Genomic DNA, 72,089 nt, shown 5'->3' on the forward strand with positions numbered 1-72,089 from the left:
AAGTCCAGCACAAAGTTTTAATGAGTCAGGTCGTACTTACCTGTAACCGCCTATTTTTTGGGGCGACTTCTTTGCCAAGAACGGGAGACTGGCTCTGATCGTCACATTCAATGCACTCTGATATGTGATTTTGGACGAGAAACTATGGTGGCAAGTTTATCTCCCATGACCATTGTATGAGCTGTTAAGTTATGTCAGTAAGTGTACTCCCCACTTGCTTTTCGTTATGTTTTGCATTATACATAGAAAAAGTAGCATTTTGCGTTTTTGTTTTCTCTTAGCACAACGGGAAAATTTCTTTTATCACACAATAAAGAAAAGTTCTAATATATGTCACAACAATATTTATTGTAGAAGTGAAGCAACGTGTTTAGGCTTCACAAATAAAAAATATAGTAACCTCATGATAAACAGAAAATGACTGTAGCAGTAGTTTTTATAACCTGGTTCAGTGTGAGACACATCTAGAGGTGGTGAGACATATTCTCAAAAACGTTGTAAAAAATTAACTTGGTGGAAAGTATGCTTCCAAGAGTCCACAAAAGATATATTAATTTTGTGGTAAGTATACTCCCCATCTCTGGTGGAAATACTAGTTTGGTGGTAAGCAAACGTCCCAGTTGCCTTTAAAAGGACGTTATCTGGTAGTATGGATTTTTTCCACAGCGTTAGAATCGAAGAGAAATGCCAGGAGAGTACAGAAGTGGTACGATATATTCCGCTAAATGCGGAAACGTAATATTTTTACTGGCAAGTATATTTCCCATGGCCCACAACAGGGTTAAATTTATAACGGTAGTGCCATCGCCAAGTGAACTTAAAGTTGTCAGTTAGATCAGAGGTAGCAATATGTTTATGTATTACAATAAGTAATTCACAGTTTTTGGGTTTTTGAAAATGTGGTACGAATTCTGAAATATTCTTGTCGACAAGTGCACTGTAATCTGCAAATTCGACCACTAGTGCCAAGTAGCGAGCCTCATGTATTTTTTAGTGTTGTAGAAGAAACCTTAAGGTATTTTGATACATAATACAGTCAGTTTTAAATGCTGTATCATTTCGGTGCCAAAATAGAATTTTATTTCACGATCATAAATGTGTGTGAACCCTGTACATCATTGTGTTTGAGACAAGCGAAACAAACAGCCGCCAGTGTTTATGAAGGCAAAGCATAGGATTTGGTGCATTTCGAAGTTACATGTTTTTCTGTGCCAAAATGTTGGAAAATGTGACTTCGGCGTTTATGTACCAGCGGAACATAACCACAGGGATGTTCAAGAGCAAAAGTAATAAAAAAGCTATATTAGCTCATGAATAACGTCAGTTGTACCTTTTTAATGTACAGCGTGATGCATTATCTAATTCTCTAACTAAAATGGCGTTTCATTAGTCGACGGATTATTTCTGCGTTTTTTTTTTTTTTCTTTTTGAGAAGGAACTTTCCAGTATAAGTGCCTTTCCTGCGTACCGAATGATTTCCGCTAAAATATGTTACAGTTATGCAACAATATTACAGAGAATTTAGATGTGGAACTATGTATCTTCGAGCACCATTGTGCTTTACCAAGTGGAGTCTTACCAGTAAGTTAGTAGTGTCATACATACTTTGAAAATATTAGAGATACTTTAGACACTAAAATGTTGTTACAGCACTGATGTGGAAATAGCACAGTGATTCTGGACATAAACATTCTGTGTGTTGTTGAGCAGCTTACATAAATTTAATAAACAACACAGACACTTCAGAGGTGAAAGTACTGTAAGTTACACCAGTATTTTCAGTACCTTCACATTTTTGACAGATGATTTACGCAATGAATTAACATTGTGAAATTAGAAATAAACGTTGTCTTGTGTATTGCTGGCAACGGTTACTTACTTTTGATGGATAATACAGATATTCTAGGAATGGAAAAACTGTACACAAACCAGTACTGTTAATATCATCACATATTTTTGACAGACATTTATATACGCAAATAACATTCTGACACTTGACTTAAACATTGTGTGAGGGGGTGTTGCTGAAAAAGCTATGCATTTATAGTAAATCATACAGACATTCTAGACGGGGAAATGCTCAGAGTTACAACAATATTGTAAATATATTTAAATATTCTTGTCTCCATGTGCTTGTGCGTGTGTGTGTGTGTGTGTGTGTGTGTGTGTGTGTGTGTGTGTGTGTGTGTGTGTGTGCACTTGTATGCACGACCGATAGAAAAGACATATACTGATTATGCAGCATTTCTGTTGACGAAACAATGTAATTTTTCAGTTTATACAGAATTTCGCCACTATCCTGACGTGGTTACGGTATTAACAACACTACGAAACATATATGTGCCCGAAAAGTATCCCAGATAGTACCTTGCTGCACCAGTACCGTTAACCGAAATTAAACGAATTTTTTTACTGCTCGTGTGGAGAACATCGCAATTTTCATTGTTTAGGAGACCTTTGTTTTTTTCGTACGGAAAACTTGTCTAAATCAATTTCACTTCATTATGCTCTGACAGCTTAACTATACGGTGAAGAGACAGGTGCAAACAACGTAACAGGACTTCTTAGATTGTCTCCTAAATCGCTTATATACACTAACAGCAGCAAGTGCTCATAACACGTCCATAGGGAGTCACGGATATCATTTCTCTTTCACTTGATGATTTCCCATCAATTGTAGCTTTTTTTAAAGGAAATCACGAAGCTAGCCACACGTCTCAGACAAAACTCCACACGTTCGTAACTTTTGGCTCCGTGCTGGTTACGCGTCAATAAATTAATATCCACGACGTATGTCTTAATGTTGGAACACTGAATATGTTCCAAAATCCAAGTGCAAATCAATTTCAGTGATATGGGCTATAAATAAGCAGATTACTTTTTATTTACTGTCTTGTGCGTTGGTGTATCCCTCTTTCCAGACGTTAGGTAGAAGTCTTTCATCGAGCGTGCGGTTGTACATATTTAGTAAAAATACTACTGTTTCATCAGCTAATTTAGAAAGAAACCTAAATGATACACAACTTGCGTTTAATAAGTGACTTAATTTACATAGCCAAACCTAGTTGCCTACTTCTGTTTTACTCATTGACAGCTGTTCTACATTCGACTTCTGAAATATTTACTACATCTGCTTTGGGTGAAAGAGTTTCGGAATACAACAGTAACCTCGCTTAATGGCGTTCTCATCATTAAATTAACATTGCTTTCACGTAGTTAAGTTACTGATTGTGTCTTGCTGCTGGCATACTTAACATACAACCAGAATCTGCTTGAATTTTCTGCCAAACTTAAAGATAAATTTTTGATGTAGAAACTATTAAAAGTATTTCGCTATGAAATCTGCATTAAGTTTAGATCTTCTGTTAAACGTCGCCAATCTTGCAGATTATGCGTTCTATTAAGTCTATTAAATCCTGTCGCTTTGGCAACATGTTTCTGACCTGTTGAAGTGTACCATGCGCGACTTCTTCCGTATCTTATTAGTTAACTTTGTTTGAAAGTCTCATATACTGCCCACACTGATTCATTGAAAGAAGGTTGTATACCTGGAAGAATCCTGGAGATACTAATAGGTATCAGATAGATTATATAATGGTAAGACAGAGATTTAGGAACCAGGTTTTAAATTGTAAGACATTTCCAGGGGCAGATGTGGATTCTGACCACAATCTATTGGTTATGAACTGCAGATTGAAACTGAAGAAACTGCAAAAAGGTGGGAATTTAAGGAGATGGGACCTGGATAAACTGAAAGAACCAGAGGTTGTACAGAGTTTCAGGGAGAGCATAAGGGAACAATTGACAGGAATGGGGGAAAGAAATACAGTAGAAGAAGAATGGGTAGCTCTGAGGGATGAAGTAGTGAAGGCAGCAGAGGATCAAGTAGGTAAAAAGACGAGGGCTAATAGAAATCCTTGGGTAACAGAAGAAATATTGAATTTAATTGATGAAAGGAGAAAATATAAAAATGCAGTAAATGAAGCAGGCAAAAGGGAATACAAACGTCTCAAAAATGAGATCGACAGGAAGTGCCAAATGGCTAAGCAGGGATGGCTAGAGGACAAATGTAAGGATGTAGAGGCTTGTCTCACTAGGGGTAAGATAGATACTGCCTACAGGAAAATTAAAGAGACCTTTGGAGAGAAGAGAACCACTTGTATGAATATCAAGAGCTCAGATGGAAACCCAGTTCTAAGCAAAGAAGGGAAGGCAGAAAGGTGGAAGGAGTATATAGAGGGTTTATACAAGGGCGATGTACTTGAGGACAGTATTATGGAAATGGAAGAGGATGTAGATGAAGATGAAATGGGAGATAAGATACTGCGTGAAGAGTTTGACAGAGCACTGAAAGACCTGAGTCGAAACAAGGCCCCGGGAGTAGACAACATTCCATTAGAACTACTGATGGCCTTGGGAGAGCCAGTCATGACAAAACTCTACCATCTGGTGAGCAAGATGTATGAGACAGGCGAAATACCCACAGACTTCAAGAAGAATATAATAATTCCAATCCCAAAGAAAGCAGGTGTTGACAGATGTGAAAATTACCGAACTATCAGTTTAATAAGTCACAGCTGCAAAATACTAACGCGAATTCTTTACAGACGAATGGAAAAACTGGTAGAAGCGGACCTCGGGGAAGATCAGTTTGGATTCCGTAGAAATGTTGGAACACGTGAGGCAATACTAACCTTACGACTTATCTTAGAAGAAAGATTAAGAAAAGGCAAACCTACGTGTCTAGCATTTGTAGACTTAGAGAAAGCTTTTGACAACGTTAAGTGGAATACTCTCTTTCAAATTCTGAAGGTGGCAGGGGTAAAATACAGGGAGCGAAATGCTATTTACAATTTGTACAGAAACCAGATGGCAGTTATAAGAGTCGAGGGGCATGAAAGGGAAGCAGTGGTTGGGAAAGGAGTGAGACAGGGTTGTAGCCTCTCCCCGATGTTATTCAATCTGTATATTGAGCAAGCAGTAAAGGAAACAAAAGAAAAATTCGGAGTAGGTATTAAAATTCATGGAGAAGAAGTAAAAACTTTGAGGTTCGCCGATGACATTGTAATTCTGTCAGAGACAGCAAAGGACTTGGAAGAGCAGTTGAACGGAATGGACAGTGTCTTGAAAGGAGGATATAAGATTAACATCAACAAAAACAAAACGAGGATAATGGAATGTAGTCAAATTAAATCGGGTGATGCTGAGGGGATTAGATTAGGAAATGAGACACTTAAAGTAGTAAAGGAGTTTTGCTATTTAGGGAGTAAAATAACTGATGATGGTCGAAGTAGAGAGGATATAAAATGTAGACTGGCAATGGCAAGGAAATCGTTTCTGAAGAAGAGAAATTTGTTAACATCGAGTATAGATTTAAGTGTCAGTAAGTCGTTTCTGAAAGTATTTGTATGGAGTGTAGCCATGTATGGAAGTGAAACATGGACGATAACCAGTTTGGACAAGAAGAGAATAGAAGCTTTCGAAATGTGGTGCTACAGAAGAATGCTGAAGATAAGGTGGGTAGATCGCGTAACTAATGAGGAGGTATTGAATAGGATTGGGGAGAAGAGAAGTTTGTGGCACAACTTGACTAGAAGAAGGGATCGGTTGGTAGGACATGTTTTGAGGCATCAAGGGATCACAAATTTAGCATTGGAGGGCAGCGTGGAGGGTAAAAATCGTAGAGGGAGACCAAGAGATCAATACACTAAGCAGATTCAGAAGGATGTAGGTTGCAGTAGGTACTGGGAGATGAAGAAGCTTGCACAGGATAGAGTAGCATGGAGAGCTGCATCAAACCAGTCTCAGGACTGAAGACCACAACAACAACAACATCTGTACGACGCTTAAATAAATTATTTGGTTGGAATGAAGGCGTCACCTTAAATTTGGTCACAGATTTTAAACTTATATTTTGGGTTAATTTTTGAATGACTTAGCTGTTACAGCAGCCAGTCTTGTTACAACGCCAATTCCTGAGAGCTGGCTAAAGTCGCAGATAAGTTCAGCTGAAATTTTTGCGAAAAATCTAACACTGTTCTGAAACGACTGGCTAAATACAGTTGGCGGTTGCGTGTTTGTTGCTGTTAGAAACAGTTATATAATTTGTTGAGACCTGAAGTAGACTGGTTAGTATGAGCAGAAATCATACTTGGCAACCGCAATAAAATAATAATTGGATCCTTTACCAACCTCCACGTTCAGATGATACTACTGCTGAAAGTTTCAAAGAAAACTTGAGTTTAGTGTCAAACACACACGCGAATCATACAGCTGGTGATTTTAATTTATTCTCGATGTCTTGGCTAAAATACGTGTTTAAATCCGGAGGTAAGCATAAAACATCATCCGAAATCGTGCTAAATGCATTCTCTGGAAATTATTTCGAGCAGTTAGTTCATGAACCCAAGCGAGTAGTAAACGGTTGTGAAAACACACTTGATCTCTTAGCAACAAATAATTCTGAGCTAATAACAAGCGTCAAAACGGATGTAGGGATTAGTGAACACAGGGAAGTCGTAGCTAGACTGAATATTGTACCCCCCAAATCCTCCAAAAATAAACGAAAAATACACCTATTCAAAAAAGCAGACAAAAATTCACTGGGCGACTTCCTGAGATACACTCTCCACGGGTTCCACATTAACAATGTAAGTTTATATCAGATGTGGCTTCAATTCGAAGAAATAATATTGGCAGCATTTGAGAGATTTATACCAAATGAATTAACAAACGACGGAGCTCATCCTTCTTGCTACACAAAACGGGTCAAAACTGTTGCAGATACAACGAAAAAAAAAAAAAAAAAAAAACATGCCGAATTTAAACCGACGCAAAATCTCGAAGGTTGATGATCTTTTACAGAAGATCGAAATTTAGAGCGTATTTCAATGTGAGATGCTTACGACAGTTTTCACAACGAAATTTTGTCTCGAAACCTGGCAGAAAATCCAAAGAGACTCTCGGCATATGTGAAGCATGCTAGCGGCAAGACATAATCAATGCTTTATCAGCGCGATAACACTGGAGATACTAGCGAAGACAGTGATGCCAAAGTAGAGTTACTAAACACAGCCTTTCGAAATGCCTTCACAAAACAAGAGGAAATAAGTATTCCAGAATTCAAATCGAGAACAGCTGGCAACATGAGTAGCGTAGAAGTAAATATCCTCAGAGTAGCGAAGCAATTTAAATCGCTTGACAAAAGCAAGTCTTCCGGTCCAGACCGTATACCACTTAGATTCCTTTCAGAGTACGGTGATACAATAACTCCGAACTTAAGAATCATACACAAACGTTAGCTCGATAAGACAACCGTACCCAAAGACGAGAAAGTGGCAGAGGACTCACCAATATTCAAGAAAGGTAGCAGGAGTAATCCACTAATTTACAGGCTCACGTCATTATCATCGAATTGTAGCAGGATTTTGGAACATATATTGTGTTCGAACATTATTAGTTACTTCCAAGAGGACGGGATATTGATAGACAACCTACACTGATATAGAAAACATCGTTCTTGTGAAACACAATTAGGTGTTTACTCACATGAAGTGTTGAGAGCTGCCGGCCGCGGTGGTCTAGCGGTTCTAGGCGCTCAGTCCGGAACCGCGCGACTGCTACGGTTCGAATCCTGCCTCGGGCATTGATGTGTGTGATGTCCTTAGGTTAGTTAGGTTTAAGTAGTTCTAAGTTCTAGGGGACTGATGACCACAGATGTTAAGTCCCATAGTGCTCAGAGCCATTGGAACCATTTGTTGAGAGCGACTGATAAGGGATTTCAAATTGATTCCGTATTTCTAGATTTTCAGAAGGCTTTTGCCACTGTACCACACAAACGGCTTGTAGTGAAATTGTGTACATACTTAATATCGTCTCAGTTATGTGACGGGATTTGTGTTTTCCTGTCAAGAGGTCACAGTTTGTAGTAATTGACGGAAAGTAATCGAGTACAATAGATGTGATTTCTGGCGTTTCCGAAGGTAGTGTTGTAGGCCGTTTGCTGTTCCTTACCTATATAATCAATTTGGGAGACAACCTGAGCAGCCGTCTTATGTTGTTTGCAGATGATGCTGTCGTTTATCGAGCAGTAAAGTTGTCAGAAGATCAAAACAAACTTCGAAACGATTTAGAAAAGTGGTGCAAAAATTGGTAATTGACCCTAAATAACGAAAAGTATGAAGTCATCCACACGAGTGCGAAAAGGAATCCGTTAATTTTCGGTTACACGATAACTCAGTCAAATCTATAGGCCGTAACTTCAGTTAAATACTTAGGAATTACAATTACGAACAACTTAAACTGGAAGGAACACATGAAAAATTACGTAAGGAGGACTAACCAAAGACTGCGTTTTATTGGCAGGACAAATTAAAAGTGTAACAGATCTACTAAAGAAACTGCCTAGAGACTGCCTACACTACGCTCGTCCGTCCTGTTTTAGAATACTGCTGCGCGATGTGGGATATTACCAGATAGAATTGACGGAATATTGAGAAAGTTTAAAGAAGGTCAGCACGTTTTGTACTATCTCGAAATAGAGGAGAGGGTGTCACTGAGGTGATACAGGATTTGGGGTGGACATAATTAAAACAAGGGCGTTTTCCTCCTCACGAAATTTCAATCATCAATTTTCTCCTCCGTATGTGAAAATATTTTGTTGACACCGACCTACATAGGGAGAAACGATAATCATAATAAAATGAAGGAAATCGGAGCTCGCATGGAAAAATATACGTGTTCGCTTCTTGCCCGTGCTGTTCGAGATTGGAATAATAAGGGATTATTTTGAAGGTGGTTCGATGCACCCTCAGACTTTCAGAGTATCCATGTACACGTACATGTAGATGTATCCGTTATGACTCTCTGTTTGCTCAGGATCGTTTGTTGCTAAGAGGTCTAGTATATTATCGCAATCATTAACATCTCTTGGGGGTCACACAAGAAATTATTTATAGTGTGTTCTGTCAATCATTTGTCTTTCGAATGAGCGTCTGAACTAACTGCTCAAAATTCTTTTCGAAGAAAGCGTTTAGTACAAATTAGAACGGTGTGCTACACAAGCCACCGACTGTAAATATGAAATTTCGACGACACAAGGGATAAATTGAAGTCGCCAGCTCTATTAATGTGGTAGTTTGGTACCTATTCGAAATTAGACTCAAAGTGACCTTAAAGTTCTTTATTATAATTCAATTGTCTGAGCCGGCCGGCCGCGGTGGTCTAGCGGTTCTGGCGCTGCAGTCCGGAACCGCGGGACTGCTACGGTCGCAGGTTCGAATCCTGCCTCGGGCATGGGTGTGTGTGATGTCCTTAGGTTAGTTCGGTTTAAGTAGTTCTAAGTTCTAGGGGACTTATGACCTAAGATGTTGAGTCCCATAGTGCTCAGAGCCATTTGAACCATTTTGTCTGAGCCGTTGTCGTAAAAAGCACTAAATATTAATGTATTGCAGTCGTCTTGCATTGTATATACCCATACCAAATCGCAGCAATTTCAGTTTTACTAAAAGACAACAGGAACGAGCACGGCACAACAGACTGAGTTTACCGCATGCCCTCTGTCAACCTACAGGTACTTTGTAAAATCTTGTTCTCAACCTCTCCCCGTCCTTAAGCAAATTTCAGTAAGAATAGAGATTTCCGTTTAAATGATTTCTGTGAGCGCATAGTGCTCTGCTACGTTCGCTACACCACTACGAATATTTACTGCTATAATAATGAGGTTTCCTGGTTCTACCCTCGTCCCGTGATCAGCCTGCACCTTCTCGGACTAAATCGCTGTTTGTTCTTTTCTGAGAGCCTCTTACGTAAAAAACTGCCCAGTCATCACCACACAGTCCAGCTACCTGTGTAACCGCCTCCTGTAGGTAGTGGACCCGTAATGTATTCCGTGGATCGTGACATCACTCCACCCAAAGGCTGGAGGCAGGGAATGTGCAGCCTACGAAGTCGCACAATCCTGTGTACCTATGAGTCAAGCACCACACTTGGACCTCTTCTAAGAGTCTGCAGTCAGTCTTGTCAGCGGCGCTACAGATGATGAATTCCACCTTCGCCTTGCTAGTATGAATATTTGTTTATACCGTAGACAGCTGCTGGATACGAAGGAGGAACTCTTCCGACCCAAAACGCAATGCATCGTCAGTAGATAAATGAGCCAACACCGCCAGCAGGCTACACTGTGTGCTCTTCATGACAGCCGGAAAGATCCGACAGGCATATGATAGGGCTCCCACTGGTATGCGCACAGTGGTCACTGGATTTATTGCCATCCCTGACAGTCATCCGTGCGGCTAACACTGCAACTCCGAACTACTAGTAGTCCCATAGTCTTTGCATGCCATGATGCTGTTTCTGAAATACGGCAAATGAATGCAGCTAGCTCAGGAGCTTCCTAGACTACCGACAGCTCCTGAAACCTGTCAGACAAATCAGGTAGTCCTTACGATCGGTTCCACTCTAACCCGCAGTCTCAATAGGGCATGGTGTTGCAGCTGCTGTCGAATTCAGACGTGAGCTGCTGCAAGTCTGAGTTCTTATACAAGGCATACCACGACCTTCCAACAAATAAGCAGTACTGAAATGTGTTTCCAAACGAAAAAAAAAGGAATTGGTGTTCTTTCTTTATAACGGAAGAGGTTAACACAACCGACAAACTGTAGAAACGGATTCCTGACTGGAAATGAAGCAAACATGTATCCGGAAATGTATCGTCACCACGGTAGATGAACTGACGAACGACAGTTCCTCTGACGTGCAGTGTGTTTCTTATGGGTTTGCACGCTGTGTGATTGATTCAGTGTTCTGTAAGCAGCAGAATGGTCTGGTACTGATGTCGGTAACAAGCCGAGATGCTGTTGGTGTGCGGCCAAGCAGATGGAAACGGTCGAGACGCAGCACTGCTACAGCAAAACAAGTACGTTCACAGGCACTAATCGCATCACACAACATTTCAAGCCATTTATCATCGTTTGTGTGAACATGGGTCCTTTCAGACAGACGAACGTGCAGGTAGGCGATGGACTGTGCGTACACCACATCTTTAGGACCGTGTTCTACACGACATTGGTACCAACCGTAGTACAAGCTCGAGGCAAGTGTTCCTCTAACATGGTGTCATCCAAAGTACGAATATGTGTATCCTTCATGACAACCGCTACTATCCCTATCACTTTTACCCCAAGGAGGCCACTTTGTTGTGACGAGGATGTGATGCAGCTCTGCACTGTGTTCCGGGACGATTTCTGTTTTCGCTCATACGCCCTCCGCTTCTGGACAAGTGTCCATGTGAACTTTCTTCCTCCATTTCCCACTACGAATCCGTCCCTGCAATTTGTCGGTTATATTAATGTTCACCCTGTATATACAGGGTGTAAAGGGTATAAGTGCAGATATTTTTGTATGTGGTACCTTCATATGTACACAAATCTCTGTGTTGGTAATCTGCCTGCTTACCTCAGTCCTAACGTGCTTGCCTACCATGCAGCGGGTCCGAGTTCAATTCCTGCCGGGTTGGAGATATTTTCCTCTCATGGACTGGATGTTGTGTAGTCCTCACCATCATATCATCTTCATTAATGGCACCTTAACGGCAAGTCGCCCATGGTGGCGTCGACGAATATAAGAATTGCACTCGGCGACCGAACTTCCCAGATGGGGCCTCCCGGCCAATAATGTCATACGCTTCCTTTCATTTTTGTGTGTCGGTTGTCTTTTCTTTGAATTGAACAGACCTCCCTCAAACATGTAACAAACTTTACGACCTAATGACTTCTGTGCGGCCGTTACTGCACCACTAAGTGAACTACGCCTGTCACTACAGACAAACAGTTTTGCGTCCATGTATAACTGGTTAAGGCATGGGTATTCAAATAGGGCGCTGTGGTCGGCAATGATGTTAAGTCAAGAAATGTCCGGCGCAGTTGTTAGATGGCTTACTGCTACTACTATTGAAGAATTTGAATGTGGTGTTGTAGTCGACGTACGAGCGATGGGACACAGCATCTCCGAGCTAGCGAAGAAGCGGGGATTTTTTCGTATGACCATTTCACGAGTGTACCGTGAATATAGGGAACACGGTAAAATACAAGACCTCCGACGTCGCTGCGGCCGGCAAAAGATCCTGCCAGAGCGGGACCAACGACGACTGAAGAGAATCGTTCACCGTGACAGACGTGCAACCATTCCGCAAATAGATGCAGATTTCAATGCTGGGCCATCAACAAGTGTCAGAGTGCGAACCATTCAACGAAACATCGTCAATATGGCCTTACGGAGACGATGGCCCACTCATGTATCCTTGATGACTGCACGAGACATAGCTTTACGTTTCACCTGTGCCTGTCAACACCGACATTCCACTGTTGATGACTGGGAACATGTTGCCTGGGCGGACGAGTCTCGTTTCAAATTGTATCGAGCGCGTGGACGTGTACGGTTATGAAGAAAACCTCATGAATCCATGGACTCTGCATGTCAGCAGCGTACTGTTCAAGCTGTTGGAGGCTCTGTAATGGTGCGGGGCGTGCGCAGTTGGAGTGATACGACTCTGACTGGTAACACGTACGTAAGCATCCTGTCTGATCACCTGCATCTGTTCATGTCCAGTGTACATTCCGATGGACTTGGACAATTCCAGCAGGACAAAGCGACACCCCACACATCCAGAATTTCTACAGGGTTGTTCTAGGCACACTCTTTTGAGTTTAACACTTCCGCTGCCCACTAAACTCCCGAGACGTGAACATTATTGGGCATATCTGGGATGCCTTGCAACGTGCTGTTCAGAAGAGATCTCCACCCCCTTATACTCTTAGACATTTATCGACAGCACTGCCGGATTCATGGTGTCAATTCCTTCTATCAATAATTCAGACGTTAGTCGAGTCCATGTCACGTCTTGTTGCTGGACTTCTGTGTGCTCGCGGGGCCCCTACACGATATTAGGAAGGTGTACCAGTTTCTTTGGCCCTCAGTGTGTGAACTGTTACCCAGTGGAAGTTAAGTATTAATGCCTTGCTCTTGCCACATGCTCATGGTGGTATTAACCAACCTTGACACATACGACTTTTAATACCTATAATTATTATTCTACAAATGACATAAATAGGAAAGCATATGTGACAGGTGTGAAAATTACCGAATTTCAGTATAAGTTTCCTAAGTTATGGTTGCAAAATACTAACATGAATTCTTTACAAACGAGTGGAAAAACTTCTAGAAACTGACGTTGGGAAATATCGGTTTGAATTCCGTAGAAATGTTGGACCACGCGAGGCAATACTGATCCTACGACTTATTTTAGAAGATAGGTTAAGGATAGGCCAACATAGGATTTCAGCATTCGTAGACTTAGATAAAGCTTTGACAATGTTGACTGGAATACTCTCTTTCAAATTCTGAAGGTGGCAGGTGTAAAGTACAGGGTGCGGAAGCCTATTTACAATTTGTACAGAAACCCGACTGCAGTAATAAAAGTAGAGGGGTATGAAAGGGAGGCAGTGGTTGAGAAGATAGTGAGACAGGTTTGTAGACTATCCCCGATGCTACTCAATCTGTACATTGAGCAAATAGTAAAGGAAGCAAAAGAAAAATTTGGAGTAGGAGTTAAAATCCGTAAGAAGAAATAAAAACTTTGAAGTTTGCCGACGACATTGTAATTTTGTCAGAGACAGCAAAGGACGTGGAAGAGCAGCTGAGCGGTATGGAAAGTGCCTTGAAAGGAGGATATAACGTGAAAACCAACAAAAGCGAAACGAGGATATTGGAGTGTAGTAGAATTAAATCAGGTGATGTTGAGGGAATTTGATTGGGAAATGAGACATTTAAATTAGTAAATGAGTTTTGGTATTTGGAGAGCAAAATAACTGATGATGGCCGAAGTAGAGAGGATATAAAATGTAAACTGCCTATGGAAAGGAAAGCGTTTCTGAAGAAGAGAAATTTATTAACATCGAATACGGATTTAAGTGTCAGGAAGTCGTTTCTGGAAGTGGTTGTACGGAGCGTAGCCACGTTTGGAAGTGAAACATGGTCGATAAACAATTTCGACAAGAAGACAGTAGAAGATTTTGAATTGTGGTGCTACAGAAGAATGCTGAAGATTAGATGAATGGATCATATAACTAATGAGGAGGTACTGAATAGAATTGGGAAGAAGAGGTATTTGTGGTACAACTTGACTAGAAGGTGGGATCGGTTGGTAGCACACGTTCTAAGGCATCAACTGATGTAATTCAGTACAATGTCCACAGTCAGAAGTAGAAGTATCTGCAGTTATAACTGCTACATTCTGTATACAACTTAGAGAGCGTACTACTTCTGCTAATTTATCTGAAACACTTATCATTAGTATTTTAAAGCATAAAGAATTCTTCATGTCAGTTTTACGTCCAGTGATTTGAGCGTTGTGGTCTTACAGTGTTAGTGAGTAGGTGTCTATGTCATGGATGTGACTAACAGTTTAGTATGAGAGACAACCACTAATCTAGAAAGTATCGGTTATTGTGAAACAAGGAAGACTGTCGAAGACGATTGCTTTGTATGTTGTGCTTTTATCGTGTCATCGTGAAATTTTTAATGAAGTCTGGCTACTCGAAGCACCTGTAATCATTATAACCGCAACAGTTCTACCAGCGACTGCCTGATGAAATAAAGAGTAGTGGCTTATATGCACGATTCCGCTGGCACATGTAATGAGTAGTTCTGTCGTCTTGTATGACACACCATAATATCTCGAAAAGAATGCTTCGGACTGTTAGATTAATCAAATAGCGAGGCATACAGCCATAACATGCTTCAAAAGCGATGTGCTCTTCTTCTGAATGATAAACGGTTTTGTTGAGGAAAACTGAGGTAGCCAACACCAACCGATTCTATTAAATATTAATATGTGCAATAATTTAGTCATCACTTTTCAACAGAGTAGTTTCAAATAACAGGAGTACAAATACGAACAGCACAGTCGCACTTCAACTGCAAAATTTATGAAGCCAACAGGACACATGGGATAGCTATTAGGTTCCAATTACACAGAGGTTGACAAGAAAGCTCTAGAATCACTCAACGTTCGACATTATTTTGTTGAACCTGCAACAAGAGCAGCCATTCTAGGTAAGTATTAATTTCTGACAAGGGTCAGTTACGCAATTCGATTACAAACACGGAGCAAAAACTCTTTCTACAAATTATGCCACACACGTAGCCCACTTCCACAAGTTCTCCTCGCCTCCTAAATATTGAGAACAGGTAATGCACATATTATACAAATATACAACTAGTGGTAATATTAATGTCACTACCTATGTGTTGAAACCCATGTGAATGCAGAAAAAACAACTCCAGTGTTAAGCGTGTGGGGTAATTTTGCGCAGCATTAAATAACGTTATAAAAAGAGTGACTTTTCAGTGTGAGGTATTAATAGTTAAAGATAATACAAAATTTTATTACCCATTCGACAGAATGGCACTTGGTTCTCGGAAGAGGATCCTCGTTAGTAACTTGCGAAACTATTGCTGCCAAAAGAGAAATTAAAAAAAAAAAACAGCAATAGATCGCACCAGAGGAGTATCATGAAGACAAAATATGTCCAAAACAGATGAAAATTCTCTACGGCGTCAGCTAAATTGGACTGAAGCTATCTCACCAAGCCGACGATCGAACTTACCAGACTAAAAGGTTTGTTCGGCTCTCAAGTATCACTTTGCTTGTACAGGGAGACACTCTGTGGCGACTGTTTCCGCCAGCTGATATCTTTGTGCCCATAGCCGGACATTATATCTCGGTACTGTAGTGCACCAGCTTTCACTCATTTCCCACGCGAATCTCGTGTTCTTCCTTTACTTGTCGTCATGTCAGATTTGACTATAGTATTGAAAATTAGTTGCTCTTTTACGTGCGGGATCCTTTCGAGAGAAACGCGCATGTCACATGTATCATTACCTCTTTTATTTAAATCTAATTATTAGTGTCACATTGCTCACCATTACGTTTTATCACGTCAGTATTATTACTCTACAAAACTATTTGTAACACGTAGATGAATCGACACGTCTCTCTGGCTGACGTCGCTGCAGTGGAACAGAGGTTATGGACGCAGCCGATATGTGTCTTTCGCCAGTCGTGTACAGTCTTCCACGCAAGAAGAGCTGGTGGCTTTACACCAGGCGCGCACTACCCAGAGGGCGGCTACTCAGGTAGCTGAGTGAGTGTGGGGTGCACGTGGTACTTTTTTACATTAGGGGTAACATACCTAAGGGCCAATGATAAATGTACTGCCGAACTCGAGTTATTAGTCACATTACTTTCATATGAGGCGCTTTTTTGTTGTTCAGTCATTTTCGTTGCGTGTAATACTATGTTCCTAATTCTCAAGTTACGTAAGACGGTTGTATATAAAATTATCAACATAACAAAATCTAATCTAACTACTTTCATTCATGCAGTTCAGAAAGAAAAAAATAGTGACTGGATATTAATAAATTGTAGGATCATTCAAAATGGCCCAGCGGTTCTAGGCGCCACAGTCTGGAACCGCGCGACCGCTACGGTCGCAGGTTCGAATCCTGCCTCGGGCATGGATGTGTGTGATGTCCTTAGGTTAGTTATGTTTAAGTAGTTCTAAGTTCTAGGGGACTGATGACCTCAGCTGTTAACTCCCATAGTGCTCAGAGCCATTTGAACCATTTGATCATTCAAAATAAGGTTGGAGAAACAGCACTGCTTCTCAAATTCATAAACATAAATTTGGTTACATATCGAATAGTACTGAAATTGCAAATTCAGATTGGAGTATGTGTCACCAGATAAGTTAGACGCCAATGGTGCCGGCGTGTTTACCATCACATGGAATTCTAAAATATAATCACGCTATAATAGTGGGTGACTTGAACGTGCGAGCTATAGAATTAGAAAGTCACACGGTTAATCCGTTTGCCAGGAACACGGATTAGCTAGAGATTGCTCTGCGGATATGCACATGTGATAAAATGATGTTCATCGGATGAGAAGACTTGATGAACTGTGTTGTCAGCCACAGACTCTTTGCATCTCCGGATTACTCTCCCCCTATTTCCTGGAATTAATTGGATTTCAGTCAGGATATGACTGCCGGAAGTTAAACGCACTCAACACGGTGTGTCAACAGTGTACTAAATAGTTTATTGACTCGTTTTTATGTGCTGTGAGTCCAATGACAGACTGGTGTGCTTTTTCTATTCCGTAGTTCAGCGTTGGAGGAACGTGTGATACTTTATTATATTCATTTGAAAAATTCCCTATAAATCATCATATATGTCCGTTCATCTAAGAGCGGCAAATATTAGGCTGCGAATTGGCGAAATCATGTTAGGATTTTCTATATCTTGATCACGACGCAGTAGTTCTGCGAAAATCTATTGCGGTGACGAGTAGACGTGGAAATTATAGAAGTCCCTGTTCATGTATGATATGTTTTAAACTGACTTAGGAGCAACCAATACGCCGCACATTCGTTAGTTGGCTCTCTGTCACTAATGTTACATCGTTGATTGAACTCGAGTATTATCGCCACTCCAAACAATACCATTACTTTACGCAGTACTACTCGGACTATTCACGTAAGTACACTTCACAACTTGCGCTTACGCTCTGAATCCGACGACGTGACGCAGTACTGTGTGCTTCAGATATACAGGTACTAATCCGATTTTACAGGACCCTATCTTCAACATGGTAAAGATAGAAACCTTGGACGAATTAAAACTTAGGCATCTAAACTATGGCTACCACGTCCTATGCTTCATTAGCACGAGAATTTCACCACATTTTTCGTGTTATCCATGATATTTGCCGTAGCATTTATTTGAGATATGCAGGGATTATTTATTTATTTGCTATTTTCGTTTACTCTGTTGTCTACATAAAAGAACAGACGGAATGTTGGACATGAATTGGCATGAATGTAGCACATATTATTTTAATTTCAAACTATGTAGTATGACTAAGCATTATACTGTCAAGTAGAAAAAAATCTACATAGAATATGCATATAAAAGGAAAACTACACTCCTGGAAATTGAAATAAGAACACCGTGAATTCATTGTCCCAGGAAGGGGAAACTTTATTGACACATTCCTGGGGTCAGATACATCACATGATCACACTGACAGAACCACAGGCACATAGACACAGGCAACAGAGCATGCACAATGTCGGCACTAGTACAGTGTATATCCATCTTTCGCAGCAATGCAGGCTGCTATTCTCCCATGGAGACGATCGTAGAGATGCTGGATGTAGTCCTGTGGAACGGCTTGCCATGCCATTTCCACCTGGCGCCTCAGTTGGACCGGCGTTCGTGCTGGACGTGCAGACCGCGTGAGACGACGCTTCATCCAGTCCCAAACATGCTCAATGGGGGACAGATCCGGAGATCTTGCTGGCCAGGGTAGTTGACTTACACCTTCTAGAGCACGTTGGGTGGCACGGGACACATGCGGACGTGCATTGTCCTGTTGGAACAGCAAGTTCCCTTGCCGGTCTAGGAATGGTAGAACGATGGGTTCGATGACGGTTTGGATGTACCGTGCACTATTCAGTGTCCCCTCGACGATCACCAGTGGTGTACGGCCAGTGTAGGAGATCGCTCCCCACACCATGATGCCGGGTGTTGGCCCTGTGTGCCTCGGTCGTATGCAGTCCTGATTGTGGCGCTCACCTGCACGGCGCCAAACACGCATACGACCATCATTGGCACCAAGGCAGAAGCGACTCTCATCGCTGAAGACGACACGTCTCCATTCGTCCCTCCATTCACGCCTGTCGCGACACCACTGGAGGCGGGCTGCACGATGTTGGGGCGTGAGCGGAAGACGGCCTAACGGTGTGCGGGACCGTAGCCCAGCTTCATGGAGACGGTTGCGAATGGTCCTCGCCCATACCCCAGGAGCAACAGTGTCCCTAATTTGCCGGGAAATGGCGGTGCGGTCTCCTACGGCACTGCGTAGGATCCTACGGTCTTGGCGTGCATCCGTGCGTCGCTGCGGTCCGGTCCCAGGTCGACGGGCACGTGCACCTTCCGCCGACCACTGGCGATAACGTCGATGTACTGTGGAGACCTCACGCCCCACGTGTTGAGCAATTCGGCGGTACGTCCACCCGGCCTCCCGCATGCCCACTATACGCCCTCGCTCAAAGTCCGTCAACTGCACATACGGTTCACGTCCACGCTGTCGCGGCATGCTACCAGTGTTAAAGACTGCGATGGAGCTCCGTATGCCACGGCAAACTGGCTGACACTGACGGCGGCGGTGCACAAATGCTGCGCAGCTAGCGCCATTCGACGGCCAACACCGCGGGTCCTGGTGTGTCCGCTGTGCCGTGCGTGTGATCATAGCTTGTACAGCCCTCTCGCAGTGTCCGGAGCAAGTATGGTGGGTCTGACACACCGGTGTCAATGTGTTCTTTTTTCCATTTCCAGGAGTGTATATACTACCATTTGGCCATCTGGCGCAGAGATATCTGTTCGTCCGGCATCTAGAAGGCACACGCTACTGGTCTACTACACTATGCGGCATTAGTAGATCACAGATTTTGTAATTTATAATTCTGGAATACATTACTATACATTACTACATTACACAGTACTCAACTACACTACATTACTTGGTATCACAGCCAAACCGTGTTTCTCTCTTACCTGCTTGGTTAATCCCCAAAAAGCTGAAGTGCAACTCAGAACGTAATAAGGTTGCGCTGCTGCGCGCCCCAAGTTCTATATATTGGGAGGTGGCTGTCAGGATCTCAGGAAATCCTTCCTGTTCCTGCCCGTAATTAATCTGCTCACTGCTTGCAGAAGGTTGTTGTAGGTGGTCCTTTTGCCTATAAGCGCCTGTCAATGCGCAGGAGTACTCTTCTTTGTGCTCGTCGTAGTGCCTGTGTTGTCTTTACTTTTCCGACTCTCTGAGCTCAAACCGTAGAACTGTAGCCCACAATATCGATTACGTTTGCGTTGTCATACGTTCTCATTGCGTTTAGTGGCAGCTTTCGCCAACTGTTTCTATTTTATTCAGGCCAGGCCTGCCACTCTGGCAGACTACTTCTACATATGCGTGGAAGTTTTCCTGTCCATCGATTTTAGTTTCGAATTTCCTATATATTTCTCTTCTTTTCACAGGTTGGTCGTTTATTCTGATTGTATGCTTTCTTGTTGTTGCTATGTTCCTTTTACAGACAAATAAACGGTCTTGTGTCTAGCTATCGTTAGTTTATTATCTACCCACCAGTTGCTTTATCTTTAAACAACAACCCAAATATTTTCGAATAATTTAGCCCTTGTGTTGTAAATACTGTAATAAGCTTATAGTCTGTGTAGGCGTTGCACTATGTAGTGTTTGCTACGCTCTGAAGCTGGTTCAGTGATGGCTCTATGCCAAAATCTCAATACTTTGGACCACAGACAGGGCCCTGTTGCCACTCTACGGTCATGTCTTTCACAATTTTCTGTTCAAGACATTCCAACTGCACCTGCCTGTCTGTGCGATAATGTCATAGACTGTTATAGAGACATCTGGGACAGTCCGTCTGTTTGTTGTCCGAACAGGGCAGGCCACCATAAATTATGAAGCACGGCGCTGTATCAATAATTATACCATTAAATTTCGGGCATGCAGCCGCGCAAATAAAATTTCCTACCCTGACATTTCGGCCAAGTATCGTCCGGCCATCCTCAGAGTGAGTCACAAGACTGACGACAAGATGCTAAGAGCGGATTTAAATGCTCCACCACGGCGGTACTGCACATGCAGGTCACACATGCTGGTCGGCGACAAAGAAATATGTTTACACATGCGCTGCCTGCAGTGAAGGCGTACAGACATTCGATTCGCTTATCGATGTATGATCGGCGACGGTGACTCAGTCTTGTAACTCACTCTGTATTGTAACGACGTAAGATTTGTATAAATGATTTTCTTTTGACATACGACCATGTGCAGACTTCGTCACCTACGTTAGTTACAAAATACTTCAAAATTATTTAAATTCTTTTTAAAGTTGTCTCTGAATGGGTCTTGAACGAAACTGTAATTAAATCATCATCATTTGATTCGTATGCGCAGAATTACGTCACTCAGTCCAATTGGTTTGCGCATACTTTTTTTCAATTTAGATGTCGTTTGTTTCTTCTCAGAAATTATATTAATGCAAGTTATCTGCTTTAATAAATATTAAAACCGCATTGATTAAACTTTTAAGACTCAAGCTCACGATGAACGTTGTCAAAAATTAAATAATCTTGTCAAATAAATCAGTAATACTTCTTCCTTAGTATAATTCTTCATAAATAAATTCTCGGAACACCTATTTAAACTTTTGAAGTATACACTAGTTTATTATCTTCATATATACTACATATAGACGTGAACATGAGCCTCGACAAGATAGGACTGAACATTTACAACATGATTAAACTTTCTATGACGTCATTGTTGTAGAAACATTACAAATTCTTGTTTCTTCAGTTTTTAGAAGCATGACGCAACAACTCGGTTTCAGGATCTTCTGTTGCTCTTTGGCTGTCGACCCGCGACGTATAGAGGCCAGCAATTTTTTCTCTGGTCACTGCAGTGAAGATGCTGTCTCCGTTCGTTGCGCCGCCCTCTCCATACATGAAACACAAAAATAAATAGAAAACTTTAGATAATTCACAAACATTACAAATATTACAAAATACATAACAAAACACTAAATTAAAGTTATATTCGCCTGCAAACTGGGCTGACACTGGTGGATGGGTGACGCTTCAATTTCGCGTCCCACTACATACCCAACCCACAAGCTCAGTTTGTTAGGTTTTAACCAAAATAAAACTTCTATATACAATATTTAACTGTTAATGTTATACATTTTTCTCACACTTTCCGTAATCTAAAGTCCTTGCTCTTAGATAGATTCAATCCTTTTGTGACGATATTGTTGTGACTATTTGTCATTTACTTTTAATTATGCTATTATTGTAATTCATAACTGAATGTATGGAGATTACTCCTTTTCATTTAATAGTTGCTAGTAAATAATAATTTAGTACGTTCTTTAACGTTGTTACATTAGGACAGAGCGTTCAAATTGTGATAGGTTAGTTTTAGTTTTATTCATTTATTAGAGTTATTCTTTCCAAAGTATATTTTACTAATAAGATTCTCACAATAACTAAAAGTACTATTTACTTTACGTCGTTGTTTTCCATAATGATTTATTTATGGATGAGGTCAAGAAGAAATCAAGTAAAACTTTGTTTAGAATCTGGGCACGCCTTTCTTTACCTTCGGACACTTCGTTGGGTAATGGCAATTTATTTAGGAGAAACAAGCGAGAGAGCCCCGTTTGGTGTGTTCTATATTAACACTATTACAAATCTCTATTAAAGGCACTCTGCTATGCTCTCGTGAGCCATATAGCTCTGGACGCCCATGGTCCCTAAAATTATTAACCATCGCCTTTGGTTCCTACTAGCCGAGTAAATTTAAAATATACAAAATTCCTTCTGACCTAATAACAAAAATTTCTTCCATATAAATCCCTTTTTAGTTATCTTTCCCTTTTTGAAGTAACGGTAGATTATTGTAGAACACTTGTTTAAACTTCCTGTCATTTCTTTAAAATAACACGTAACTATCACGAAAAACTTTACATGAATAAAGTATGAACGCTCGTCCGTATGTAACATATACTAAATATTAACTTATTTAGGAATGAAGGGTTTAATTTGATCGTCACTATATAATCCTTTAATTAAACCTGATGAAGGTTTCATGAGAAGTAACGCTTTGGGATGTACTATCTTATGAACAACATATGGACCTTCAAAGACAAAGAAGAATTTCCTAAATTCCTGATTGATCTTCGAACTTTTAGGATGAGGTCTTACTAATACAAGGTCTCCTACCTGAAATGACGGTTCTATAGCAGGTTGATTATAACTTTCAATTCTCCGTTCAGTATTTTTAACAATCTGTTCGCGAATTTTGTCGCTTGGAATGCATTGTTGGATCTCATTTACTAGCGGCCAAGGTAGAGCAACTAGTAAAGGCTCACCTGTAATTCGCAAGGTTGTGACCATTCCCTTTCTATCATTCTTTTCTTTACATAATATGGTAACCTACTAATTAGGACTCGTATTAGATGACTTTCAATAATTGGTTCTTCAATTAATTTAGCACGGTTTAAATGCCATTCGAAATAATTCCTATAATCTCCCAACCGTTTAGAATAACGAGGAGCGTCTAACAACTCTTCAAGTTACGTGTTGTTGTTTTCTCTTGACCAATAATTTTGTTTAAACTGCTTAACAAAATCATCCCAGTCCCTAAATTCAGTTCTATGCAGTACTACCCATTCCGCAGCTTCTGCTTCTAAATGTCTTATTACAAATTGAATCCGTTTTTCATTACTACATTTAGGAGATAATGAAGTTTCAAAAGCTTTTATAAAGATTATAGGGTGAAGTTCGCCTCCTGGTTTGAATACAGGAAATCAAGTTGCTACATTTGAATTTGTCCTTATATCATCCCAACATTCTGCGTGAGACATAGTTGGATTTTGTTTAGATTGCAGAGACGGAGTTGCGTCGGATTTGCTTGCCGTGATTTCTTTATTTGTATTGTTGTCGTCCGAGCTAGCAAACACGATGCGATTGTTGTCTCTGATTACGTTACTACTTCTACTACTTGAAATCTTTTCATTATTATCTAATGCCGATAACCGTTTAGTAATTTCCTGTATTCGCGTTTCTGTACTGGATACACGGTTAGCTAACATCGATTCTTCACTGTGTTCACGTTGTGAACGCTCTGTACCTTCGTCAGTATTGTTATCTTTGGAAGTCTGAAGGTTACTGCATATTTCAGTAATTACAAATTTCATGTTTTCTATTTCAGTATGATCTTTTTCTACTCGATGAGTTAATGTTTCAAATTCTACATTATCTATTGAAGAAATCTCTACTGGTTTGGTAGAAACCTCTTTAATAGATTCTAATAATACTCTACGGACAGTTTCTGTTTGCATAGAAAATTCATCTCGTAACTTATCGCTATTTTTCTCTATCTTATTTACAACTAAGACATTGACATTATCTAGTCTTTTGGTTAAGTCAGAAATATCATTTCGCATGCGAGCTTTTCCCTCACGCGATTCCTGGATATGTTCTTCTAATCTTTTACAATTATCATCAATCTTATTACTAAGTCCTACTAGTTTTTCCTGCATTTCAACTTTAGAAGCCTCTATTTTATCACTTAATTGTCGACTGGTTGCATTAAGATGTTCCTGTAACCTGTTTGTAGATTTTGTTAGCTCCCCTTTAAGTTCCTCTTTCAATCTAGCCGTAGATTCTTCGTTAGATTGTTTTAATTCCTGTTTTAGTTCCTCTTTTAATCTAGCAGTAGATTCTTCCTTGGATTGTTTTAATTCAGCTATAAAATCCCTAAAAAGGGATCTCATGCTCCTAACGGACACCGATTGCTCTTCGTCTGACATTTCACTTCCCAACATTATAGTAAGATATTAACTAGTTACACACACAGACTTGTAATCAACAATCCTATCCTATGTACAACACTCCACTTCCAATTTAAAACAGACTCACCGGACACTAATATTGTAATTTTTAGTTCTCGGTGATCAGTGTGCTGCTATGGGCTGCAGAAGTAACAGCCTCGATGCAGCCGCTGAGATGCTGCGACCCCGCTTCCGCAACCGGCAGGACGCTGAGTCGAACACCGGAGACGTCACTGGCTGCAACCACGCCCGGCCGCACCGTAGACAGGCGAAGCCCTCAGCAACACCAGCCAGAGGACCGCCCCCCAGCTGACGTACTGGGCCTGTTAGTTTATGGAGAAAAAGGTTGTCGGGGTTTGCAGCGTTCAGCTGCTGCCCAACAGATGCGCCTTCTCGTGGAATAACTGCGTGACTGTACTGCTTGGCTGCGCTCTGTCAGCTGCCCTCACCCGCGAAGTCGCCCCTGGCTGGTGAAGGCTCCACGAAGACTCGCGTTGACTTCCGAAGGACTCTTGATGTTTTAATTGTTTCGTACCTGTGTGCCTTAATTGCAGACAAGTCCTGTTTATAAGGTCGCCACGGTGTAGTGTAACGACGTAAGTTTTGTAGCAATGATTTTCTTTTGACATATGACCATGTGCAGACTTCGTCACCTACGTCAGTTACAAAACACTTCAGAATTATTTAAATTCTTTTTAAAGTTGTCTCTGAATGGTTCTTGAACGAAACTGTAATTAAAACATCATCATTTGAGTCGTATGCGCAGAATTACGTTACTCAGTACGATTGGTTTGCGCAAAATTTTTTCAGTTCAGATGTCGTTTGTTTCTTCTCAGAAATTATATTAATGCAAGTTGTCTGCTTTAATAACTATTAGAACCACATTGAATAAACGTTTAAGACTCAAGCTCGCGATGAACGTTGTCAAAAATTAATAATCTTGTCAAATAAATCAGCAATACGTCTTCCTTACTATAATTGTTCATGAATAAATTCTCGGAACACGTATTTAAACTTTTGTAGTGTACATTAGTTTATTATCTTCATATATACTACATATAGACGTGAACATGAGCCTTGACAAGATAGGACTGAACATTTACAACATGATTAAACTTTATATGACGTCATTGTTGTAGAAACATTACAAATTCTTATTTTTTCTGTTTTTAGAAGCACGTCGCAACCACTCGGTTCCAGGATCTTCTGTTGCTCTTTGGCTGTCGACCCGCTGCGTATAGTGGCCAGCAATTTTCTCTCTGGTCCCGGCAGTGAAGATGCTGTCTCCGTTCGTTGCGCCACCCTCTCCGTACATGAAAGACAAAAATAAATAGAAAACTTTAGATAATTCACAAACATTACAAATATTACAAAAATACATAAACAAAACACTAAATTAAACTTATATTCACCTGTGCTGACACTGGTGGATGGGTGACGCTTCAGTCTCGCGTCCCACTACAACTCTGAAGATGGCAGGGCGATACGTGACCGAAATATCAGTGGAGGAAATTTTATTTGCGCAGCTGCAAGCCCGAAATTTAATGGATTATTCATTATGCCGCGAGAAGTTGAAAATGCAAAAAATAATTGACGTCTATGGCTTCATGGTATTCACTGCATTGTTTATCCCACCATCAATGGGATCCCCCTCCCTGTACCGGTACTACAGAAACTCATGCCCACTACCTGTCTGTGGTCTCTCAGGTGACAGCACAGAAGCTTTTTCTGTACTTTGGCTGAAGCATTTACCAAACAAATCGGTCTGTAAGATTTCGGTTCTCTTGGGTCTTTGTCTCTTCCTCTCTTAATATAATGACATTCGAGATCTTCCAGATTCTGGACACCCTACCCTGTTAAAGACGTTCGTTTAATAAGACTGTTATGTATGGTTCAATATGATCCACTAGCTGATGCAACATTTCTGCCAGTATTCTATTAGGCCCCGGTTCTTCCTCCTCCTTCATATTTGCCAGCCTCATTTCCTCACTGGCAAATGGAATCACAACAATTTTATTCACATGCTGCTCTAGTAATTCAGAGGGATGATGATGATGATGATGGTGACGCTCTGTGTCCATCAATGTATCGTCCGCCGAAAGTTCTGTGTAGGCACTGTACTGATGTTTCCCAGTCTGTCACCATCGTTCCGTCAGATCTTCTCAGTGCTGATAATACAGTGTGGGTGATCGAACTGTATTTGTTGCAGCCTTGTATGGAAAACCCCAGACTTCTGTTACCATTTGGTGCTTGATGTATGTCTCCCACTTTTCTACTCTTGTTTTGTGTACTAGTTCTTTATACTGCCGTTTGACTGTCAGGTGGAAAATCTGCCTTCTATGTCGATTTGTTTCCCCTACGCTTTTATGTGATTGTCTCCTCGCCTGTCTTTCAAAATGTGTGTGAAATCTTATGGCACTTAACTGCTAAGGTCATCAGTCCCTGAGCTTACAAACTACTTAACCTAAATTATCCTAAGGAAAAACACACACACCCATGCCCGAGGGAGGACTGGAACCTCCGCCGGGATCAGCCGCACATTCCATGACTGCAGCACCAAGTAATTTTAAACCTTGAAACTGTAGACGTTGTTATAGGCTGAAGTCCATCAACCGTGCGTTAACTTAATTAGAGAATGTACATATAGTCACCTCGGCTGCATAAAATTGTTGTCAAACTGACCGTGGTTTCGACACCAATAAAGCGGTCGACATCACAATAAAAATTACGTAGGATTACCCATAAAATATGATGACATGGCTAAGAAATACAATATAAGTAATAATTTTTTCATAATGCAGGGCCACAGTCATAATATATTTCTTTAAAGTCAGTACCGCCATTAAACTGTTTTTTATTTGCAGTGCTACATTAACACTTACACGATCATGATATCGGCTTCAAAGTGCCATTATCAAGCGTTTTATGTGTTATACAGTGCCTAAGATGGCATAATCTCGTATTTAAAATACACTATTAGACATCTTAAATACAAGAGTATGCCATCTATAATTTGCAGTGTTATATTAACACTTACACGATCACGATTTCGGCTTCAAAGTGCCATTATCAAGTTTCTTTTATGTATTATACAGTTCCTTAGATGGCATACTCTCTTATTTAAAATACACCATTAGACTTCTTAAATACGAGATTATGACATCTTAGGCACCGTATAACACTTAAAATACTTGATAATGGGACTTTGAAGCCGAAATCATGATCGTGTAAGTGTTAATGTAACACTGCAAATAAACAACAGTCTAATGGCGGTACTGACTTTAAAGACAATATAATTATTAGGGTTACTTCCATATACTGTGCAAACAGTGTACTCATATGTAATCACAGAGCAGGTGAGAAACATTTGAGCAAAAATGCTCTTTCAAATTAAAATAATCACAATAATAAAAATTAAACTGTAAAAATATAACATGTTTGTCAATTGGACATTAATTTTACAAAAGCTGAGCTGCCGCTACTTGAGAAAGGCTTAAAGTAGAATGCCATGTCTCAGGTATCGAGCCAAAATGTACTTGACATGTAGTTGTTGATTTAAAATCAGGCCTAGACAGTGTAAAAATGGACAGTTCCCATCAGACTAGAGTAGCACATGATGTTTGTAATATCGTCAGCTAAAACCTAACCTATTCTCGTCATATTGTTAGTTCTGATAAAAAACTATTAAAAACCATAAATACCAAACTTGCAGAAAGAGTGGCTTTGGCAACGAAGGTTGATAAGGGTAATACCACTGTCATTGCTAGCAAACAAGAATATGTTGCAAAAACTCCACAGTTCTTTCAGGAAAACGATATTTCCGGACTAAATGAGGATCCCACACCAACTTTGCAGAAAGTTCTGTTGGACCATGTGGTGGATGCTGCATACATACGACGGTGACCCCGAAACCCTTCTAACGCCAGGGACCATGTGGCCGACGATGAGTCCCGTCCTACAACCTGCGGGACGAGCTTGACTGACGTGTTCGTGGTTGTTCTGTTCCAAAATAGAGTACTCAACAACTCTCATATCCTCTTATTGAAGAATGCGTATGAATACCACACTGTGACCTCCGTAAACTTATAGAGGGCGTGGACGTAGGTGTAAAACAGTGATAACCGCTCACGGAAAGCGTACATGCCGCTGAAGCTCTTATAAGTCCAATGAAACGCACCGAGGATGACGGGATGAATAATTATTTGCATCTTGTTTCCGACACTTGTCGGATATTTCAGTTCTTTCTAGGTAAACATTCGAGGATTTAATGACACTTTGTTGCATAATTGATTTGTGAAAGATAGAGATATAGTTTGATAACGTACCCAGTCCTCAATTATTGCTCCACGGAGTATAGTTTACACCCAAAGTTACGTTTGCCTAATTCTTTCTCTGTCGCTTCCTAAAGTAATACTTTTCGTGATTGTTTTATGCCTCCATACTCAACGACAGTGGCTACGTTACCTCAAGATAACTGAATTATCTTAAATGTCAACGCTAAATGTTCCATGTGCCCTCCAAATCCTTCAGTGCTGTCTGAAGCGGTGGAATAATGCTGTTGGATAGAACGTCATATCGTACACTGCTGCTTGGCAAAGCACGTCGTCTCTTTATATGCACAACACTGTAGTATTTTTTCAGACTATATTTCCTGAAATTAATTTTTCTTATCATCTCAAACAACATTCTATCTCATTAATCAAATTTTACTTGCTAAATTGAAACTCTGGTGCAGTCTTTCTATAGCGCTGTTATGGCGCTGTCAGTCGACTCTGATCGCTGAGTATTAACCAGTTATTTTTTAACAAAATAGGAAAGGTATGTCTACATCTCTAGCTAAGTTACTAATCCACTTTTACTGAGTCCCTTGAAACGTTTCTCGCTTGCATTCTCTCTTTCATATGGTACTATTGTCTATTACGCAACTCTGTCACTGTTAGTTGGTTGGTTTGGGGGAGGGGGACCAAACACCGAGGTCATCCGTCACAACGGATTAGGGCAGGAAATCGGTCGTTCCCTTTCAAATGGAAGTGATTTAGGAAAATCACTGAAAACCAAAATCGTGATGGCCAAAAGCGGGTGTGAACCGACAGCCTCCCGAATGCGATTCCAGTGTGCTAACCACTGCGCAACCTCGCTCGGACAATGTAAGTAATCGTTTCATTCTAGCGTGGATTTCCGCTTTATCCGACCTTCACACCATACTTCACCTTTAAAGGGTCACTAGCTAGCGAATTAGAAACGCGGAAACCTCTCAGTTTATCTGCTGCTCTCGTGAAAATGAAGGTTCGTTGTTGGTACGCTTTACAGCATAACTTGTCGCGGCAGAGAACAGCAGCCAAAGTGCGGTGCAAGACTAACGCGAGTGAAACGTAGCATTTCATTCTTCCACACTACGCTCAGAACATGTGGAAATATTATTACTTCAAATATTATGTGAAAATGGTCCTGTGTGTTCTATAGACCTTCGTCATTCTTGATTACAAAGTAAACATCGTGCCATCAAGGAGAAGTTCTATCGTGACGCGGAATTTTTTCAGTATTTTGACAGGGACTGATGATCCAGTTCGGTTAAACGGTCTGCATGGTGTACGTTTCACCCCCAGGTATATCCGTGAGTAATGATGCTGTGGCGTTGTGTCTGCGTCAGTTTCGGGGTAATAGATTCCGGCGGACTTAGAATAAATCACAGAACGTACTGTCGACTTGATCCACTCCATTACGAGTGTTACGTTACCATCAGGCGGACAGACGTGAGGTGCACAAAAAGAAACGAAACTGTAAAATGGAAACCGGTGAAAAGATCATAGTGCCACTGCCTGTAAGAGTGATGAAGCAGCAAAGTCACCACTAAAGGGATACGGGAGCACACCCGCATAACTAAAATATGACCACGTATAAGCTTCGCCCGTCCACTGCACTCACTCACGCAGAAAACAGTGGAGTGGAGGCTTCGAAAGAAGATCAACACTGAGAGTGGCAAGAGTATTGCGAACTAAAATGGCAGAAGTGTGCAGAGAGTGCTTGTACAACTTTGGACACAATGGTAGGGAGGTGGGCTACAGAGTGGGGCATCTGTCGTGGAAAAGCTGAGCAGGAGCAGAAATGATTAGCGAACAAGATACCACAGTAAACAAAAGGTTTACTTAACTTGAATTTGTCCAAGCGAAAGAAGACTCTAGAAATATTTCAGTAAGAAACAGAGTCCATCTCACACAAGAGCGAAGGCGATGCAGCTGGAGCCCCGACTAGGCAGCGTTTGTGTGGCGGCACACAGTGCAGTGGCTCCAAGCGCAAATGGGCTAAGCTGCTGCCTCTGGCAGTCCCACACTGCGGCGGCACAGGGCGGTCGCGGTACCGAGCCACTAGAGGCATGGCTCAGCAGCATGCTCCATTGGGTCCGCCGGATCCCACACGACAACTTTCAGCATACCGCGGAAACTTGCTATGACGCAAATGGGGTGGTATCGATAAGTGGATCAATATAGAGCACTGCATATTTGTATCAATGGTGAAGTGGTGGCAGAGGTGTTTCAGGGAAAGATATACGTCGTTGGCTGATGATGTATGATTTGAGATGGCACACGACACTCAAATTGTAGGTCATCCTCCATATAATCTTTGCCTATGTCCCTGTGATTAAACCGTTTTTGGTTAAAGAAAACTATCAGAGGAAAACTATTCATATCAGATGAGGACACCAAGCAGTGCTCTCGAACCTGATTACAAACGCAGTCCCAGGAATGACAAATGAATCTGAAGTAACGGTGGAATTATCTGATTAGAGGCCTCTGGCATGTTTGTTCTTGAATGCACCGTAAATATGTCGGGGGTTTTATCTGTTTAAGAAAGAGCAGTCTCCAATGACCGTACCAACATTGGTGCACGAGTAGTTTGGCGAGCAGAATGAGATTGTTCTTCTAGATTTACCTCCTTTGGCACCAGACCTCAGCCCCAATTAAATCGCTTGGACGTAAAAGAATATGAGGTGACCACGCCACGAAAACACTCGATGATCATGGGAACGTGCGTTTATATGTATTTATTTTCTTCAAAACCATAAAACATAGATTACTGCCTTAATCTCCTCTCCATCCGACCTAGAACATCTCTCCTTGAAGAAGATGACATAATTATGCAGACTTATTACTCACCGAATAGGCTCCCTTCCTCAGAGGGTGCTCTTGGGTACTGCTGAGGAAGGCGTTTAGACGTCATATTAAACAGTAATAGCATGATGACCTTTCGAGGGACCTAGAAAAACTTACTAAGTTTCATCAATTGCTCCTATTGATATCATACGAGGACAACGACTCACCACAGTAAAGCAAAGAATGCCGAAGTTTGATTTCATTTGGTTGCTGCTATCGTGTAGTTGTTTATCAATCTTTCGTCTACACCACTGATATATATTATTTTTTTGTCTATGTCGTCCTTTCGCTCTCCAATTTCGCCTTCACAAGTGCCCGGTGTGTGCTTTAAAGTTCTTATTTTTGTTCTCTCTAATATTTAATGAGCGTTTTATTAATGTGATTGCGTATTATTATTAATTGATTTTTTATTAATGGTTTGGTTCAGCGATTCCTTTTTACTGTTTCCTCCTTTTATTTAAGTTAGGTCCTCTTAGTTATGTTTGTGGTAGTTATGATGTCTATATTATTTACTGTTCACCGCAAATTAAATAATACAGTAATACCATATGCATTTCGCAGCAGCAGATTTCGTTGAGTCTCCTTGCTGGAATTTCTCCACCTGAAATCGCTTAAGATAATTTATGGCTCTACGGAAATCGATCGGTACAGCCAAGTTCTATGCTGTGTCATGTGTATGTAATGTGGTGTTCAACTTCAGTTCGTGAAATTATTAAGGTCTTCGGAGAAATATTCTCGACGCATCTGAAAACGGTGTAAAACTGCAGGTTCGCACCATCAAACCACACAACACTCCCGAACGACTTGTGTCTTTATAATCACTGAATATTTAATTTGAAATGATTAAGGGTTATGAACTCTACACACCTGATACTCGTTTTATGATTTTATATGTATTTATTTTCTTCAAAACCATAAAACATAGATTACTTCCTTAATGGCGGCTTCCAACAATCTCCTCTCCATCCGACCTACATCTCTCTTCCAATGTCCAATATGGAATAATTATCTCTTTGCCGTATTTTAATACAGTCTGTATATCTGTGTTATCGAACTCGCACGGAGATGGTTAATTCCAAAGAGTATTTATCTCTCGCGCAAGTATTTTACATTTATCGCCATATTTTCTTAGGTCAAACAATATAAAATGAATAGCTATACAACATTCGAATTGTAACTGAGACGCTGTAAAATAAAATGTATTCCTTCTTTCTAAAAAGCAGATTAGAGCCACAACATTTTTCCCTTTCGGGATATCCTCTGTTTAAAAAAGTTTAGGTTGTCTTATGGCATCCAAGTCGATGAATCACAATCTGATCAGGAAGAATGGTTTCCGTCTCTACCTAAGTAACACGCAGTTATTCATAACCATGCTTATTTGCTCGATCTGAAGTATGACACGAACTTTAGTTATAGGTCTTTGATTACTCTAGAGTTTTGGTTTATTTTTTGTGCAGACCATTTCCCCTGTCTGAAGCTGTGTTACATTCTCTATCAATCACTAAAGCGGCTTGCATGTAATACTTATTCTTCATTAGCGTCGATCTTTCTAGAACCACATTTATGTACTGTGGAAGAAGGATCGAAGTAGTACTTAACCATCGTTAGCGTCGATATTTCTGGACCAACATTTAAATACTGTGGAAGAAGGATAGAAATGTGTCCCTAATGGACTCCTGAAGACGGCAATGCCGTCGACGCAGCTTTTCGAATAAGTCGTGTGAGTCCGAAATCACATGTTTTAATGGCTTAGGTCATCCACAGTCAAAGAGTCGGTACTAAGGTTGTACGACACTCGTGATTTCTTTTTTGTGAAAACAGTTTCGTACAATTATACTTCATTTCCAAATATTTTCAATTTTGTTGCACACACGCTCGTATGTTGTGCTGCCCACCGTGTTTCACATATCACAGACGGGAGTTGGAAGTAATTCTTGATTCAGGTAGGCTCCCTGAAAGTGTTTACTAATACGAGTGCGTTTCCGAGTCGTATAGTTGTAGTTTTTGCACCGCATATCTGCTTTTTCGGCGTTGGTATCTTAGTGGTCATTACCCCAGGATAGCTGCGAAATTTTTGGTGTGCGCAGTCCTCTCGTGCCGGGCCCCTGGCTATGTCAGGCGGACCCGTGTCCACTATGGAGAAGTTCGCGGAGCAGTCTACGCGACCCTCCGACTCTTCCACCGCCGCCCTTCGGGGAGAACCGCGTCGGAAACGCCGCTCATCCCGGCCTCCCGTCGCACGTAATGCTCCACCCACCTCGCAACGGTCGAAGGATCGCTTGAATCGCGCCAACCGCCACAAAACGCCGATGGATACCACCGGCACTGAAACCGATCATCATGAAGACTGTCCACCATCCCGTGTCAGGCTCCGTTCATCCGTGTCATCGTCGTCGTCCGACGATTCACCTGACCGCCTAGTAATTCATCTTTATCGTATTGAGACGGCGAACACATCAGCTCTGTCTGACCACCACCCGGCTGTACCTACATCTCTTCCTACACCGTCCCGCCACCGTGGCGAGTCTTCTGGACACGCTGACCCAGTCGGAAAGTCCTCTGGCCGTCGCTCCAGACGCGCCTCCGTCCACGTGTGCTGTGATGGATGACAGCGGATCGTGTTCCGATACCCCCCTTCCGGCGGACGCCGCACTGGATGGTCCTGTGGATGAGAAAATGGCCCTTGCTCCCGACCCTCCTTCCCTCCTTCTCAAGAGATACCCCCCCCCCCAATTGTGGTATGTAATGTCACTAATTATACGAAACTGAACACTGAGATCCAGCGGCTCATTGTCGGCCAATTGAGAGCTTTTTACCATAAAGATCATGTGAAATACCTACTTGACAGTGCTTGACGGTAGGGACGACTATCTTACCATTCTAGATTTCGTTAAATCAAAGGCAATGCCTTACCTTACCCACCAGACGTTGGATAATCGAAGAACCAAAATCGTCATCAAGGACTTGCTACCAGAGGTTACGGCACAGGAGGTCAAGGAGGAACTGCTTCGACTCGATATTGAAGATCCTTTGGTCCACCAGTATAACAAGAGGGATCCTGAGACCAGGGCAATGATCCCCTGCCCTTCCCACGTCGTCTCCCTTTCCCGGAGGGAGGACATGAGCGGATTTATCAAATCCGGTATCTTCTGTACACGAAAGCGCGGATGGATTCTTACGAGGGCCGCTATGGGCCAGCCATCTGTCGCAAATGCCAACGTTTTCGACATACTGGGAATTACTGCTCCCCGCCGTTGTGGTGTGTTAAGTGTGCTGGCCCACATTTAGAGGAGAAATGCACACTCGCTGCATTGGAGAAACCTGCCTGTGCCAGGTGTTTGGGAACGACTCACGATACCCACCACATGGCATCCAGGAGGGGGTGCCCTGTTTACCAGAAGGCACTGAAGTCTTCTCGTCCTTCGAAAAAGAAACCAAGAACAAATCGACTTCCCCCACCGCAACGGGACATGACCAACTATCCTGTTTGGCGGGGTCAGCCTGGTGCACTGTCCTCAGCAGACACTCTGGTACCAGCCACTCAGGCACCAGATGGTTCGGTGGCTCCTGTGCCCCTTCCTGCCCAGACTCCCATGACATCCTTTGCTGCTGCAGCCCGGTCTCCTCCTCATTGTCCGCCTTCTGTGACGGCTCCCACTGATCACCAACTACAGGAGCCAGCTGCAGCTCCCTCCACTCCATCTGTGGCTCTATCCCAGCCCTCTGCCCCTACCCCCACTCTGCCTACTACTACACCTGCACCTGCCCGCTGTAGGTCAAGCAGACCACCCGGGACCCTCCCCCAGTGGTGGAGACTGATGTGTCCTTTCGGGCGGACATGCGAGAAATCCTCCAGGTCATCTCCTTTTTCACGAAACCCCACATTCAGGCTGTTATTCGTGACACTGCACAAAAAATCCGTCGGTCGGAGGACGGGCTCTCCAAGGTCATCGCCCGAGTCGAAGGGCTTAGTCAAATATTGTTGTAATGGCGAATGGACCTCCACACCACCACCAGACCCTCGGTATCTTGTCACCTGCATTTTTAATGCCAATTGCATAAAACGGATGAACTGAACACCTTCCTCCATGAGCATCGTGTGGATGTTTTACTGATCACAGAAACTCACCTCACACCAGCAGACGATTTCCGCCTTCGCAACAAGGTGTGTTGCCGCTCTGACCGCCTCGACCACCTTGGTGGAGGCACAGCTGTGTTCCTCAACAAAGTTCTTGTCCATACCCGAGAGACTCTTCAGCCAATGGAACACATAGAGGCCACAGCGGTTACCATCTCCATGCGCCTTGGTCCCATTACCTTTGCAGCAGTGTATTTGAGCCCAAACAAGCCACTGCTGGAGGGAGACCTCCGCACATTGTCATCCTTCGACAGGCTCATCATTGGGGCGGATCTCAGTGCCAAGCACCCAGCTTGGCATTCTCACGTCTCTAACCCCAAAGGCCGGCTCCTCCTTGACCTGGAGGATACTTTAGCACTATCGGTCTATGGCCCCCACAAACCTACCCATATCCCAGTCCGTACTAACTGACAGCCAGACGTTCTGGATGTGGCCATCTTCAAAAACATCACCGCTCAGTTTTCACTGGAAGTTTTCCACGACTTGGCCTTTGATCATGAGCCAGCACTCTTGCACCTCGCCAATGCTGCCCTTTCATTTGATGTTCGTTCCACTGCGACCCTAACCAATTGGGACAAGTTTGCCAAGGTACATAATAACACCACTCGACACGACCTCGATTTGACAACACCGGCCAATATAGTCCATGCTGTGGATTACCTTAACGCCAAAATACAGAAAGCAGTGAAACTCTCCACCTCCACTGCACCTCGGAATTTAACAACCCTGGACAACTCTCCCCATCTGTTACGAGAGCTGAAGGTGCAAAAGAACCGCTACCGCCGGCGGTGGAAGCAGTTTCGTAACCCTCAGGACAAACGCCAAATGAGCCAGCGCGAATTCTGCCACCGGCTCGATGACTGGAGGTCTGAACAATGGGAGGACACGATGTCTGCTTTCCTACTCCACCAAAAATCTGACTGGGCTGTCATTCGCACCCTGCAGTGTTCTATGCCAGCGACTGCCCATCCTATTTGCACGGCAGCGGGCTTGTCATATGATACCCTGCAAATTGTGGAAACGCTGGCAGATGCGTTCGAGGCCCAAAACCGCCCTCTGGTCCAGGACCTTTCTCCGAACGAACTACAGGAAGAACATGAAGTCCTGACAGATGTTACTGCTTTCCGCAACCGTCCACCTCAGTCCAGTCTGCTCCCCTCATTACGTCCATGGCATAAATCCAGCGCATCCTTCGACGAAAACGTGGCCGGTGTGCCCCTGGATTGGAAGGAATTTTAAATGAACATCTTCACCACCTTCCCCGCACACCACTCATCTTGTTCACCAAGATTTTAAACTGTTGTCTCACGTCTGGCCTTTTCCCCCCTCAGTGGAAACAAGCCAAGGTGATTGCGATCCCCAAGAGGTTCAAGGATCCTGCAGTCCCCACCAACAACAGGCCCATTAGCTTCCTAAATACTATGGCGAAGGTCCTTGAATCTGTGATCCTTCACCGAATTCCCCGACCTCTTGCAGCAGCTGGGACGAGCCGTCCTGAACAGGTTCGATTCACTTTGCACCTCTCTGCCGACCTTCAGGTCCTACGGATCACTGAACACATCTGCAAAGGTTTCAACACCGCCAAGTCGACAGATGCCGTTTTTGTGGACTTGCAAAACGCCTACGACAATATCTGACAAGACAACCTCGTACAGAAGATGCTGACACAGACCCCTATACCGGATATTTATGTCAAGATAGTGGATGACTTCCTCCGTGGTAGGACTTACCTAGTGGCTCGACGGGGAATGCGTTCTGGCATTCGCCAATTGTCGGCAGGCACTCCGCAAGGATCGGTCCTATCTCCCATCCTTTTTAATATCTATTTAAATGATATGTCGGTCATCCCCGAGTGCCACCTTGCACAATATGCTGACGACACAGCACTATACACCACTGGCCGCATTACTGACGCCGTCGTCGCCCGCCTCCAGCGACAGGTGGACGCCACCATCATCTGGTGCCGGACAAATCAAATAGCTCTCAATGCGCCAAAACTACGGCAGTCTACTTCACGAAACGGCGCACAGTCCTCCGCCGCGATATTTCGATTGCAGGCGTGCAGGTGCCATGGTCCCCGACAACCACCTATCTCGGGGTCCAGATGGACCACAAGTTTCTCTTCCACTGTCATGCGGAGTATGTCGCCAAGAAGGGGCAAAAGCTAATCAGGGCTTTGTACCCACTCTTCCACGGTAGGGAACTTAACCTGCATACCAAGCTCCGCATTTACCGAACAGTTATCCTGCCTGCCCTCACGTATGGATCTGCTGCATGGGCCACGATTAGTGTCACCAGGATGCGGACATTGCAGCGCCTGCAGAACAAGGTGCTCAGGTGGAGCTTGCACGCCCCGCCACTCACGAGAATTGTCACTCTCCACGAGAAAGCGGATATCGTCCCCCTAAAGACGACCATACGCAACAACGCGTGGCGGCTCTATGAGTCCCTTGCGGGACGCGGTCCATGGGTTACGCCACGTTGGGACCACACTTCCACGCCGCTGACATCGGCATCCGGTTCCCCTAACCATCCTAGAGGAATCGGATTCCGACCATGGTTAACAATAGGCCTGGCACGCCCACCACGGACGCATCCTTTAGCGGGACTACCCCCATTCTACGTCCAATACTTTCCTAGACTACCTGATCTCGTGGAGAGTGACAATTCTCGTGAGTGGCGGGGCGCGCAGGCTCCACCTGAGCACCTTGTTCTGCAGGCGCTGCAACGTCCGCATCCTGGTGACACTAATCGTGGCCCATGCAGCAGATCGATACCTGAGGGCAGGCAGGATAACTGTTCGGTTAATGCGGAGCTTGGTATGCAGGTTAAGTTCCCTACCGCGGAAGAGTGGGTACAAAGCCCTGGTTAGCTTTTGCCCCTTCTTGGCGACATACTCCGCCTGGCTGATGTAGTACTGTCACCGTCAGAGGGTGGTACAGGACTACAAGTCCCACCGCCACACCTCCAAAGTGAATTACAGTCACGCAGTCACTGCCCTGTGGAAATTTACTGCCTCACCAACACAGTTAGACCGCAATAGACCGGTGTTGCTGTATTGTAACATCTCACAAAAAAAGAAGTAATTCAAGCGTTCTCTGGTACAATGACTTAACCTAAATCCAAATCAATCAGTAGTTCTTAATATTACACTATCTCGTCATATTTTCTGAAACCACAATATTTCGACTGAAATGTATCCATGTAAAAGAGTTTCAAAAGAACAAAGGAAACTATTTGAAACATTTGATGCTCTGTATCTCGATCTCAACACATTTCAGTTGAGTCGTTGTTCCAGGGAAAGTTTCGATTATTTGTTATATTATTTTCCCGGGTGGTGAAGGTTTCCTTGATTGTTAACATTGCTTTGGCATTTGTGGACAGATATTTTTCTTTAGTATTCTTTCGTATTCCGTCTCAAAATTTCATCTGTGTATTTTGTAAGCATCTGACGAATCCGGGAATTACGTATTACAGTGAAATATTCATTGGAATTCGACTAGGCTACAATTTTGAGCTGTATGTAGTTCTATCCTAAATTGTACAAATTGACATAATCCGCTATAATCTTGTGTGTATTTAATAGTATGATCGGATCTGTGTTTACGAGGGGATATGTTTCCAATAATATTCCGATAATATTACTGTTATATTTAATTTTTTTCTTTAATTGTAGCCTGTTACCTATAATTTATACAAAGGCTGTATAGATTCTTACTCAAATTATGTAGAATATATTGCTCCTTAAATATCCAACAAATTGCTACCAGTTGTTAGTATTGTTGAGTGTTAGGACAGTTTGCTTCAAGGGAAGTGTCAGGCAAGTTTGGTGTGAGTTTCTCAGTGTACCACATACAAGGAGCGAGGCCATTGTACCGGATCGTAGTCCAGTTAGGCATAGTATTTTATCACAGGCAGCACCGCCATGCTGTAACTGAACTTCAATAAAATGTGCTAATTTATGTAACATTCTCTCTGCAGCCTGTGTAGAGTTCCAAGCCCATTCGCATTTAGGAAGCCCCTGGTCATTTATACTTCCAGTTTTGGTCTACCGTGGGTTCCTCGTGACAGTCATATCTATTTTAAGCCTGCTGACCGCCATTCTGTGGGGCCTAAGATGAAGATGACGGGTTTGAATTTGTTGATCAGATCTCCACTAACCTGCGAATAATTTTGCTGAAGAATTTTGACACTAGATTCATCTTATCCACATTAAAAATAGACTAATGTCGTCAGCTTATGTATCAGCGACAATTCTACTGACCAAAAATGTTCAAAAGTCTCTGAATGCGGTTTTCCAGAGACGTTTAAACTGTCAATGGTATACAGAATCACGATACTCAACATATGCGTCATCCTGCGCCCCGGTGGGGCCAGTTTTTTGTGACCTCTTAAGTTTTTTCTTAAACCTTTCTTTAGTCTGACATTTACCCCTCATGTGAATGTTATGAATTAAGCTTTCAATAAATCAGTAGGCCTTATATTCGTTGAACTGTTGGTTTTCTTTTTTGGTATTAACACCGTTATAGTCCGTAGCAGGATCGTTGGAGGGGACATTCTTTCTAAAATGGCAGCTATCATTTCATTCAGCATATGCCAAATATCAAATCATCTGGCCCAGTGACATTATGCTTAGGTATGGATCTAAGTAGATTCCTTTGTTTGTAGGTTGTAAAAGGAATAAGTACAACCACATTTCGCTCTTCTGTAAGTTTTCTCAAGTTGTGTAGCTTCTGCATTCATTATTAAATTTAGCTTTGCTCCGTCCTAATGGCGGCATTAAGTTTTGAGGATTGAGTGTGTATGATTTAAGTCTGTCTCTGGAATGCATTGGGCGTCGTTCTCTAATTAAATGTGATAGTATGATGTATCATTGTGACTTGTCAACATTCCGTGCTTGAATGCCTTGATCCTGTTCTGAAACCATAGACGTTTTCTAGTTACTTCAATTATTTCTGCTTTGACATGTTCCTTTGTGACAATATTCTTCTCTACAGTCGAAGAATCCCCGTACATAAGCTGTAGGAGCATGAAATGAAATTCCTTTGCGTGTCGCCATGAAGTCAAATTCCTTTGTGTGCCGCCGCCAAATTGCTTTCTCCCTCGCATGGACCTTGATGCATTTCATAAAAGCCAGTTTAATTTTTTGAACCCACCAATCTGGTGGTGCGGTGTATTTCTCGCGTGTTCTTTGTGATTTATTGTTTAGACTTTGCTCTTGCAAACTGCTACAATCTACTTTCCACAGCCCACTGCCTCTGTGCCCTGCCTGGGGAGTGTGTCTATTGTTGATTTGCTAAGCCGAGTGATCAGGGAACATTCGGACAATTTTTCGTCTATGTGTATCACAGCTTCCGTAAGACGCGAGACACGTCCAATACGTAACGCAACACTTTTTTTCCTAAAAGAGGGTTTCTTTTATTCCCGATTCAAATATATCATATTATTCTCCGCTCTTTTGGCTACGAAACCCTAGTTTTCAACATAATTCCGTTCATTGCAATGCCCTTACGCCGTCTGACTGGGAGCGCCTGTATGTCGTCATGGTGCCGGCCGCTGTGGCCGAGCCGTTCTAGGCCCTTCAGTCCAGAATCACGCTGCTGCTACAGTCGCAGATTCGAATCCTGCCTCTGGCATGGAGGTGTGTGATGTCCTTAGGTTAAGTTAGATTTGAGTAGTTCTAAGTCCAGGGGACTGATGAGCTCAGATGTTAAGTCCCTTAGTGCTCAGAGCCATTTGCACCACTTTATATGTAGTGGGATGACATGAAGCGGCATTAATTATTATTTCAGTTGATGTCGGTTTCCTGTAAAAAGAGATACGATGTTTTCCATTTTGATTTGAAACTGTAAGACCCAGGAAATTAATAATTTTTAGGTTTTGATACTATAGTGTGAAAGAAAGATTCGGATGTACGTTACTGTTAAAGAAAGATTACGATGTGCATTTCTTTCTATTGTGAAGGAAATAAACATCCTAACCTTTCTTATACAGTAATGCACATTCTGATCTTTCTTTCACTTCAGAGTACCAAAATCAAAAAAGTACCTACTTCTACTGTGAAAGAAATGCGCATCCTAATCTTTCCTTCACGGTAGGGGTAGGAAATCAAAACAATGTTAATGTTCTAGATCTTACAATTTCTAATCAAAACGGAAAACTTTGTATCTCTATTTACAGAAAACCAACACCAACGGTTATAATAGTTAGTGCCAGTTCATATTATCCTACTAAATGTAAGAAAACGTTCTTCGAAACAATGATACACAAGATATTAAAATTACCTTTTGAACCCGATTCAGTCGTGAAAGAATTGAACACTTTAAAACAAATTTCCATTGTTAAAACCTTTAGTGCTGGTCAAGTCGAATTTTATACAAAAATTACAACAAACAAATATCACTGTTATACTCAGCAGTAGGAGGTTTACTACATTTACTCATATGAAACTTATTTCAGACAAAATAAACACATTATTAAAAAACAACAGAAATGACGAAACTCTTGCAACTAACAACGTACTACTAAAAATTTGAAACATACAATTGACGAATATAACTAACAACAAAAGTGTGTAATCTACAAAATACTGTGCAACGACTGTGGTAGACAATATATCAGGCAAAATGGCTGCAAATTCTTAAAACATTTCCAAGTGTGTAGTATTGGTACTGCACATACAAAAGCGTTGTTTGGAGAGCATCTTACGAACATAATACCTCTGATGTTGAGTCCCACAGTGCTTACTTTGAACCATTTGTCGTCATGGTACCACTTTACTGCTTGACGTCGGAGCCAACGTGCTCTTGTTCACTGTCAGGTATCCGCAGACTTTGTGGAAGCGCCTATCAATATCGATGATGCGCCGGTTTTTCACCAGAAGAAATTCAATGACAGTTGTGAACCGTTGCGCGATCGATAAGTCGCGTCACGTTTTGTAGCAGAACATCTTTCCGTTATGGGAGCATGGATCGCGCAGAGATCGATAGCTCGAGGGGAGTGACAGTGAGAGCAGAATGGTAAAACAGTTCGCTCGGAGTGCGGAGACCGAGTTCGAACTGGTTGCAAGGCGAGTAGTGAACCGGCAGTTGATGGCTCATTCAAGTTCGTCGTTAGCAGCCACCGGCTCCGAGAGTAGTAGCGTTACCAGCAAGAGACACTCAGGCGGGTTCGTGGACTCTGAACCATTATTACCTCTGTTGTGGCCGGGTGGACGAGTGGAACTCATACCGAGGGATGGAACGTGTTGTGTGATTCAGTGATCGAGAGAACTTGGAGGCGAGTGGTCGACCGCCACTGTATTGCCAATTGTGTGTCGGTTCCACGCTGTCTTTCTGGGTCATTGTACGGATATGTCTAGCGAGCTTTCGGTTTAGTTTACCGAACGGGAGTGAGCCGAGCATCGGCAGTAACCACAGCTATAACTAGATTCACTGTACCAGTACTACGGGTTGTTCAAAAAGTCGCTCCACAGTGTTGTGTGATTGTTAGCCGCGTGTGCCTTATGCCGCAGTGAATATACGGAAATGAAACTCAGTGAAATACAAGATATTAATTTATTGAATATTCATTTTTATTTACAAATTTTCACATTAAATGTAGAAAGTGTCCCCATCCCCCTCCCCCCCCCCCCCACCACCTGTTGTTGAATACACAGTTCAATTCGTCTAATCATGTTTCCAAACACAAGCTATAACATTTCTTCTGTAACAAAAGCAGTGAAAGTGGATATTACAGTTTTCAATTCATCGATGGATTTTGGACGGTTTTTATAGACAGTAGCTTTCGCTGCACCCCAGAAGAAAAAGTCAGGTGGTGTTAGTTCACGTGATTGTGGAGTCCAAAGTACCTGTGAGATTATGCGATCACCGAAAACATCAGCAAGCAGTGACATTCAAACGCGAGCTGTATGAGCGGTTGCACTATCTTGTTGAAAATAACCGTTCAGTATTTCACTTAGCACAAGTTCTCCTATGAATGGGTACCGAATATCACTGCAGTATCGATGTGCGTTTATTGCTTCGCTGAAAAATATGGGACCTACAATCCGACGTCTAGAAATTGCAATCCAAACTCCTATTTTCACAGAATGAAGTGGTTCTTCATGAATACACAATGGATTTGCAGAGTTTTGCGAGTTCATGGACCCAGATAAATGAAACCACGCCTCATCAGTGAAAAACATTTCATTAAGAATATCCCTTCCATTTTGTTGAACGAAATTTTTGAACCATTGACAATAATGCAGTCTCTTGCCATGATTAGTATTTTTCAGTTCTTGCACGACTGTCACTTTGTATGCGAAAAGTACAAACTTTTTCCTTACAGCTGTGTGGGCCGTTCCGACACTAGAATCGATTTCCTTGGCGAGTTTTGTTACTGATTTGTTCGGACTCATAAACATTTTATCGGAAATATCGAGTAGTTTATCCTCAGACAAAACGCTAGGACGATCACTTTTCGGTGAATCTGTCACTAAAGCCGTGCTTCGAAATTTGATAGTCAAATCTCGCACAGTATAGCGACGTGAGAGTGTTGTCTCGAGGAAAACTGAATTAAATGTTTGACGAACTGAAACTGTGTATTTACCGCCAGCTTTGAACACTCGTGCGACTAAATTCACACGTTCTTCAATGGTTAGCATTTAACAGTGACAAAAACGAAACAAACGAACAAAGGAACTAGACTTAAACGTTCACGTCAACACGTGAAGACACTCATCAACGATACAAATGACGCTGGCTGGTATAAAAGAAACAGTGCAATGTTGGGAGAGTCCACTTGAAGGGAAGTAACACAGGAAGGCGAAAAATCATACGGCACGCGCGGCTAACAATCATACGGCACTGAGGAGAGACTTTTTGAACAGTCCGTATAACTGTATAGGTCAGTAGTTTTCTGGTTGATTGTCCGAAGTTACGTCCGGTTCCATATCAGACTTCTGGAAATTGATCCCGCATCTGTTTCTAGGCAGGAAAGATGCGAGTGCATTCCTGTAAAATTGCTGAATTTGGTTCGTTATTTAATGCTCCAGTTTGAGTGTTATTTGCTTCCTAGTCGGCTGTTGTGCGGCATCGGATTTGTGGCGGCGCACATCTATATGTTACGTGGATTCTTTTCATGCGTCACGCCCCGCATGTATTATCACTCGAGCTCTCAATTGCATTTATTGCCTTATTGGGTATTTATACTACCAAGTTTGACTGTGTTTTTCTTATTGTTTGTGAGGGTAGGCCTTTTTAAGTTAATTATTACGTCTGTCTCAGTGAGGATTTTATCAGGGGTTTATTACCTCTATCTTATATGTGGCTGTAATATTATTCAAAAGGTTATGTTTTCTCTGCCGTTAGTCAGGGGTTCGATAGCCAACCTAATGCCTTTGTTTGGGGTTTAGAGGTCCGCTTCGCGTGGCGGTTAGTTGTTTATTTCTCGCCCACGCAGCGCAAGTTTGATACAATTTGTGGTTGGCAGTAGAACCTACGGCTCGGCAACTGGTTTCGAACCGTGCTTTGACTTTGGCCGCATTACAGGTTTCCTTGATTTGATTTTATTAACTCACTGAAAAATCGTTTACTTTTTTTCTTGTTGCTGTAAATGTCACTGTCGTGCGGCGGCTTTCGGTCTACAGTAGACTCCTGGCCCAATTCCTGTACTTAATTCTGTATCTCTCTGTTAATTAGGCTACCATTTGTGTTTCTTTGGTGCGACTTGGGTAAAATATACCTGGTTGCTAGAGAAGGGGATAGCTTTCGAATGCGGATCCAAGTCCGAGCTCGATAGAGCGGCCATCCAAGTGCAGTCTTACACTTTACGTGCCCACTAGAACTTTGCCAAGACGGGGTTGCACAGCAAGTCGATGTATTTATTTGTAGCGCGTGTAAATTGCTAATCTACCTATCGGCTAATTTGTCAGTTGAGTAATTACTAGTGAAATACCCTGATTAACCCGCTGGACAGGACAGATAGAATAAACTGTGGAAAGGGGTCAAAATAAGGGGCTGTCAGTTACACTCGAACATACAACATTATTATTTGATCAAACATTACAAGAGCCCAAAAACATTTTTTAAACACACAGCTTTAATCCTTAGGACTTAATTAACGGCAGATAGCCACTTCAATTTAAAAACGGCTGAAGGTCAATAAATTAAAACGCAAGCATAATCTGAAATTTAAAAGGCAAGCCTTATCTTTAAAAGGTTCTTTAATTTACGCTGAAGGCCGTAAGAACAAACAACTGAAACTCAAACCAGCTGAACGGCGAACACTTAAATATTCAACAGGTTGAAGTAAACAAGTTAAATTCAAATCGGCTGAAGGCCGAAGGCTTAAAAATTAATTTTTTTTTTAAATGCCATAGGGTTTACGTGAAATAGTACTTTAAACTAGGCTAAAGGCCGTAAGACTAAAACAACTCTAATTTAGAACAAAAAACCGGCTAGAAGCCATACAAGTACAAACGACAAGAAACAATTTAAAAAAAAAAGGCACTCCACACAACGGCGTCCAGATGTTCGAGGGTCGACCTGTAATTGAAACACTAATGCTCACTTAGGTGGCACAGGCAGTTTGGCCAACCATTCACGATCCGACGACAACCCAACTTACAAACAGTCAGCGGACCCACCGACGGGATAACTTCCGCTTCACCCGACCAGGGCAGAACAGGGAGTTCAACGGAACAACGTAGAAGATACTGGCGCCCACAACCAATCATACACGGAGCTGTCAATCTACACACCGTGCTGGACAGCAACAACACGATGAGGAAACTAGACTGCCTGAAATTTACGCCAACGGCCAGGGCAGGTAACCGGAGCGTTAATGGCCACAAGGCAGAAGATTCCACTGGTGCACTTCAATTCAAATAACCAAAGACCGTGAAACTCCAGTGGAGGGTGGCTAGAATTTTCCAACTAGAACCACGCTGTTGCTCGCGGGAATATCCCAACAGTTTACAACAAACTCCAAACGACACAATGTGTACAGTCTTGACTTGCTTGTAGGTTAAATCAAAACTCCACTTAAGTGTCAAGGGCCGGTGAACCATGGACCTCGTAGCAATGGGAACAGTACCACACTGTCCGACACCGCGTAGAGACCGTCAGCGAGCCCCGGCCAAACTACGCCTCGCCGGGAATTCCTCACTACTCCACGCCAACCGACCGACTGCTCAGAGCCAGTACGCCGACAACATTTAAAATAACTTGTCGATCTAAACCACACAAACTACACATAGTTTCACGAACGCTTCCACGAAGAAGCAGACAATGTTAATGGCAGTGACTGTACAATAACAGGGACGAATCATGAGTCGGCACACACCGCCAACCCATAAGCCATCGCCGGCCAAAATGCACGTAGTCCGGCAAGACGGCCGACCGACTACCAACCAAAGTCGTCGCCACTCCAATCATGTGTGTCGGCTACCGTCGGGCGAGTCAAGGCGGTCTGGACCTCACTGCTGCCGCTCCCCAACTGAACTTGTGCCCCGTGCCAACTCAAACACTGCCATGTCCGAATTGACTGCTGGCACATTGCAACTGACTGGTCGACACACGACGACTGGGAAGTCATAGCAGTCCAGTAAAGATAATACGGCAGGGCTTATATAGATAGGCGGTGCTGCTGCCCCTCATGGGCAGGCAAAGCCGGAACTCAGTGACAAAAGTAAGTGAAACTAACTTAACGAGGTGGCAGTACGGCAAAAACAGGATGTTAAGTAAGAGATGGTACGAACATGAGCCACACACTGCTCAACTAGATTTATTTACTTCAATATGTTTTACGCAAGTGCGATTCGGCCAACTGGATGATACTTAATCTGACTGCTTGCATGCACTGTTGGTTTTTGAACTGGCCAAACACTGGGAGATTTATGATCCGCTAATTTCACGAAGGTTTTCACTAACTACTTGTGTTACTCAGGAAGCAATATTTAACATGACATGTGGAATAATCGGGTGCTCCCACGGAATTCCGCGCCGGCCTCATCCACCATCTCCAGTTGTGGCAGCTGTCTGAGGCCCGTTCGCCGTCCGCGCCCGCCTGGCGCTGCTTGTAAGCTGTTGTCTCTTCCCTGGTGCTCCCTCGTACGTCCGCGCCCTACTTGGTCTCCATCTGTGGCAGCTCTCTGAGGCCCGTCGTTTGTCGGGCGTTTCGTTCGCGGTCCGCACCCGCCTAGCGCTGCACCTGAGGTGCTGGCACTTCCCTGGTGCTCTGACAGTCGTCCGTGCTCGGCTCGACCATCATCTGAGGTCGTGGCGGCTGTCAGAGGCCCGTCCTGCGTCGGGAGTTGCGTTCGCGGTCCGCGCCCGCCCTGCGCTTCTCCTGCAGTGTGACTACTTCTTGAGGAGTTTCTTGGTTCCTTTCGTTGGGCTCTGATAAGTTCCATAGCCGGACTCCACGCCGAGCTGAACTGGTAACCGCTGTCTCGGTTTATTAGGTTGTCTGTGACCTTGATCACGATGGCCTCCTTTATGACACTGTCTCAAAATCTTGGAGTCTGTGTCACAATGTTGGTGTTTTGTAATCCATTGAACGACCAAGCTCCAGGCAGTGCTCCGCTATGGCAGATTTGGCTGTCTGTCCTAGTCTGGTGTGCCTCTGGTGTTCGTTGCACCTGATGTCCACCATCCTGGTTGTCTGGCCAATGTATGATTTTCCACACTGGCACGGGATGTTGTAAAAGCCTGGTTTACGTAGCCCCAGGTCGTCCTTCACACTCCCTAGCATTGTCCCAATTTTGGAGGGTGGAAAGAAGGTACTTCTTATATCATATTTTGAAAGAATCTGCTGATCTTGCAGAAATAGGTCCAGCATATGGCAGGTATGCCACCTTCTTCGCCTCCTCTGGCTCCTCTTCTGTACCCTGTGGTTGGCTGGTAGCACGAAGTGCCCTTTGATGTCTGTGGAGGAGTATCCATTTCTGCTGAACACCAGCTGTAGATGTTCTATCTCTGAAGCCAGAATTTCCATATCTGACAGAACCCGAGCCCTGTGAACTAATGTTTTCAAGACTCCATTCTTCTGTGCCGGGTGGTGGCGGCTACTGGCTTGAAGGTATAAGTCAGTGTGGGTAGGCTTACGATACACACTGTGCCCCAGAGTGCCATCTGCCTTCCTCTTGACCAGGAAATCCAGGAATGGGAGCTGTCCATCCTTCTGTAGCTCAATAGTAAACTTTATACTTGAGTGGTGTGAATTTAGATGTTCCAAAAAGTCATCTAGCTTCTCCCTGCGATGGGGCAAAATGACAAAAGTGTCATCCACATACCTAAGAAAGCACTTGGGTTGGTAAGTGGCTGACGCAAGTGCCTCCTCTTCTTACCTTTCCATGAAAAGGTTGGCTACCACTGGTGATAAAGGGCTGCCCATTGCAACTCCTTCCATTTGCTCATAAAATTGACTCCCAATAAAGAAAATATGTTGAGGTCAGTACACACTTGAACAGGTCGAGCAGGACACCATAGAACTTCTCTCCAATGATATTGAGTGAATCGGTGAGTGGCACTCGTGTGAAGAGCGACACCACATCGAAACTGACCATGATGTCAGAGTCCAGAGTGTGTAGCTGCCTTAGCCATTGTAGGAAGTCCTCCGAGTTCCGAACGTGGTGTGCACATTTTTGCCCATATATGGTGCCAATATCTTCTTCAGGTACTGTGCAGCGAGGTATGCCACTGCGCCGATGTTACTGACAATAGGTGGAAGAGCGACCCTCTCCTTGTGGACCTTGGGGAGTCCATAGCGTATGGTTGGTACAGGTTCTTTGGGACAAATCTTCTTGATGACCTGTTCAGGTAGACCTGCCTCCTTCACCAACTTCCGGGACTTCTTGTTCACTTTGTCAGTGGGGTCGCCATCTAGTGGTTTGTAAGCAGTGTCTTCCAGAAGTTGTTGCACCTTCCTATCATACTCCAACTTGTTTCAGATGACTGTGGAGTTACCCTTATCAGCTGGCAGAACTACAACGCTGTCATCCGCCGTAGCTGCCTGAGTGCCACCCTCTCCTCGCTCGAGATGTTGGATTTGGGGGGCTTCGTCCTGCCCTGAAGATCTCCCTGCGGATGTCTCCAGACACATTGGAAGGTAGCGTGTTGGCGACCTGCTCAACTCAACTGATGAAGGCTGCAACAGGTATGCTTCTGGGAGTCACTGCAAAGTTGAGGCCTTTGCTAAGTGCTTTTGAGGTGGCCTCATCGAGCTGCTTGTCGCTCAGGTTGACCACTGTCTATGTGTCCCCATCCTGTTGTTCCTTTTTAAGGCGCTCAAACTTGGCCTGTTGACATGCGGTTGATTTCCTCATGGTGCATTCAGCCAAGGACCAGGAGGCACCATCAACCTGATCCCAGTCATCTCGGGTTAGGGTAGCTGATATGGAAAGGTGGAGATACAACAACTCCCTGGACATGACATCTAGTTGGTGGCACGAGGCTGGCGAAGTGTTTGATTCTGTTCGCCATTCTGGTGTTGACTTGATGCTTGAACCTAACGAAGTCAGGAACTACATCCCCATCTCGTCATCTCAGATGGAAACTGAGAGAACTCAGCATCCTCCCCTTTCTCTGTCAAAGCTTATCCAGCTTCTTGATATTAAGGTACATCTCCTGCCTGTAGAGTCCTCTGATGTAACCCTTCAGGGTTTCCTGGCGAGATCTTGTCATGTCGAATAATCGGGTCTACTGCCGGATGTTTGTGTCGCTCTGGTACAATATTTCGCGAACGTAACTTGTTGCCTTCTTGAGGTTCTACCTGAGACTGCTGTATTGGAGGATCTTGTCCAGTATTTATGCCCAGAGAGCGTTGGGTGCTCTCTCTGCCGTCCGCGCCCGCCTGGCGCTGCCTGTAATGTGTTGTCTCTTCTCCTGTGCTCCCTCGGACGCCCGCGCATGACTTGGTCGCCGTCTGTGGCAGCTGTCTGAGGCCCTCCAGCAGTGGCCCATCCGCTACTGGCAGGTATCTTCAACCAGGTCCTTCACTCGGGTGTCTACCCCTCTGTGTGGAAACATACAGAGGTGGTGGCCATCCCCAAAGCGAACGAGGACCAGCGTGACGCCGCCACTTACAGACCCATCAGTCTGCTACCGGCTCTCCCCAAAGTGTTCCAGCGCCTCTACGCCAGGCGCCTGCTTCGCCATGTGACAGCAGAAGGAGTGATACCGGACGAGCAGTTTTGCTTCCGGCGGGGTCACTCCACAGTCCATCAGCTTATGTGGCTGGTGGAAGAGGCCATGCGCGCCCTGGAGACTCGGGAATACCTTGGGACGGTGTTCCTCGACATCTACAGGGCATTCGACTCTGTGTGACACGACGGCCTCGTGTAGAAACTTTTTGTGCACGGGGATCCGACGTCGCACGGGGTCCTACTCCGATCGTATCTGGCCGACAGGACTTTCCACGTCCGCCTGGACGAGGGGATGTCCACGCTCCGACCCATCCGTGCTGGAGTGCCGCAGGGGTCCATTCTGGCCCCCCTGCTCTACTCCTTATTCACTGCCGACGCTCCTTGCGTGGCGCCAGTGAAGTTGGCACTCTACGCCGACGACACGGCGCTATTCGTGCGCAGTATGAAGGCAGTCGAGATGCGCCGCCTGCTCCAGCGTGGATGTGCGGCCCTTGGTGCGTGGTCGACAAAGTGGCACCTGAAGCAGAATGCGGCGAGGAGCCAGGCAGTTGTGTTCACGCGAAGACCACTGCCACCTGATCTTCCGCCAGTCACCGTCTTGGGAAGACCTATCCCATGGAGCAAGACTGGCCGCTACCTGGGAGTCATTCGCGATCAGAAGCTAACGTGGAAAGCCCACATCGAGGACGCCAGGGGCAGAGCAATCGGGCACCTACGCGTTCTGTACCCTCTGCTCAGCTCGTCGTCCACCTTGCCTCCCCACCATGGCATCAAGTTGTACCTGGCGTTGGTTCGTCCAGTGCTGGAATATGCGACCGTGGTGTGGGGCAATGCGGCCGACACACACATCACCAAACTGCAGAGGGTGCAGAACAGGGCGCTGAAGCTCGCTCTGCGCCTACCGAGGCTCTATTCGACTGCTCGGTTACACCGGTAAACCGGCATCCCCTTCCTCTGCGATCGATTTAAACAATCGGCGTGGGTCTTCTACAAGCGGGCCATACTATCCGACAATAGGCTCATTAGGGACTTGGGCCATCCTATTCACCACAGGCCAACCACGCGTTGGCCTGGCCGGTTACGAGAATAATGTCTCGCGTCAGAGAAAGGACAACTCCCCCCAGATAACACCACAGGCCAATTCGGACCGTTTGAAGCCACTCCACAAATATAGGATTATGTAGGATTAGCAAAAGGATTATGTAGGATTAGCAAGCAGTATATGCTTAGCCTGCTCCCATCATAAGTCAGAGCAGACTCGTATGGAGAAGTGGCAGTGACAGTGACAGTCTGAGGCCCGTCCTGTGTCGGGCGTTCCGTTTGCGGTCCGCACCTGCCTGGCACTGCTGTCACTGTCACTTATCCATACGAGTCTGCCCTGACTCGTGTTGGGAGCAGGCTAAGCATATACTGCTATTCCTGCATAACCCTATATCTGTTGAGTGGCTTCCTCACGGTCCGAATTGGCCTGAGGTGTTTTCTGGGGTGGAGTTGCCCTCTCTCTGTCGCGAGATATTATTCTCGTAACTGGTCAGGCCAATGCGAGGTTGGCCTGTGGTGAATAGGATGGCCCAAGTCCCTAATGAGCCTATTGCTGGACTGTACAGCCTGCTCATAGAAGACCTGCGCCGATTGTTTAAATCGGTCACGGAGGAAGGGGATGCCAGTTTGCCGGTGTAGCCGAGCGGTCGAATAGAGCCTCGTAGGCGCAGAGCGAGCTTCAGCGCCCTGTTCTGCACCCTCTGCAACTTGTTGATGTGTGTGTCGACCGCGTTGCCCCACACCACGGCCACATATTCCAGCACTGGACGAACCAACGCCAGGTGCAGCGTGATGCCCTGGTGGGGAGGCAAGGCAGACGACGGGTTGAGCAGAGGGTACAGATCGCATAGGCGCCCTATTGCTCTGCCCCTGACGTCCTCGATGTGGGCTTTCCACGTTAGCTTCTGGTCGAGAATGACTCCGAGGTAGCGGCCAGTCCTGCTCCATGGGACGGGGCTTCCCATGACGGTTACTGGCGGAAGATCTGGTGGCAGTGGTCTTCGTGTGAACACCACTGCCTGGCTCTTCGCCACATTCTGCTGCAGGCGCCACTTTGTCGACCACGCACCAAGGCCCTCACATCCACGCTGGAGCAGGCGGCGCCTCTCGACTGCCTTCATACTCCGCACGAATAGCGCCGTGTCGTCAGCGTAGAGTGCCAACTTCACCGGCGCCACGCGCGGAGCGTCGGCCGTGTATAAGGAGTAGAGCAGGGGGCCGAGAACGGATCCATGCGGCACTCCAGCACGGATGGGTCGGAGCGTGGACGTCACCTCGTCCAGGCGGACGTGGAAAGTCCTGTTGGCCAGATGCGACCGGAGTAGGATGCCGTGCGACGTGCACAAAAAGTTTGTACACGCGGCTGTCGTGCAACACGGAGTCGAATGCCGTGGAGACGTCGAGGAACACCGCCAGAAGGTATTCCCGAGTCTCCAGGGAACGCATGGCCTCTTCCACCAGACGCATAAGCTGATGGACCGTGGAGTGACCCCTCCGGAAGCCGAACTGCTCATCCAATATCACTCCTTCTGCTGTCACGTGGCGAAGCAGGCGCCTGGCGTAGAGGCGCTCTAACACTTTGGAGAGGGCCGGTAGCAGACTGATGGGTCTGTAATTGGTGGCGTCACGTGGGTCCTCGTTCACTTTGGGGATGGCGACCACCTCTGCATGTTTCCACACAGAAGGGTAGACACCAGAGCGTAGGTCCAGGTTGAAGATAACCGCCAGCAGTGTATGGGCCCATGCTGGAAGGTTCCTCAGCAGGTGGTTGGTGGCCCCATCAGAGCCTCCGACCTTCCTAGTATTGAGCGCCTTCAGCTGTGCGGCCACCTCCGCCTCAGAGATAGCTTCGATTACGTCCCCATCGTCCCTTGCCGCCAGGAACACTTGGAGTTGCTCGGCTACCCGCTGGATGAGGTCTTCATCCAGATTACCGTCCACCGGGGTGAATGACGATTCGAATTGGTCCGCCAGGACACCTGCTTTTCCGTCTGGGCTGCAGACGACGTCTTGCCCAACCAGTATTGGCGGTATGCGCTGTCGTCGGCGCAGGAACGACTTCACAGTGCGCCAGGTGCTGCCGTCCTCTGGGTTGAGGGAGACGACGAAGGCCGACCACACGCTGTTCCTGTGCACCTCAGCCGCTGCTTTGATGTCCCTCCGCATGTGGTTCAGGCGTCGCATCGTTGTGGGTTGGCGGGTGAGCTGCCACTCCCGGAGCAGCCTGTTCTTCTCCCTGATTGCTTCCCGTATCGGAGGCGGTAGGTTGCGGGAGAAGTCCCTGGGCCCCCGTGGCTGGGGGTGGGGGGGGGTGGGGTGGCTGCGTCGGCTGCGTGCAGTAGCTGGTGGGAGAGGACACGCAGAGCGGCATCCGCGCCCATTGCGTCTGGATCGGGTGTGTCCGAAATCGATTCCTGGACTATCTCCTGGAAGCGCTCGCAGTCCATGCGCCGGTACGTCTGTTGGCGTGGTGGCAGCGTGGCTCCGGCGACATCTATGGCGACGACCACTGGCAGGTGGTCTGACGACAGTGCACACCGTGTGGAGGCGGTCGTGTGGTGCCCGATGCCTTTTATGACTGCGACATCGAGCACGTCTGGCCGTCCCCTAGCTGGGTAGATTGTGTTCTACTGTGAGCCCAGGATCAGGGCGCCGTTCCTCGCGGCAGCACGGGAAAGTCGGCGGCCACTGACACTAGTGAGGCAGGAGTTCCATTCTTGGTGCTTCGCATTGAAGTCACCCGAAATGAACACCCGCCCCCCATCTGCCAGCAGCGCGTCGACGTCCGCCTCCTGGAGGTGTCCGCGTGATGGCCTGTATACTGCCACGAACGTGATCTGCCCGGCTGCCGTGGTGACCGTCACCCCAGTGGCTTCCAGGGTTGCCAGGTCCGGGAGTTGCACCTGGTGGTGCCTGAGTGATGCACGTACATAGATGGCGGTGCCACCGCTGGCTGTTGGCCTGTCATTGCGGTAGTAAACGTAGTTTGCTACACGCACGTGGAACCAAGGTTTAAGGTGAGTTTCGCCGACCACGCAGACGTCAATGGCCTCGTCCTGCAGGAACTGGCGAAACTCACCTTGTTGGGGGAACAGGCTGTTTGCGTTGAAGCCGTAAACTGTCAGTCCATGGATGAGTGGATTATCCATGGTGCCGCTTCATGGTGACAGTAGCAGCCCGGAGGGCCTTCCGTGGCTGCCGTGACTAGCACGGGCGGGGCAGAGAGAGAGCCCAGAAGGGCTCCCTAGTCTGCGGCTCCTGGTCCTGTTGATGGTGCGGGTGCAGCCGCAGCGGCGGGCGCGGGGGCGGCCGGGCGCGGCGTCGCCGTCGCGTCCGTTCGCTGGACCGCACGCCCAGCAGCCTGCGGCGCGGGAGTGTTAGGTGGACGGGCAGTGCGTCGTCCACCCTTGTGGTGGTCGGTCTGGGAGTCAGCCTGTGGGGCTGACGAGCCAGGCGCGGTGGATGGTGCGGTCTCGTTCGTGTCCCGTTGCGGAAGTGCCGGGAAGGCCACTTGTCGTCTCGTGGTGGCGTCAGCGGACTTCCCCTTGGTGGCGGAGGCGTAGCTGGTGGCAGGTTGCACCTTCCTGGCCGGTGCTGATCGTCCGTTCTGCCGTGGGCGGCGTCGAAATGCAGCGCAGCCTCTGTAGCTCGCCACAAGTGGCTCGCTACAGTTGCAGCACTTTGGCGCCTCCTCTCTCTTCTTCGTGCAGTCCCGACTCTGGTGGGAGTCGGCGCACTTGACACAGTGGGCCGGCATGGAGCAGTAGCGAGCCACGTGGTCAAGGCCCTGGCAGGAGAAGCACTGGGCGCGCCTCCCCTTGGCCTTGAGCGGCTCCACCTCCACCCCAATCCGGCCACAATGTGCACTGCAAGATTTTTCGGTTTTCGAAGTTGTCCGGGAGGACAACTAGGAAAAGAGGCATGTCTCGCCTCGTCCTGGGAGATTTCATGATGGTCACGGAGCTGGCCATGTAGCCCAGCCTCGCCAGTTCTTCTTTGAGGTGCGAGGGCTCCATTTTCAGCGGGAGGCGGTGGTAGACCACCTTCAGCTGCTTCACGGGCTCCGCATTACGCGTAAAGCAGTGTAGCTTGTCGGTCTCAATTATCTTCATGGCTGCTCGGTAGTCATCCATGGTGGCGGTCGAAGCCCGGTATAGGTATCGCCCGACACATTTAACCTTGCCAGCGGACGCAACTGTCTCAAATTTTTCAAAGAAGGACTTCTATGTGTCCGTCCATGAGACAGTTATCGGTGGTGGGGCGGGTGCCCGCCTCTTGGGTGGCTCAGTGGCCTCCATGGCCTCTGGCTCGTCGACGTCGATGAATGAGTTAGTCGTCGGGAGCGGCTGCACTGCTTGGAGCCGTTTGGCCCGAGCAGTGTGCCGCCGCTTCGGGATGGTGAACCCATCGTCTGGCTCCTGGTCTACCTCAGTGGGGGCAGGGTCGTCTGCCATCTTCTGCTTCTGGCTTCTCCTGCAAACAGACTGAAAGAATTTGGAGGAGTCGTCCTCCTCTGTTGCTGCCGGCCTCTTCCTGGAGGGCTGTGGTGTTACCATGGCTTCCACCTCGAGCAGGTCGCCAAGGTTGGCCTCTACGATAGTTTCGTCACGTGGCAGGACGGTGACGTCTTCTCTCGTCACGCCTGGCGGTACAGTTTCCGGTATATCTGTGGCCACTTCACTGGAAGAGACCAGAGTGGCAGCCAGCTGTGCACCAGTTTCTGCTGTAGCTGGGACTGGTGGCGCAACACTCATCGGGGCCGCCGCTGACAGAACAGTGTCGTCTGTATTCAACACGCCTGAAAGGCTCCCGACGGTACTCTCTCCTCTTCATTGACGACGCAACCGGGTGACTTGAGGTACTGGTGGAACAATTGGAGAGCTCGTTCGTCGGCTGCACGTTCCCAGTAATCAGTACCCCGTGACATTCGGTGCAGGATGACGTACAATTGCGCCGCCGTAAACGGACCTGTTTCCCTAGAATATGCCGTCTCGTAATCCAATGTCGTATGCTGCGTCGTCGTACGTGGGGGGCCAGATGGGGCCGCAGACGGGGCGGACTCGGTCGCTCGAGCCCGTCCGCCTGGCGGCCATCCGCCACACCCTTCGCTTGAGTAGCGTGGTCCTGCTTGCACTGCATCGCACACTCGATTGTCTGGCACTGCTTGTAGGCTGTTGTCTCTTCCCTGGTGCTCCCTCGGACGTCCGCCCGAATTGGTCTCCATCTGTGGCAGCTTTCTGAGGCCTGTCGTTTGTCGGGCGTTTCGTTCGCGATCGGCGCCCGCCTGGCGCTGCTCCTGAGGTGCTGGCACTTCCCTGGTGATCTGACAGTCGTCCGTGCTCGGCTCGTCCATAATCTGCGGTCATGGCGGCTGTCAGAGGCCCGTCCTGCGTCGGGAGTTGCGTTCGTGGTCCGCGCCCGCCTGGTGCTGCTCCTGAGGTGCTGGCACTTCCCTGGTGTTCCCCCGGACGTCCGCTCCCGGCTCGTCCACCATCTGTGGTCGTGGCGACAGTCAGAGGCCCGTCGATAGTGCCGGAAGTTCAGTGCGGCTTTTCGCGGTTGATGCTGTAGTATACAGAGAAGTTGCAGCATAAGAAAGTTTTAGCGAAATGCAGGAAGATCTGCAGCGGATAGGCACTTGGTGCAGGGAGTGGCAACTGTCCCTTAACATAGACAAATATAATGTATTGCGAATACGTAGAAAGAAGGATCCTTTATTGTATGATTATATGATAGCGGAACAAACACCGGTAGCAGTTACTTCTGTAAGATATCTGGGAGTATGCGTGCGGAACGATTTGAAGTGGAATGATCATATAAAATTAACTGTTGGTAAGACGGGTACCAGGTTGAGATTCGTTGGGAGAGTCCTTAGAAAATGTAGTCCATCAACAAAGGAGGTGTCTTACAAAACACTCGTTCGACCTATACTTGAATATTGCTCATCAGTGAGGGTTCCGTACCAGATCGGGTTGATGGAGGAGATAGAGAAGATCCAAAGAAGAGCGGCGCGTTTCGTCACAGGGTTATTTGGTAACCGTGATAGCGTTACGGACATGTTTAGCAAACTCAAGTGGCAGACTCTGCAACAGGGCCCTCTGCATCGCGGTGTAGCTTGCTCGCCAAGTTTCGAAAGGGTGTGTTTCTGAATGTATCGAATATATTGCTTCCCCCTACTTATACCTCCCGAGGAGATCACGAATGTAAAATTAGAGAGATTCGAGCGCGCACGGAGGCTTTCAGACAGTCGTTCTTCCCGCGAACCATACGCGAGTTGAACAGAAAAGGGAGGTAATGACAGTGGCACGTAAAGTGCCCTCCACCACACACCGTTGGGTGGCTTGTGGAGTATAAATGTAGATGTAGATGTAGATGTCCTGCGTCGAGAGTTGCGTTCGCGGTCCGCACCCACCTGGCTGGCAGGTGGCATACCTGCCATATGCTGGACCTATTTTATGCAAAGATCAGCAGAATTCTTTCAAAATATGATATAAAGAGTATTCTCTGTCCACCCTCCAAAATTGGGTCAATGCTAGGGAGTGTGAAGGACGACCTGGGGCTACGTAAACCAGGCATTTACATACCATGCTAGTGTGGAAAATCATACATTGGCCAGAAAACCAGGACGGTGGACATCAGGTGCTAAGAACACCAGAGGCACACCAGACTCGGATAGGCAACCAAACTGCCATAGGGGAGCACTGTCTGGAACTCGGTCATTCAATGGACTACAACAACACAGACTCCAAGATTTTGGTACAGTGTCATAAAGGAGGTCATCGAGATCAAGGTCACAGACAACCTAATAAACCGAGACAGCGGTTACCAGCTCATCTCGGCGTGGAGTCCTGCTCTGGAGCTAATCAGGGCCCAACGAAAGGAACCAAGAAACTCCTCAAGAAGTAGTAACACCGCAGGAGAAGCGCCAGGCGGGCGCCGACCGCGAACGCAACTCCCGACGCAGGACAGGCCTCTGACAGCCGCCACGAGCGCAGATGGTCGAGCCGATCACGGACGACTGTCAGAGCACCAGGGAATGGCCAAAACCTCAGAAGCAGCGTCAGGCGGGCGCGGAACGCGAACGGAACGCCAGACACAGGACGGGCCTCAGACAGCTGCCACAGACGGCGACCAAGTCGGGTGCGGACGTCCGAGGGAGCACCAGGGAAGAGACAACAGCTTACAAGCAGCGCCAGCCGGGCGCGGACGGCAGAGAGAGCACCCAGCGCCCTCTGGGCATAAATACTGGACAAGACCCTACAATAGGATCAGGTAGCACCTGAAGAAGGCAACGAGTTACGTGGACAAAATACCGTGCCAGAGCGACATAATCATCCGGCAGTAGACCCGATTATTCCACAGGTCAAGATATCGCCGGGAAAGCCTGGAGAGTTACAATATTTAACATGTTTTGTAACATCAGTCTTGCTTCGTCGTTTCTCTTGAGTACTTCGTCCACCTCTACTATCCGGCAGTATTATAATTTTCTCCATATTAATTATTGGCGGAGTGTACTTCTACTTTCGATTTTGAATGTTAAAGTTTCTTTTGAAAACGAATTTGGCTACTTTATTTTGCTGCTACAGTTTTTATCGTTAAATTTAATCTGTTTACTATTAATCAACGTGGTACTGTTTTATGAGTGTAAATTATTCTGTCTCAGAGTACTCAGTACCACAGGAGGTGTTTTTCTGATATATGTGAAATAAATCTGAGTTACCGTGTTGTGTTAAAATAAAGAGAAAATTCACAACACCAATTACGTTCAATTTCCCTTTGGCCCTCTCCTTCCTACCACAGACACTGGTGTTGTGTACTGGCACTCTCCTTGGAACACCACCGTTTCAGACGGTATTTTGAAGGCTACATATAGTGCCGCCACATATCGGAGCTTAATGATACCATAGGGGCTGAAGCGGGAGTATGCCACGGTGTCTCAAAACAAGTCCCCCATTTTTAAAAAACCTAACTGACCAAGAAAAGGTGTGTGGCATTACTTACGGAACGGCGGTTTTATATGCTGTGGAAGACGTTATGTAAGAGCAGCCCTGCTATAGAGGACACTTGTGTCTTCAAGATTCAGTTAGTCCAAATTATCCAGTCACAGTGTGGAATTTCAAGGTTTGGTAAATCTGTTTCGTGCAATATACAATTGATGATGATGATGATGTTAGGTTTGTGGTCGCTTAACTGCGCGGTTATCAGCGCCCGTACAAATTCCCAACTTTTACTCAGCCCAGTCTCTCCACTTTCATAAATGATGATGATGAGGACAACACAAACGCCCAGTTATCTCGGCGGAAGTGAAAATGCCTGATCCCCCCCCCCCCACCGGTATCGAACCCGGGAATATACAGTTGAAGTCTCCCCCTAAGTCAAGTGGTGCTCTTCAAGTGCTAAATCAGCCCTGCCCTGCCTTGCATTGCTACTCTGTTCTACATGTGCGGGAGGAGAAGGAGGTCATTGCATCCCACTTATGACGGAAATGTAAAGGAATTCGAGCGGGCAGCACTTGTTTATGAGCATACAGAGCTGACGTTAAGTAAAGACAATATATTTCAGGGTACTGCATAAAAGAAGCGGACCTAGGGTGGGAACTTACCGGATTTACGCCACTCTAGGAGGAAAACTAAATAAAGTGGGCAACTGGAGCCGAGGCAGTTCATGTTAAGTTCTGTTGGTGGTCCATCATGGGGTGCAGAGCCAGAGGCTCTGCTTCCCAAAAAAGACGTCTATCCTGCTCGACGTCTGGATGAATAAAGAGGGAAGCAACTGTGTTCTGCTCTGCAGAAAACTCCAGCGTCCACACATGTGACCTGGCCTTCAAAAACGCTATTGGCTAAGACCGATGGCGTGATTTCGCAATTTCAGCAGAGAGATGAGGACGTCTATTATTTACAGCTTTAACTGGACAGAACTGCCTCGGTTCTGAAAGGCAGGCAACTTGTGTCACGTAGGCACAGCCATAGTTACACTGGGAGAACACTTCCGAAGATTTGACTGTGGCCTTTGAAATAAATTTCGTTAAACAAATTCCCTAAATATTCCTTGTCTGCTGGCCATCCTGATCACTGTGGCGTGTATGTGTTCACAAACTTGATTCCCACACAGTTTAAGGGGAGTCGGAGGTGGTCAAATCCAAAAATATTACGATTTTTTTTTGCTACCGAAAATTAATTGGAACATTCCTCTTTAATGTAAACTTTGAATTATTGTTCTACTCGCCCTAGAAGTGGAGTTATTACCATTTTTCCCCCACACCTGCAGAGGAAATGGGTGGCCGCTGAATGCATCTAACACCTTCTCGTGACTTCCTGGCGAACTGCTTGGGATTTTCTTGGCCTTTTACGCATACAGCGCCTTATGTTACGCATACAGCGAGTGTGCAAGGGTTGGCTACATTGTTTTCTGTGACAAATGAAGCGCTAAGAGCGCGGAACATCATCTCTTTGCTGTTTACCGTTTCGGCTTCGAAGGCTCAAACAAACTTTGGGTTCAAGTAAGCTCAGTGACGGAAAGACAATAGGATGGAGAGGCAGGCTTACTGATGAGGTGATTGAACGTCTACAGAGATACTATGGGTATGCTATAAGGCAAAATACTAGTAATGTTAGTGACATGCAAAAAGCAGTGTGGGCATTGTTCCTTCATACTGCCTCTTCCAATGAATACCCTCAACACAGCCTGTGCCCAAAAGATTCCTGGTTCAAATATAATGCAAAAAAGGACTATGATCACAAACATGGTTTGCCAGCAGCTGTGATAAATGCTATAAAACCAATTTTTCATTACTTAGCACAGCCAGAATTGTTACACAAATGTGCACACGGAAAGACGCAGAATCCTAATGAGAGCGTAAACAATTTGATGTGGAAGTGATTCCTAAAAGGGTGTTTGTCAGCATAAAAACACTGCACTTTGGCATTTATGATGCAATAGCAACCTACAACCAAGGGAACAGTGTGAAGTGTGAAGTTCTGAAGGCATTAGGATTTACAGCTGGGGTGAACACTGTACGAGCACTAAGAAATATTGACAGAGAAAGGATAAGAGGAGCAGAAAGGAGAAAAGGCATATGAAGTATTGTGGAACAACAGGCCAGAAAAGAAGACAGAAGAGGAAGCTTTTCGAGGATGAAGACCCTGATAATCCATCCTATAGTGCAAAAATGTATTGAGAAACTTTGATAGCCATTTCCCATAAATTAGAATTTTTCGAATATAAGGAACAGTTTCTCAAAATCCACTCAAGCTAGAGAGATGAAATTTTTATACAGCACTTCTAGTGGTCAAAATTACATTGTAACACAGCCGTTTGGCAATATGTTCAGTAGTTTCATTTCAGTTTTATTATAAAGAAATTATTTGTAAAAAAAATTGGGTCATTAATAAAAAAAATTGGAAGGAAACTAGAAAAGATACTCCAAAATCCCTCTGCCATAACTGCAATACTAAACCACTCTATATGTAAAAAAAAAAATTCAAATTTTTCTATTTGGTAGTTTATTCAGAAATGTTCCTCAAACTTAGTGATTTTAACATGGGCAGCATAGGCACCTCCGGCTCCCCTTAATGTTACTCCTCTACCGGTAACCAGTGAGCTGGTGGTTGTAATCAGTCTTTGAATGAGGCAGCTGTTCTAACTTGTTTACCAGAGTGTATAATGACGTCATAGCCTGTAATGTTTAACATCTTGTTCTAGGTAACTCCCTGTACCACCAAAATATCAAGATACCGCTCTGTTACATATTATTGTAAGGAATGGGCTTTGCCTACGCTTTCTATTCTGTTGACGTTAACTATGACTATTTTAAGAGATTCTTTCAAATGCGTCAGGCACGTCTTTGTTGCTATTTGCACAATTGATTTATTGAGCGTCATTTGTGTCCTAACACTTGCCTTTTGTTCCACTCTCTCACCGGATTTTCTCGTGTATTTGATCCTCCTCTGTCCTTACATTTTGTTTATTTCTTATGGCATTTCTCTCGTATTCTACCACTGAACTGAAGTTTGCGACTTGATTCATCTAGGTCTGAGCAAATGTGCTTTCTTTATTTCATATCCCTAAAAATTGTTACGGGTTCCAGTTGTAGCTCGTTGGCATTGTAGTCACAGGACACTACGTTTTCTCGTTTTGTGAAGTGCTAATGTATGTATCGTTATTTAAACTTCCTTATAATAATTTTAACTCCTACCAGTTCTTATAAGTGATATGTAAACTAATATATATACAACTTTCCAAAGAAAAATGCTTTGTACACGAAAGAAATGTAAATAAATATATCTGGGTCAGGGATTTTCTGTGCCTCGTGATGACTGGGTGTTGTGTGATGTCCTAAGGTTAATTAGGTTTAAGTAGTTCTAAGTTCTAGGGGACTGATTACCATAGATGTTAAGTCCAATAGTGCTCAGAGCCATTTGAACCATTTTTTTTAAATAAATATATGAGGATTCTCTTACATCAGGCAATACATTTATTAGTACATGTTACAACATCAATTGCATGTTGGAATGCTTTCTTAGACATTTACAAATCTTTTATTAAAGGCATTTAAAATCCATCTTTGCTACTATTAGAGAGATGTCTTTTCATGCCCATGCACATTTCGTTTATCGACTTACATCTTCACTGGCAGCATAGTTAATATGTGAAATAAAGACATATAATAAAGTTTCTCTTAGACAGTCGTCGCTTTTCTCTTTGGTAATAGTCGCGAAGACTGATTTTGAATACCTTTAACAATTAATTCGAAAGCCAGAGACGGATACTATGACCACGCAAACGTACAACGTGTATTTCTCTTTCTAAATGTTTTTGTTTTAAGAGTCATTGTCTCCTTTCTTCATGTTTGATTCAGTGAAGCAGTATTTTCGCTGTTTTTCAGTGGATATGCCATACATTGCCCTTCATTTTGTAATCACATGTCTTGATGACAATATCATTGGGTTCACTGCCTCCACCATCCAGTGCCTGGTAATGTTTTCCTTATGCTACAGATAACATGCCATGCAACTTTGCATTAGGTCCCCACACAAAAGACGTATTCAAAAATATACTTCAAGCGCCTGTTCCAATTTCTTGATCAAGTAAACTTTTCTTTGCATGTAGTCACAAAGAAGCAGGTATACTTTGAAAAGGCCTGGAGACTCTGAATATGTCACTTTGAGACAGAAGTTCTTAGATATTGCATTGTAATGTGTAGCAAGCAGCAGATAATAAATTAGCAATTGCAGCCTCCGCCTACAAAGGGGAAAGGCGATCATTAGGAATTCAAATTGTAAAGGACCAACAAGTCGGATTTAATATGGGAAAGTAACAATAATTTAGTAATATGTAGTTTGAGGGAATCATTAGGAAGATTCAGGGTCTAACATAATGTCAAATACTAATACTGATGAATGATTATATACGTTTCAGCTTCTTTGTCACTGCAGACTGATAACTAATGGCCTAATGGGCAGTGCCACATAGAAGCTATCCTTAAAGAAGGTAATAGTGGAAGATGGACGGAAAAAATTATAACTGCGAGGGAATGGAGGAAACCTGATATGAAATGGATGAAAAAAATGTAAAGATACCTTAAAGAAAATAGCTATCGAAACTGAAACTAATCTTGGATGAAATTGAAAGCAAGGTCATCAACGTTAAAACTGCAAATGGACTTCCACTGTTAAATGCAAAGGAGAGGACAGATCGCAGGAAAGAGTCCATTATTGACTCCGTGAGGACAGGAAATATCTGCTTAGTTGACAGAGGTAGAAATGGCGGGTGTTCATTTGGAAGATTTTGAGCATTCATTATTAGAGTCGTAGCTTGAAGCAGTTCAGGAAGATTTGAAATCACATAGGACAGAAGTGAATCGAAATACGCATTTAGCATTACCAATGCCATTGGGGAAAGCACCAACCCAAGGAGAACTCAGATTACTGTGTGCAGTCTATGGGACCGGTGACAAGCTGACTTATTTTCGTAAGAATAACTTCAATACAATCAAGGAGATATAAAAGTCCTTTAAACATGAGAACTGTTTCAAATACAGCTTAACATCTCATGCACCCAGGTTGCTGACAGGAATTATTTACCAACTGTAAATTCTCAGAAAACTCGGTACAAAGGGCGGGATTCAATCAGGAGGGAGCAAGAGAGACCAAAAGAGGGGTGCCCAGATTAAGAGGGGCTGAAGGCAAAGATGCAGTATTTTTCGCTACTGCTCAGTGTATATATGGAAAGTAACGATAGAAACAAAATTCAAGACAAGCTGCAATAAACCGGTAAGAAGATGGATGACCCGAAACAAGGACACACACACACACACACACATACACACACACTGAAACCATTATATCGAACAATTACAGAAAACACATTTTCTGCTGTGTTGATTTTATCGTATATGAATGTTATCTTAAATCCTTACTTCCTCCCTGTTTCGCTTTATTGACTTACAATATAATTAGATTGAGACTCTACAGTAAGTATTTAGGATTTTTCAGCTTTCCTACAAAATTCAGACTATTAACATTTTGCATTTCGTCTCGTAAGGCATTACCATCGTACTGGTTTTGAAATATTCACCCAAACTTTTCCAGTCACCTATCGGAGATTCAAAACGGGAAAATTCAAAATTTTTGTCAGTGAAGAGATGGCTCTAAAAATGTTTCAATAATTGACTACTTTTCAGTGGACACATATTTTGTACCCTTAATGCAGCGGTTTCAGTTGTTCGTAGATGATTGTCCTCAGGTAAAACAATTTGGTAAATGATTCTGTGTGTCACAATTTTATGTTGATTCTCTACCGATTTCGATTGTTACAGTCAACGTTAAGGAAATATACATTGTAAATCAACAGATTAACCATTTATTTCTATCATATATGAGCCATACAAATGTAGACAGACCATATAAACACGCTGCGCCTTGGCACAATTGACTATCAAACGTGCATTACTTAAGTTTGTCAAGGCACAGCCTCTTTATATGGACTTCGTTAATGCAAGGTAATATCACCGTTATATATGTTCCTCTCATTTGTGGCTCACATATGACGGAAATATATGGTTGTTCCAGTAATGACGTTTTTCTCCTTCAAGATGATTGCACCTATCGAAAATGGTAAAGAATAAAAAGAAAATTGTACAACTGATGACACAAATATGCTTTTTCTAAAAGTTTAATGTGTCTTCCTCACGATGTTGATCATATCTAAATCTCCAACCTTTAGGGAAAGCTTTCCACCTTAAGGGTAAGAGGGATGCTTAAACATCTATCCTCTCCTCCGTCCGATTTGACAACATCTTTGGCACAATGAGGCATCTCCAGTACCTTTTCTACTCGTACTCAGAGTCGAAGCTGTTTCTACGATTTAAAAAAACGGTTGAAATGGCTCTGAGCACTATGGGACTTAACTTCTGAAGTCATCAGTCCCCTAGAACTTAGAACTACTTTAACCTAACTTACCAAAGGACATCACACACATCCATGCCCGAGGCAGGATTCGAACCTGCGACCGTAGCGCTACGATTTAAGCCAGGAACCAGGACTTTCTGATTAGCCATCAAAGAGGTTAACCCAGTTCGGCAGTTTCTGAGTCCCATGTTATTATTTTTTATCCATTGTTTGATTCAACCTTGTGTCAAATAAATGGTTGGTTCACTTCCTTTGTTTATACGACATAATCTTAAAGTTATGTTTACCGAACAGCGTCGTGTCCAAGTAAGTAGAGATTAAGATTTCCCATTTACCAGTGGTCAGCTCGAATTTTAGTTTTGTGCTATGCTTCGTAGGTGGGAGAGGTAGCCAGGATAAGCGCTGTGCGTAATTGTCGAAATCAGCCTCAGAACCTAACTATACTTCTTGTAAAACAAGTATGTGACTGACGTTTAAGGAGGGACGTTAGGGGTAATTGTCAGCCAGTCACAGCTGTTTCTCGGACTTCACGTGCTCTCTATGGTACCTGTTGTTAGTAACTGTACATGCATTGACGTAGCAGGCGCAGCAGGTTATACGGGAAGGAAAGGGGAACCCAGACCTGGAGTGATATATCGACTGCATGAGCACGTGGCTTTGTGACTATGTTATTCGAGATGTACCCGGCTTTGCTCCAACGCGTTGTGCGCTAAGCTAAACAAAGAAGCCTGAACTCAGTTTCTCGGATAGCTTAAATCATCTGAGAGTCTTATACAGCTGGATCCTCCCAGAGGCGGTACATGGGATATAAGATAGTGTCTTGCCAGATACACATCTGCCTAAATTTGTTCTGTTCTTCGCTGGAAAGGCAATCCCCGTTACAGAGGCAGCGCAACATACTGCAGCGGATATCTGTGCCCATCTGCACTCACATCACGTACCTCGCGGGTTCCGCAGCGTTCCAGAAGGTCGCAGGCAGCAGGGCTGCTTTACATACTGTATACTCTGGTTTCATTTCGTCCCCCCAAAACGTAGAGATAAGAGACGCTTCGTAATGTATTGTCCCTCAGCATAGACTCTCTCTCTCTCTCTCTTCAAGGACTCTTTTCGTTTATTACCAACGTACTCGCTGTAGCTGGTACTTCTAGATTCAGCAAGATCTGTGATCTTTTACAGAAGATACCTCCTTACAGCAGACAGAATTGACGCTTCTTGTTCTCTCCATTTGACTCTTCCTTAATCTTCTGGCAACTTGATGAATTTTCTATATCACCCACCATTCTGAGATTATTTCTTCCTTTCTCATTTCTTTCGACCGACGAGTGTTCACAACATGTGTCAAGGCAACTTTTTTTTCTAATCTGTACTACTATACAAAGACAGGTCGTAGTTTATCGTTTTTACTTAAAACGTCCGAAAGATATCTGCCGAATTACATTAGTTTTTACACAGTACTCTAATGAAGATACAGACGGACGCTGGACACATATTGTTTGAATATGTATGCTATATAAATGCGTATATTATATAAAAGCAATAGCAGTTACCAAAACCCTCTCAATGTTCCTCATAGACTTACTTCTAATTTTTACACAATACGCTAATAAAAGTCTGGATAGACATAGACCATATATTTACAGAATATATGATATAAAAATATCTACATAATATATGAAAAGGATTTTACAAGAACTATTTAATAAAGATATTCGGTTTGCTGCTACTTATACCTCCATATATCAGCATTATGATGTATTATTTCGTTAATGGCCAAAGTTATGTGATCTTTGCATGGAAGTAAGACACTGTGCGAAATTCGAAAAGGTTTACACTGAAATATGTGATTTAGCGCTTGGTGCAGATTACATAATACAGGGTTATTACAAATGATTGAAGCGATTTCACAGCTCTACAATAACTTTATTATTTGAGATATTTTCACAATGCTTTGCACACACATACAAAAACTCAAAAAGTTTTTTTAGGCATTCACAAATGTTCCATATGTGCCCCTTTAGTGATTCGGCAGACATCTAGCCGATAATCAAGTTCCTCTCACACTCGGCGCAGCATGTCCCCATCAATGAGTTCGAAAGCATTGTTGATGCGAGCTCGAAGTTCTGGCTCGTTTCTTGGTAGAGGAGGTTTAAACACTGAATCTTTCACATAACCCCACAGAAAGAAATCGCATGGGGTTAAGTCGGGAGAGCTTGGAGGCCATGACATGAATTGCTGATCATGATCTCCACTACGACCGATCCATCGGTTTTCCAATCTCCTGTTTAGGAAATGCCGAACATCATGATGGAAGTGCGGTGGAGCACCATCCTGTTGAAAGATGAAGTCGGCGCTGTCGGTCTCCAGTTGTGGCATGAGCCAATTTTCCAGCATGTCCAGATACACGTGTCCTGTAACGTTTTTTTCGCAGAAGAAAAAGGGGCTGTAAACTTTAAACCGTGAGATTGCACAAAACACGTTAACTTTTGGTGAATTGCGAATTTGCTGCACGAATGCGTGAGGATTCTCTACCGCCCAGATACGCACATTGTGTCTGTTCACTTCACCATTAAGAAAAAATGTTGTTTCATCACTGTAAACAAGTTTCGCACTGAACGCATCCTCTTCCATGAGCTGTTGCAACCGCGCCGAAAATTCAAAGCGTTTGACTTTGTCATCGGGTGTCAGGGCTTGTAGCAATTGTAAACGGTAAGGCTTCTGCTTTAGCCTATTCCGTAAGATTTTCCAAACCGTCGGCTGTGGTACGTTTAGCTCCCTGCTTGCTTTATTCGTCGACTTCCGCAGGCTACGTGTGAAACTTGCCCGCACGCGTTCAACCGTTTCTTCGCTCACTGCAGGCCGACCCGGATTTCCCCTTACAGAGGCATCCAGAAGCTTTAAACTGCGCATACCATCGCCGAATGGAGTTAGCAGTTGGTGGATCTTCGTTGAACTTCGTCCTGAAGTGTCGTTGCACTGTTATGACTGACTGATGTGAGTGCATTTCAAGCACAACATACGCTTTCTCGGCTCCTGTCGCCATTTTGTCTCACTGCGCTCTCGAGCGCTCTGGCGGCAGAAACCTGAAGTGCGGCTTCAGCCGAACAAAACTTTATGAGTTTTTCTACGTATCTGTAGTGTGTCGTGACCATATGTCAATGAATGGAGCTACAGAGAATTTATGAAATCGCTTCAATCATTTGTAATAGCCCTGTATGTTGCTGTCTTTGAAATGCAGCTAACATATTGAATTTTGCTGTAGAATTGCGTGCAGGTCTCAGTGTGAACAGTCTCGAGAAAACTGATCTGATGTACCACACTCATTTGTGATCTCGTGTGCCAGCAGTGAAATACGTACTACATTCCCCATATTTCGTAAAGGGTTTGGGATATCGCAATGAGATGTTGGCAAATCATAACACGCAAAAGGAGAGTATTTTCCATATGGATATTATGCTAAACTTTATTATCTACCTTGTTTCTCATTAACTACAGACGTTTCGATGAAGGAATGTAATTTTGTAAGAGCCATCGATAACTGCTGAAATGAGAAATGCTATGAGACTTAGAACAACATGAGTGAAGACATTACACCTTTATTTTTGGACCGAGGATGTGTTTGTTCATAAGTTACTCACCTTATCTTTTCTCTGTTTCTCACTTAATAGCCTTAACAGACCACTATTTCACAATTCTCTCGTAACAGCGTCTGCACAGTATGTTATTGAGTTGACATAGTGTAAACTCCGTTACGTTGAGTGAAAAGAAGCAAATTTTAGCATGGCAACAAAAAAAATATGTAGGTTTTACTCGAAATTCGCCAGTCATGACGCCTCTCTATAAGTTACAAGTGGCTGACAAGCCAGGCGAAAATAAATCTCTGCTCTTATTGCCTTTTCTGGGGAATTTTTGAAATTTACTTGCCAAAACAGGGGTGACAGATGTTTGAGTGATCACCGTGCTAACGTGGGGATGTAGGATCTCCACGTAATATATACAAAAATGTGAGCGTAGGCTTCAGTTCCGAACGGCACTTCCCCTCCAGTGCTCACCACTGGCCCTACAGCTCCTGCACGTAACCCCCCCCCCCCCCCCCACTCCCACTCTCCTCACGTGTGGCCTTGCCGACTCTGAGCTTACCGCCCACGTCGTTCCGAGCAGAGTTTATGGCTGTGCAGGTCTGCAGTGTTTGTGCTGCACGGTGCAGCGCGTTGAGTGTGCAGGAGGCTTACTCTCGTACTTCTCGGAGGTAAAAACGTCATGTGACACTGTGCCAGCGCATTAAATTCAAACTTTAGTTAAACCTGAATCTGGTAAGTCACACGAGACGTTAATTGCTCACCATACAGGGCTATTACAAATGATTGAAGCGATTTCATAAATTCACTGTAGCTCCATTCATTGAAATATGGTCACGACACACTACAGATACGTAGAAAAACTCATAAAGTTTTGTTCGGCTGAAGCCGCACTTCAGGTTTCTGCGCCAGAGCGCTCGAGAGCGCAGTCAGACAAAATGGCGACAGGAGCCGAGAAAGCGTATGTCGTGCTTGAAATGCACTCACATCAGTCAGTCATAACAGTGCAACGACACTTCAGGACCAAGTTCAACAAAGATCCACCAACTGCTAACTCCATTCGGCGATGGTATGCGCAGTTTAAAGCTTCTGGATGCCTCTGTAAGGGGAAATCAACGGGTCGGCCTGCAGTGAGCGAAGAAACGGTTGAACGCGTGCGGGCAAGTTTCACGCGTAGCCCGCGGAAGTCGACGAATAAAGCAAGCAGGGAGCTAAACGTACCACAGCCGACGGTTTGGAAAATCTTACGGAAAAGGCTAAAGCAGAAGCCTTACCGTTTACAATTGCTACAAGCCCTGACACCCGATGACAAAGTCAAACGCTTTGAATTTTCGGCGCGGTTGCAACAGCTCATGGAAGAGGATGCGTTCAGTGCGAAACTTGTTTTCAGTGATGAAGCAACATTTTTTCTTAATGGTGATGTGAACAGACACAATGTGCGTATCTGGGCGGTAGAGAATCCTCACGCATTCGTGCAGCAAATTCGCAATTCACCAAACGTTAACGTGTTTTGTGCAATCTCACGGTTTAAAGGTTACGGCCCCTCCTTCTTCTGCGAAAAAAACGTTACAGGACACGTGTATCTGGACATGCTGGAAAATTGGCTCATCCCACAACTGGAGGCCGACAGCGCTGACTTCATCTTTCAACAGGATGGTGCTCCAGTGCACTTCCATCATGATGTTCGGCATTTCTTAAACAGGAGATTGGAAAACTGATGGATCGGTCGTGGTGGAGATCATGATCAGCAATTCATGTCATGGCCTCCACGCTCTCCCGACTTAATCCCATGCGATTTATTTCTGTGGGGTTATGTGAAAGATTCAGTGTTTAAACCTTCTCTACCAAGAAATGTGCCAGAACTGCGAGCTCGCATCAACGATGCTTTCGAACTCATTGATGGGGACATGCTGCGCCGAGTGTGGGAGGAACTTGATTATCGGCTTGATGTCTGCCGAATCACTAAAGGGGCACATATCGAACATTTGTGACTGCCTAAAAAAACTTTTGGAGTTTTTCTATGTGTGTGCAAAGCATTGTGAAAATATCTCAAATAATAAAGTTATTGTAGAGCTGTGAAATCGCTTCAATCATTTGTAATATCCCTGCATAT

Source organism: Schistocerca nitens, chromosome 4 (genome assembly GCF_023898315.1).
Source record: "Schistocerca nitens isolate TAMUIC-IGC-003100 chromosome 4, iqSchNite1.1, whole genome shotgun sequence".
Classification (NCBI taxonomy): domain Eukaryota; kingdom Metazoa; phylum Arthropoda; class Insecta; order Orthoptera; family Acrididae; genus Schistocerca; species Schistocerca nitens.